Consider the following 72,089-nt stretch of genomic DNA (forward strand, 5'->3'; position numbering starts at 1 on the left):
TACAGTGTATTACAAGGAGAAACAGCATAGACCGGGAAACTGTGGCAATTTATAGCTATAAGCTTATAGCAATATTGACTTTGACTGTGTTAATCTCTTTTTTTCTATACCTTTGGACATTCTCCTTTGTTCTTGTATTTGGACACTTTATTTTATGGCCATTTTGATTTGCTCCCCCTAGAGGGTAAGTAAAGTTCGACACGGCCTAGGACAGTGGAATTTTCCAACAGGAAACAGCTCCCGTGGGAAGTGACCTTGACATGAGTGGCGCACAAGAAGAGATTGTCACAAGAGCCAAAATTAGGCAACAACAACAACAGCTGCAACAGCAACAGACAAAGAAAAGAGGCTCAATTTCAGCTGCAACTCCAGGACCAGCAGGAATAACAGAACAGGAAAAAGGAGCAGCTGCCTCTATGGAAGCTGTGACAGACGCTTTGCTTAAGATAAATCAAACTCTGGAGTCTTTGACAAAACAGACTTCAGAAAATACACAAAAATTAACAGAAATATCAGTAAGATTAAACCAGAACACAGAATCTATTAATAAATTGGTCGAGGAAAACGCTACTACACGCCAAATTGCCGAAGATGCCAAAGCTGTTGCTGGAGAGACGCAAGAGAAATTAGAGCCGATTGCCAAGAAGGTCTATGAGCATGATGCAACTCTGGCCTTGTGGGAGTTACAGAGAAAAGAGAGAAATTTGAAATTAAGATCGATCCCGGAGAACGAGAGAGACAACCTTGCGGAATACCTGACACGGGAGTTTGCGGACTGCTGGGATCTGGAGGAAGACGAATTTAAAATTACAACAGCTTTTAGACTGGGTAAAAAACTGGACAGAAAGACCCCGAGAGACTGCCTGATTACATTCAGAACCAAGGAGGAAAGAGACAAAATATTAGGACTACATTTTGAAAAGGCCCTGCAAATTGGCAACTCAACTGTACAGATTTTCAAAGATATCCCAAAATATATCTTGGACTTAAGAAACTTCTACAAGGACCTGGCTCTTCTGTTAAAGAAAAATTCCATCCGCTTCAGGTGGGAATTTCCACAAGGATTGTCATTTGATTACAAGGCAAAAAAGGTGAAAATAAAGACAATTCAAGATAAAGACAAATTTTTGGCAAGAAATCAGGAGGACTTACAGAAGGGGACTGTGGATGTACTGGCAGAACAGAGGAGAGCACTAGATATCCTGAATCTCTCGATTGGACAAAAACCACCACCATCAGAAGAAGAGCAACAACTTGGAGCTGTTGGAGGAGCCTTAAGAAAATAACAAGATGGCTTTGCAATTCCTTAGTTGGAATTGTAATGGACTGAACGGGCCATTGAAGAGAAGACAAGTATTTCATATTTTGAACAGAGAACAATTGGACTTGATATGCCTACAAGAAACGCACATAACTAGAGCCCACAGGAGACTACTTACAAATAAAAGGCTAGGACAAGAATTTGTTTCATCAGACAAAGTTAAGAAAAGAGGAGTTGTAATATATGTGAAAGAAAAATGGGCTCCAAAAATGATATTTAAAGATGAACAAGGGAGATACTTGGCAGTGGAGATACAAGTACAAGGAGAAAAACTTTTAGTTGTTGGAATTTATGCACCAAATGAAGGCAAATCTGACTTCTTTAAGAGACTTCATGAAACCCTGACGGACTACCTGGATTACAATATGATAATTATGGGAGACATGAATGGCGTGGTCTCCACTAATATGGATAAGGCACAAAGACTAACAATCAGTAAGGAAGGGAGACTTCCTAAGACTTTCTTTGAAATGACTGAAAACATGGACTTGATAGATATATGGAGAACAAGGAACCCTCTGGAGAGAGAGGGAACCTTTTTCTCCCAAGCAATGTTGACCTGGACCAGAATTGATCAAATTTGGATTACTAGTGGCATGGCTCCAAAGATTAAGAAGGTAGAAATCTGTCCAAAAACTTGCTCCGACCATAACGCCGTGAAGATGGAAATGAAACTAACAACAACTGGTCAATTTAGATGGAGAATGAATGACGCCCTCTTTCGAGACAAGGAAATCCTGATGAAGGCCCAAATCCTGATGTACCTTTCCTAAAAAACCAGAGGCCTTTCTCTTGGGCATTGTCGGCCAATTGGTGTCAAAGAAGGATAGAGCTTTTTTCATGTACGCTACAACAGCAGCAAGAATACTCATCGCAAAGCATTGGAAGACACAAGATCTACCCACTCTGGAAGAATGGCAGATGAAAGTGATGGACTATATGACATTAGCTGAGATGACAGGCAGAATCCGTGACCAAGGAAAAGAGACAGCGGAAGAAGAATGGAGAAAATTCAAAAGTTACCTTAAGGACTATTATAAACTCAATGAATGTTAGAGTGTTTTGGTTCTTAGGAACAAAGGGATACAGTGACATAAGGTTAGAATATAGAGATGACTAAGATGACTGAGGTTGGAAAGTAACAACTGGGAGTTGCTATAAAATTATAGACATTGGGATGCAGAAAGGGGGGGTATGGGGAAGTCCCAGAAAAGAGGTTTATGAAAATATGTTATGAATTTATACGTGTATGTTTGTTTTCTTAAGTGTTTGTCTGTTTTTTAAAATTTGTAAAACCAATAAAAATCTTTAAAAAAAACAAAACAAAAACAAAAACTGCAATGTTTGTCAACCGAGGTACCACTGTATATAAATATAATGAGATAAAAAATGTATCTGAAGAAGTGTGCATGCACACGAAAGCTCATACCAAGAACTAACTTAGTTGGTCTTTAAGGTGCTACTGGAAGGAATTTTTTTATTTTGAGATAAAAAATGATTGACATATCAAGTTTCTCATTTAATGGGTGGAGGAAGAATGTATAATTAATTCTACATTACTGATGTGGTACTGTGATGTACAATGATTTTGCATTTGATGACCTTTAGTGAAATTATCATTATAAACAAAACATAACTGACCAGTTTCTACATAGTAGATAAGCTTAATTCCATAAGAAATTATTCAAAGGGAAAAAATGTAGACCATGTATTTTATTGAAAATGCTGATATTACAGTACTTGACATGCAGTGAATGTTAACAGTATGCTTGGCAGCAGTACACGGAGCAGTGAAGTGACAAATTCTCTGCCCCGGGGAGTCTGCAAATCACAAAATAAGAAATGGCACACATTCAACAAGGGTGTTGTTGAAATTAGGCAACAAGACTTCAAGCTCCAAGCAGACAGATATAATATGAACTGTTTAATGGGCCACTTTGGCAAAATTTTCATCATCCATCTCAGCTGTTTCATATTGGGCTCTATTTTGCTAGCTGTCTAGTTCATTTCGAGGCCTGCTGTAGCCTAAAATCTGCTCACTCTTGGAGCATGGGACTTACGCCTAAATGCATCAGGGCAACTAAGCAAGATTGCAAGATAATGCAAAATAGATGAACGCACATCATGAGTACATGCTTGTGAAGGAATGGACCTGTACAATCAGTTAAACTGCACAATACTTATTCTGACCTTCCTTCAAGAAAGAAATTAAAGTTCTGTTAATGTACAACACGTATGAAATGTACTTAATCAGGCTTTTTGTCAGGTAGGGTCTCATTAAAATGTGAACCAAATAGAATTTCCCTCCGCATGCCTACAGGATATGTACGGTATGTGGAGGGGCTGTTAGTAAGGAAAAAATGGCGCCATCTTGTCAGTTCTTGGAACTTTCTTAGAGATCGTCCTCCTACTTTGAGAATCACACACCAATCCTGAACTCCAGAGTATATTTCTGCGCTATTTGATCAGCATGAAATAATGTCCACTTTGCCCACTAACCTGCAACTAAACGGGAAACTGTCTTTGAAAAAAGAGGGGAATTTGGAATTGACAGAATTATAGGCCCCTGTGTGATTCGTTAGTCAGTTGTTCTGTGTTAAACCTTTTATGATTCTTCTGAAAAACAAACTGCACACATTTATAGTGCCATGCACTGGTGAATACTTTTGTCAGAGTTTAAAGCACATAAAGTGATGTTTGGGATCAGGTTACCGTTGTGAGAGTACCCTGATCAAGTAACCCATGTGAGAGTGTTGTGAAGCGTATGTGAGTTTCTATGAGGTGAGACACATTGATAACAGCAAGGGACTTTATTGAACTAACAGAACTGAAGAACAGGGGTAAAGCAACTGCTTATGTGTTTTTTGAAAGCCTGGGCCACACTCTCTCTCTCAAGATGATTGGCTGTCTAAACTCCCAAGCTGCGAATCATAACTCAGGGCTTAAGAGCCAATGCCAGTAGCCCAGACCGTGAAATGTTCTGTGATTGGATATCATGAATCAAATCAGAACACAGGAGCTCAGAATCTTTAGTCCAGACTCAAGCTCAGGCAAACACAGACCACTGAATACATAACAAAGTGACTAATTATTGTCGACCCCCATGACATCCTCTCTGTATGAAGGGAGTGGGTGGCGCTGTGGTCTAAACCACTGAGCCTCTTGGACTTGCCAATTGGAAGGTTGGCAGCTCGAGTCCACGTGACAGGGTGAGCTCCCATTGCTCTGTCCCAGTGACCCTCTTTCCCATTTCTTTTTCCAGCTCCATATGCTTTTCAAGGCTCAGATTATTTCCACTGAATCCAGCTTTTACACAGAACCCTTGGAAAAGCAAATGAAGTATGTGTGTACAGTGGTATCTCAAGGTTAAGAACTTAATTCATTCTGGAGGTCCGTTCTTAAACTGAAACTGCACTTAACCTGAGGTACTACTTTAGCTAATAGGGCCTCCCGCTGCCGTGCCGCTGCCGCCACACGATTTCTGTTCTCATCCTGAGGTAAAGTTCTTAACCCAAGGTACTACTTCCGAAGTCTGTAACCTGAAGTGTCTGTAACCTGAGGTGTCTGTAACCTGAGGTACCACTGTTTTTTCTTTCTGTCACTCATGGAGGGAAGACTGATTGGAGTGGTGAGAAATGCACAGAATGGGTAGTGCTCACAGCACTTGCTAAACAATCCAAATGTGTCCATGGACTTAAAAAGGTTGGCAACCATAAATGAAAAAAGACAAGCCTATGTCCAAAGCAGATCACAATCTGAATTCCAAAAGGGATGAAGAATATGACAAGGGTTGCAGATGGATAGATGTCAGCTAGTTAGATGTACCAACCTTCCTTTTGTTTGATGTCAAGGAATATGTTATAGTCCAGCCTAAGCAATGTTTGTATAATGTGTTTGTAAGACGGCTCATGCTAAATACCGTTTTTTAAAGTCCCTAACATGCATATCAATTAAGTGTTTGGGAATTGTTCCTCCTGCAAAACAAATATATCTATAAAATTTGATATTTATTTAAGGTCTAATTTCTGAATTCAGCTTCTGGTAGGAAAGAAGCTTGATTTCCTTTGTTTCCCCCCAATTATTCCTAGACTGAAACTTCCCAAGTGTATAATTGCAACTGAGTCATTGATGCATTGCAAAGTGACAGCCATTGAGGCTTATTATGGGCTAGAATTGGCCATAGGTCTCATTGTTTGAGTTTAAAAGTAACATTTTAAATGGAAAGTCCCAACTATTCATTTAATGTAGATCTAATATGACAGGTATTTCTTCATTAATGAAAAATACCCACCATTACATACCAAAACATATTGTTATGAGTGTGTGGAGAGGTTAGGCTGAATGCCTGTAGCCACTTCTAATTCCTGGATCTGGCACAGATTAAATTGCTGGAATAAGTGGACCATCCTGCTAATGGCCTGCTAAACATGGGTCAATAAGGGAACAAAGGAAGTGGCTTAGTGGGAGAAAACAAATGGGTGGGCCTCCTTTCCTCCCTCAACTGTCTGCTAGTTAGAAAGACAAAAGGTCAGAGGGGGGAGTTGAGTGATGTGATCTAGAAGCTGGATGCAAAAGCCACAGACTGGAAAGGAAGGGCAGATTTCTCTTTGAATCCAAGGCTACGGCTATGGAAGAAGCAATACCCTTTTGGAGGGTTCATGCTGTGAACCCCTCCAACACAGGATCGGGTTGTATATATATGTAAATAAACCTTAAATCATAAAGACACCACAGTCCCCAATGTGCCTCATTTCCAAAACTAAACACGAATCCTGGGTAAGCACCTGGAACCCCTGGAATTTTGCACTGCTCGGAGATTCGGGTGGGGTGCAACAATATTAATGTTGTACTTCACAGAGATAGATCTACAGTCATACCTTGGTTGACGAATGCCTTGTGACTCAAACCTTTTGGCTCCTGAACGCCGAAAACCTGGAAGTGAGTGTTCCAGTTTGTGAACGTTCTTTGGAACCCGTACGTCCAACACGGCTTCCGCAGCTTCCGGTTGGCTGCAGGAGCTTCCTGCAGCCAATCGGAAGCCGTGCCTTGGTTTCCGAACACTTTGGGAGTCGAACGAACTTCTGGAACGGATTCCGTTCAACCGCTGAGGTACCAATGTAGTTGATTGACCAACTCTCCATTCACAATGGGCATTAGTAAAAACTGGTAATTGAAAACACACCCGGGGGAGGAATTCAGCATGGCAGTTGCTCCATCAGCGCAAGCATTTCTGCTTGCCAGATAAAATGATCCCCCTTCTCCGGGGGGGGGGGGATGATTAATGACATTCAGGACCATGGAACATAGTAAGGTATGTGCGTGTTAAGCCTTCCTCTCATCTGTGCCAAGGTCCCAATTAAAACTGCTCCTGAATTTGCTCTTTGCCCTGGGAGAGAAACCCTCATACCCCAAGGTCAGATTCCATCCCAGAACAAATAGTTTCAGGAGCAGGGGCAGCAATTTTCAAAAGGGCTGCGGCAGATAATAATTTTATTATTTATATCCCGTCCAACTCCCTTTTCTCCATGATGTGGTCCTGATCCTGACTGCCCCTCCCCTCTGTGTCTGCTATTGCCTCTTTTTAAAAGTGACATGTAAAATTGAATCATGCTCTTGTCATCCAGTTTGACTCTTGGTCTACTCTAAGAAAAGTAAAGGTAAAGGTAAAGGACCCCTGCCAGTTAAGTCCAGTCGCAGACAACTCTGGGGTTGCGGCGCTCATCTTGCTTTACAGGCCAAGGGAGCTAGCATTTGTCCACAGACAGTTTTTCCGGGTCATGTGGCCAGCATGACTAAGCTGCTTCTGGCATAATGGAACACTAAAACCAGAGCAGCGCACGGAAACGCCGTTTACCTTCCCGCCAGAGCGGTACCTACTTGCACTTTTTGGCATGCTTTCAAACTGCTAGGTTGGCAGGAGCAGGGACTGAGCAATGGGAGCTCACCCTGTCTTGGGGATTCAAACCACCAGCGCCACCCGCGTCCCTTTGGTCTACTCTAATGGAAGTTAAAGAGGAATTGGGGAGTGAAATTAGGGTACGTTTTTGAGCTTGCGTCCCGTTTAACTGGCACAGCCATTTTCTTAGACCATTATCTTTCCTTGCACCTGAGAAGGGCTTGATTAAGGGAAGCATTGTATGCTGTGATTAACAATGGCCTTGCATTTCATTCTACAGCTCCATTGTTCCTTTCTAACCCTCAAAACCTGTGAGGGGAATTGTGCAGTTTCATGCTTCCTGTCAAACATCCCCTGCTGGCCTCCTTTCCCAACTTATGCTGAGGCATCTGCTGCAAAGGGATGAGTGCCCTGCTCTGTCTCAGCAGATCAGTGAATGCCCCAGCAGTTTCCTGCCCTTGTATTCAACTTTCCATCCTGCCTACTTACTACCCAAGTTCTAAGTCAATGCTGGGGATGCACAATGAATCTGATTTGATGACATGACCATTCTCTTGTATTCTGTGAGCCGCCAGACAAGTGTTTCGCATGATCTTGCCTCAAGGGCTGCAATGCACTCTTGCTGTACCGTCTAGTAGGCCTGTATTATTATAGCTTTTTTTATCATGTTTATTTCACTTTTCATTCACATCTCCTCCAATCTTTTTGATTGTTAGCCTCTGGGCAGATTTCAGTTTTCTAGCCAAAGATGCAGCTTTACATTGAATTAATGGGTGTCTCTCTGCCAGTTAAGAAGTTAACAAAATAAAGGAGTAGGTGTCACTCTTTTGCTTATGGTGGGGAATTGACGACATGCTGAACCAAGCGCAACCACACTCCCCGAATCTTAACCAACCTGATTGCACTGTCGACACTGTTATTTCGACAGCCCTGCTCTCCCGGCATCTGGCATAATTGGAAGCAGCAGCCAGCAGGTATCAAATGTCAGTATGAATTGTCTCCTGCTGCGTGAGCACCGACTATGAAATTGATTTGCTGTCTCCACCCCCCCTCTCTTTTTTTGCACAGTTTCATAATGGCAGTAATGCAAAAAGTCCAGCCTGGGCAAATTTACTATGGGGTAGTTGTGGTTAAAAATACCTGCATGGTAATAAATTAGAGGCCAACCCCCTGCACTCAACGTGTTGTCATAATGAAATTGTCATAAACAAAAGTGGTGTTAGGATTTCTGAACATGACACATCCTTTTTGCTCACTAATAAATTGCACCAATGAACCTCCAAACAAGTCCAGATTAATCAGTACACTACATACACTGTGTATCACAGGTGTTCTGCAAAATCCATTGAGGAATTGAGAGCGGAATGGTGAAAGAGAGTCTCCTGCTCCTCTCATGAAAGAAAGAAAGAAAGAAAGAAAGAAAGAAAGAAAGAAAGAAAGAAAGAAAGAAGGCTGTATTGTGTTTCAGAGAACTGGGAAATGAAGGAAATAATGAGTCTAGAAACAGTCCCAAAGAGACATTATTATTATTATTATTATTATTATTATTATTATTATTATTATTATTATTATTATTATTAATTTATGTTGTATACCACCCTTCATCCAAAAATCTCAGGATAAAAACACAAAACAAGAGCAAGAACAAACCAACAACCCCCTCCTCCCACAAACACATTTCAAAGAATATAGGATCTCAATCAGCCCAAGGCCTGGTGAAAGAGAAATGGTTTCACCTTGCGCCGAAAGATATGTAATGAAGACACCAGACGAACCACCCTGGGGAGAGCATTCTACAAACAGCCAAGGTAGAAGGCACTCCTAGCCACTGAGTTAACTTGTGCATCTGGCAACACAGATGGAACAAGAATCAACTCATTTACATACCTGTTCCTTCAGAAGGAGCGCAACCCCATTCAGGATGGGCCAACCTCCAAGTTTGTGGATTTGAGAGCCACTGTACACAGCTGCACCTACTATGCAATTCTGGTGTTTACCGGAGTTTTTCCAGCTGTAGGCCTGGGGGAAAGGTTTACCTGACAGAATACCTCCCCACTGCACAGTCCATTCACCATAGGTGCCAACTCCCTGTGGCCCTGGGTGCCCGAACACCCACAAAGTACCCTATGAAGGAGCCGGACATCCACAAATTTCGGTGCCAGGGTCATGCACGCTGCATGGCACCCACGGTTGTGGGGCCTAGTTGGCACTCCTGCCATTCACTACGATCTTCAAAGGAGGCTCACAACGACTTAGATGAGGGCTTTATATGTGTTGGTGAACCAGGTCCACAGTATAAAACCATGTTGGCATCCAGGACATCGCTTTCCAAATCTCTCAGATTTCAGGAAAAAAGAAAAAAGAGAACAACAATCCAATATTTTCTTGCTACCTCTTAAGTGTTACAAATTATCAGACTCCCAGTGCAACCCAACACAGAAAGCCAGATACAGTCAAACCTCAGTTGTCCGTTCGGCTTCCGAAATGTTCGACAACCGAGGCGCTGCTTCCAATTGGCTGCAGGAGTTTCCTGTACGCAAGCGGAAGCCGTATCGGATGTTCGGCTTCTGAAAAACATTTGAAAGCTGGAACACTTACTTCTGGGTTTTTGACATTCAGGAACCAAAATGTTCCAAAATGGAGGAGTTTGGGAGCCGAGGTTTGACTAGTTCTTCAGCAAATGAGTACCATATTGAAACCTTATTGTCTGCAGCTGCAGCTGCTTCCATGGGTCTGAGGTTGCCATGAGTGGGGCAGGAGGAATCCGTATTGCAACCTTAGCTACTAACACAAGGGGAGCCTGTTTGGCCTATTATGTATATATAATGTATGATGGGATATCTAATGTATCCCATCATGCCCTCATGTATTGCTTTGCAACTGATTGTTGGAGCAGAAACACAATTAAACTCTGGCAGCAAGACCCCGCTGAACACACCAGATGTTCTCATCACTTTTCTCCACTGTTCTCATTTTCTAAACTGAGAGGAAATTCAATTATCAGTGCTCACTCTCACTTTTCTGAGGCATTTTATAGCTGTTCCTGTGGAATTTGATTTGTTTCTATTTGAAGGTGATTTTTTTATTTTTTAAAAAATTCACATCATTCAGAATATAACAACGCACATTTGTAAAGTTTCCACATGAACCAAATTAATGTGTTTTATACAAGAGAAGATATTGGTTTCTGTCTCTTGGAATATAAATTGGACTAATGTGTAAAAGAGTTTGCATAAACTATGACTCCGGGTTCATGTTATGTCACAAAAATCGGTGTTTTAGAAATAATGGGGATTCCCATAGTTCTCTGGGTATCCTACAGGTGTGTGCACTAGAATGTATCCCTCACTTCTTGCCCTTATTTAAGGTCTGTGTCCTGGCCATCACTGTCAGACAAAGAATTCAAACTCCCACCTGTGTTTCTGCAAAAGGCTTTAATGCGTAAATCAGAGCAGCACCTAGGGAAGGCACAGGTTACAAGGTGCAGCAGGTACATCATAGGTATAAACACATGGCTAAGCACAAGTCAAGACATTTATCCAATGTGCAGCATCTCCTCACCACCTTCCATTTGAACAGCAGGGTGGGCACAACTCTCGGCATGGCATGCAGCCAGAGTCCTGGGACTGGGCAAACAAATAGACACTCCTTGGTGTAGTTCTGTAAGGTTTGCCCATTCTAGCTGTGGAATCTCCATATCCTTGGAGACAGAGGTGGTGTCAGTGCCAGCCCAGCAGCTGTTTTACTCAGTCACATGCCCAGAAGAGCAAGGCTCCTCACTGACAGGAGAAGGCACTGGTGCCCTCTCCACAGCAGGAGTTAGGGGTGGGTCTTTTCTGCGGTAGCTCCCCCAAATTTAAGAAATAATAATTCCCCAGTTAAAACTGATTCTGGACCAGAGTTGGTTAGCCACGCAGACCCCTGTATGGCCAGTCCCAGGCCCGTATTATTGCAATGCACTGTATATGGAGCTGCCCTTAAGGTTGGTTCCAAAGCTACAGCTGGTGCAGAATAGAGTAAGCAGGTTGCTAAGTGGAACATCCTCTTGTACATATAGGACACCTGGGCTGAAAGAGCTGCACTGGCTGCCAAGTAGCCAAAACGTTTATGGGTTTTTTGCTGACATATAATGCCCCAAACATTTAGGCACAAGGTTATCTCCCCACCATACAGACCTGCCCATCCATTAAGATATTCAGAAGAGATTCTATTCATTGTATTTTAGCCTGTGGAAGTTCATCTCACAAAAACTTGGAGCAGGGTCTTTTGTGTGGTGGCACCTTGTCTGTGGAATGATCTCCCCTTTGAGAGATGACTTCTTGCTCTAGTGTCAGGGTTCCCAAACTGATCTGTGGACCACCAGTAATCCGCAAGCTTTGTTCAGGTGGCCCGCAGCATGCCCGTTGAAATACAAAAAATAAAATAAAAATCACACCACTTCTAGCACAGAACATTACAATTGCTATAGCAGGCAATTTTTAAGTGGTCCATAGGGGAGGGAAGTTAGGGAACCATTGCTCTAAGTGTCTTTTGGTTACACTGTTTGCTCTTCAAGTATCGGGACAATCAAAGAGGGGAAAGAGGGAGGTCCTCCAGCCCTTTTCCTCCTTGTCGTCCTCCTTTGTCATGGTTTAAGGTATCCAGATCTTTTCTAAAGGGATTTATTTTAGAAGTGTTTGTTATTACCAAATGATGAAAAAGTCCCACAGCAGAAGTACAATAAGCAGCTAGGGTGAAATTTATAAAGCAATGAAAGAAAAACAAATTTAAAAGCTCAAAATGTAATAATCCAGCAACAGCAAAAAGCAAGCAAGCAAACAAACAAACAAACAAACCCTGTACGATATTTTATAACCCATTTAACTTCAGTCACATCTTAATACACTTTTATTATTTGTTTCACTGGGTTCTGATTCCGGTCAGACTCGTTATGCTGCAGCTCTCTGTGAAGTAGGACTGTCAAATAAGCGACTGGTTTTATAGCCTGTCCCCACTGCTACACCAGATATTAATTCAGTAGGTGGTTACTTGCTGGTTCAGACCAACATCACAAAAGTGACTGTCAGTGCCGCTGCTCTGGGGACCTTACAGGGGAATTCACAAAAGCAAATGCTTTGATGAGAATGAGGGATGAGTGTGTCTGTGCTGGAATTAAATATGGAACAGAGCTGTTGTGTAGGAGTTTCATCACATCCCCAGCAAGCAACTCAGCCCATATTTATTGTGCCACTGAAGAACTCAAGCAGTATGATATGTGTAGGCCAAACTGTATTTATCAGTTCTGCTCTTATTCCACCCATCCTTCGGTAAATAAATGCTCATGCTATTCTCATACCAACCCTGCAAGCCAGATTAGGCTGAAAACGAATGAGTGGTCTAAGGTCCTCTCGACCCACAGTAAGCTTTATTGTGGCTGAGGGAGGATTTCAACACAGTCTGTGTCCAATTCTTTGTCCAGCATACTTGGATTCTGAGGTACAAGGAGACCAATTGCCCACATAGCCAGTACAGGCTACCCTGACAGGCAAAGGTTATATAAAGCAGAGGTGGGCAACCTGTGGCCCTCCATATTGTGTTAGACTTCAACTCCCATCATCCCTGACCTTTTGTCATGCTGGCTGGCTGGATCTGATGGGAGTTGGTCTTCAGTGATATATGGAGGCCCACAGATAGCCTGCCCTGTTCTAGAAGGTCAAACAGGCTCCAGAGGCAGGGTGGTTTGTACTAGGAAAGGGTCTGATTCTATATGAGAGAGTTGTTGACATCTTAACCTATGTTCTGCTCTGTTCCTGTGTGGAACAAATCTGCACATAAAAACGGTCAACTCCCCTGCCTCAACTGAGGAGTACTTATAAGGTATACTAAGGGCTGTTCTTAATTTTTTTAAATTCCTTTAAACAGTGTGAAGCGCTTGGAGCAGCTTCAGATCACAGCACCTCCACCATGCCAGGTAAAAAAAAAATGCTTTTAAAAACAATGCAGGAAGTGACCATACATTACTTCCTGTGTAATTCTATGAACAAAGGACCATTGCATGTGTAACAAAATGTTGCCCCATGTTGTACAGTTGGTGGCAGCCATTTTGTTGTAGGTTCAGTGGCCCTACACAGGAGTGGCATGTGGTCACTTCCTGCACCATTTAAAAAACATGTTTACTATTCTATGAAGCTGTTCCAAGCAGCTTCACATCTATAAATACAGGAGGGGGAATACAGAACAGCCCTCAGAACATCCTGTAACTCAACGAGCTCTCCAAAAGATCTGAGGACTAACGTCACTTCCATGCCATATATTTAACGTACCCTTATACCTCATACCATAGAAAAGAAGAATCCCAGGAACTGTAGTTTGTTAAGGGTGTTGAGACCTGTAGGTCTGTGGTGTTGTCAGAGCCCTTAATAAAGTAGAGTTTCCAGGATTTTTGATGGAAAGCCATGACTGTTAAAGTGACACAAGAGTGCATTAAATGTATGGTGTGGATGTAACCGAAATCTCAGATCTGCAGTCCATGCTGATGACTGGTTTGACAGAATGAATCGGGGGAGAGCGGGTGTCACCATAAAATCTGGCCTGGATTACAATTGTCTGCCATCCTTAGGTAGCTGTATTAGTACTTTTTGAGAGTCTCTCACTTGGGATGCCAAAGACTTTATTCATTTTCCCTGTCCCTGAGTGATATCCCCTCCCTTTCACTGGAACATTTTACTAGCAGAAACTAAGTAGGTCTCACTCTCTGGAGATTTCAGTTCTATTTTAGCATACAGTATGTGGTATTTTAATGGATAGTTTAATCAGCTGGTGTTATTGGATTGCTATTTAATGTTTCGTTGCTCGTTCTAAACCTTTTAATTCATTTATCAGATTTATATCCCACTTCCCGTCCTGAAGGCTCTGAGTGGCTTACTTAAATATTTAAAATTGTGTGTTTCTTTTTTAAAAAAAGGAAAAACAACAACCAAGAAATGGAATCTTCCTGAATATTTCTGGACACCCCCCTCCCTAAACAGCCAATGCCAGTTGAGGCAGTTGTGTCACATATTCTCAACTGAGAGGAATGTGGTGTAACCTTCCAGTAGCTCTTAGTCCTCTGACCAGTGACAGAAGCCAGCCTGTCTTTCCCCCTCATTTATAGAGCCACAGGGCAGGTGGAATTCTGACAGAATGCTATCTGAATTCTCCCTCAGTGGGAGGCTGAGAAAGCTCACAGCAGCTATTGCTCCTCTGACCAATACCCTGGGCCTGCCTGAATTTTCTCTGGCTCTAAGGGTGAAATGGAAAGCATGCTCTAAACAGCTGGAGACCAGGATAGCCTGCTGGTCTATTCCCCTATGAACCCTTACAATAATGCTCAGAGCAGCCTCCACCTTCTGAGGTGGCAGGCAACAAAGAATCAGTCTTGTGAAGCCTGGCCTCTTGACTATCTGTCCTCCATCCATTCCCCAGGCCCCCTGTCTGCCATTCTTCAGAACAATACAGGACCTGTGAGGACTTCTTCATTTCACAGAATGGACTTGGATCCCACAGAGGCTTCTCCTAACAGAACCGGATGACAGCTTTCACTGATTCCCCCATCTGACCTCTGTGTCACTTTCCACTTAAGGAAATAAGAAGAACTTGCGGGATCGGGCCAATGAGCCCTGTCACCCCCTGTGGTTTCCAACAACTCGTATTCAGAATCATGGCTGCCTCCAACTGTGAAGGCAGAACATAGTAACCATCATGTGTACTAGCTTTCGATCGCCCTCTCCTCCATGAACTTGTCTAATCCTCTTTTAAAGCTAGCCAGGTTGTTCCCACACTGTTCATGAGGGTCCCCCAACATTCCAGAGCAGATTCTTGTTAGGGGTGTGTGGGTGGCTGTAGGGGAAAGCGTGGATCAGCAAAAATTGCCTGCCCCCTTCCACAAATGGGAGCTTCTTTTGAACCCAACACCCTTTTGCAAATGGAGAGGCAATGTTGGATCAACCCACTGTCTCCCCCCGCAGCCTTCAATGACATTTGCTGCAGCAGCTGAATCCATATGATAACATGTCAGGTCTTTCTACTGCAGAAACGTCTGTGGCTTTATGCATTTTTATGATTCTTAGTCACCTTATGAGTCAGTATGATGATGAGACGGGGCATAAATATTTAACGCACAAAGCATTATTATAGGATGCCACCTCTCATTTCCCTCTAGCCTATCCTTGTCTCTGCTTCTGTAACCACAGATTTCTCTTCCGGGAGGGAGGTGGAAGATGCTCCCTGCAGCTGCCCCATCCTATGACCCTGGCAGGGTGTTCTTTCCTTCTCTTTATGGGGCAGCCAGTTAGAAATCTAAATAGAATAAAACGTGTTCTCTCAATGGACCTGTTCCCAGAGCGCAACTGGCATTACTTTCAGAATCTCTCGCTTCCACCATTCCGTATCCCTTCAAACCTGGCTGGGTAATAAGTCCACAAGCAACAAATTGGATCAAATTTAGTATTTAAATCTATCGTGGCAAGTAGAATAATTTCTAACAACAGCCCTGGAGAATCTTAATGCCTCTTGCCCTAATTCTCTCGGATGACCACTCAACTGTTGTTCCTCTCTCCCCATTGCAAGATTTGTGGAGAAGAATAGCCCTTCCTCACTTGCACTGCCTCGCCCTCTTAGATCCTTAAAGGCAGGCTGTCAAGGGGATTAGCCTTAATGGAAGTTGCACAGCTGAATACGCATCTGTGCTTCTTGCTGAAAGCTTACCCCTCAGCCATTGTTTCTCTAGCTGTGCCATTTCTCCCAGTGCAAGGGGAGATTTCACACACACACCTTCGCTCCTTCCAGATTCTTAGTTCTCTGGGGCACATTGGCAGCACATGTGCTTCATTTCAGATTCCCCTTGTAAGCATTTGATTCCTGGTGACATAAATATGACACATACAGATGCAGAAGCTCTTGACCTTTTTCTTTGTGTCTGTGACCAGAGCGTGCAGTACAAAGAGCTTCCTGCTGAACTCCATGCAGCTGCCTTACCCAAAAACCATGCAAAGGGAGCTTTATTTGCCCAGCTTCCCGTCTAAGATTGCCTTGGAACCGCCCCACAGCATTCCTCAGCAGGCTGTGGTCTATGATATCACCATTCAGGCTTCTGAAAGATCCCAGCCTGTTTGGACATGGCATCCACGGAACGGGACTATATTTCAACGTGATGTTTGTGGTGTTTGTTACTCCAAATAAATCGCTTTCATAACCGGCCATAATCTGAGCCAGTTTATTTGGGTTTAGTTCCAGGATTTATTTCTCAGCTCTGGATTTCTGAAGTGCTCAAAGCCATCCTTGAGCATGTGCAGAGCGCCTTTCGGTTAAGTGCAACAAGGTGCAGCAACATCTGAATTATAGCATCTTCCAGAATAGAAATTAACTGCTGCTTCATAATAATCTGGCTTCTGGTGTATTAGAGCAGCTTCTGTGATTTAGAGCCCCTATGGATCCTGCTGCCTGAGGCGGTCACTTCACCTTGCCTCTTGGGTGGGCTGGCCCTGCCTCAGTGCTCCAAGTGGGATGGAGGAGGGCTGTGGGGTGGTTTTTCTTTAGATTACACCAGATTTGAAAACAAGGGAGATGGTTTGGGGTATTTTTTAAAACAAAGCGAGGCAACATTGGACTCCGTTCTGTCCCACTTTCAGCACTAAGTGTACCGTGCAGATGGGTTGACAGGAACACCGACCAGTTTTGTAGCACCTTACAGACTAATTTATTATGGCATTATGTTTCATAAGCTGCATTTCCTAGCATTTTAATACAATTTTAGGAATGCAGCCTCAAAGACTTGACAGTGCACTAGACTGGATTTTTCAAAGATCCACAGTAGGCCTACTTCTCCTTAGCACCTGTCTTCTAATTCCCTATTTAGAGATGCTAATGAATTAGCCTGCAGAAGAGAAGACTGAGTGGCAATATGATGGCTAGGTTCAAATATCTTAAGGGCTGTCACATGGAAGATGGAGTAAGCTTGTTTTCTGCTGCTCCAGAGTGTAAGGCTCCAACCAATGGATTCAAACTGCAAGAAAGGAGATTCTAACTTAATGTTGGGACTAACTTTCTGATGGCGAGAACTGTTCAACAGTGGAACAGACTACTTCATTCATTTGAGGTTTTTTAATGGAGGTTGGCTGGTAATATGTCTGGGATTCTTTAGTTTTGATTTCGGCATTGCAAGGAGTTGGACTAGATGTCCCTTGGGGTCCCTTCCAACACTACAGTTCTATGGTTCTATGCATTTCTTCCAGGCTATGCTCAAAGAAGAAACTTGGTGCCTAGTAAAAAACCAGCCATGAACGAGGTGAGACCATCTTGGCTGTGAGTCTGGAAGTCCTGCTCCATGCCTTGCAGGCCTTTTCCCCATGTGGCCTGCAAAAGTGAGGATCTGGACTGACTCCATCTACAAAACCTGAGGCTGGTGGACAGACTCTTGCGCTGGAATGTTGTTTGCTGTTGTTGCTGTACGTTTTTTGCCTCTTTATTTTAGATCTTCTTGTGATTTATGTGGAAATGTTTCAGTTTGGCTGTGTATTGTTTCAATTTTTAATTTATTGTTTATGACTACCTTTTGTTAAAAGGGACGTGGGTGGTGCTGTGGGATAAACCACAGAGCCTAGGACTTGCCGAACAAAAGGTCGGCAGTTTGAATCCCCACGACGGGGTAAGCTCCCGTTGCTCAGTCCCTGCTCCTGCCAACCTAGCATTTCGAAAGCATGTCAAAGTGCAAGTAGATAAATAGGTACCGCTCTAGCGGGAAGGTCAACGGTGTTTCTGTGCACTGCTCTGGTTCGCCAGAAGCGGCTTAGTCATGCTGGCCACATGACCCGGAAGCTATACCCCAGCTCTCTTGGCCAATAAAGCAAGATGAACGCCGCAACCCCAGAGTCGGCCATGACTGCACCTAATGGTCAGGGATCCCTTTACCTTAACCTTTTACCTTTTGTTATGCTGTAGTTACACATTATTTCATGCTGAAAGCCACCTTGAGCATGGTTTGAACTGTGGAAAGGCGGCATTCAAATAAAATGATGTATGCATGTATGTACAAGTACTGGAATTCTTCTGTCTTAGAATAAAAACTGATCTGGCAAAGGATTCTTGGTTTCTCTTTCCCTTCTCTCTCATTTGGCCTCCACCAAATCCCACACACCCTTTCCTTTGCTGATCTTTTCTTGAGTCTCAGGTTGCATAGGGAAATTATCTGTTTTGGGAAAGAACCCTGATCCATTTCTGAGGTGTTACAAGGTTAGCAGGGGAAAGCGATCTCATATCTGTTCACTGTATTGAGAAACATGATGCCTACCTGGACATTTTCATAATCGCACTCCCACTGCTGTTGTGGCAGTGGCTAGCTGGTTATATGCAAAAAAGGTATTCAAAAATTGTTTAGTGTAATTTTAGATGATATGATGTCCCAGTTTAAAATGCAGAAGGGAGCCAGCATCATGTGACAAAGCAGCTGCCTTCAGACCACAATTTGGGAACCTCTGTTTCAGGGGATTGGCAAGTAGTGCTGGAAACTTTGAGGTCAGTAGCTGAAATGTACACAGTGGTGTCATCAGATGTTGGTTTGCAAATTTTGCTAATCATTAGATGTCTCTGCCCCCTTACGCCTGAAGAGTTTGTTGTCTGGGACTGTATTCTTTTTTAAAAAAGTTTTTATTTGATTTTACAAATTCATTCACATTCATAATCACAAATAATAAAAATTACACAAGATTCTTCTGAATCTTGAGACTTCCCTCCTCCCCTCCATGGGTTCTTTAGGTAGCTTTTGAAACTGTATATTATAAGTCCATCTAATTTACAATCCTCCATTGTATCCAATGTCAATATATCATTGCAAGAGTTGTTTAAAACCTGTCAGAGAGTTCAAGTGTTTATTGTGATCTTTCAGATATGATATAAATTTATCCCATTCTTTACTGAAGTTTTGATCCTCCTGATTTCTGATTTTCCCGGTGAATCTTGCCATCTCTGCGTAGTCCAATAATATCATCTGCCAATCCACCCTGGTAGGTATCTTGTCATCTTTCCAGTTCTGGGCAAGGAGCATCCTTGCAGCTGTTGTAGCATACATAAACAGTCTTTTCAGTTCCTTCCAGACGGAAAAGTCTGGGACTGTATTCAGATGAACAAATGCAAACTGCATTAGATGCTTTTGCATGGGGGGTGGGGGGGGGTGTTCAGGAGCCATGCAACTTACCTTCTGTTCTTTTCACATGTACATTCCATATCCTACTTTTTTATCACAAATAGTAAAAGACATGGGAGTCCTGCTCCAGATGGAGCATTTCTGTGTCTTAGATATCAGAAAGGGGCCTTCTTTTTAATCTACATTTTGTGGCCTCTATCCTTTATTCTACCCGTAAAAGGCATTTTGTACAGTGTTCCTTTCTGTTATATAATCAAACCCACTTTGAATTTGCTGTTTCCGCATTTCACCCCCTGTGGCTAGGGAATCTGAACACATTTCTCCATCCTACCCATACTTTTGGTTCCAAGCTAATCTACAGCATATTCCAGTTTTTTGAATGCTTATATATACTTTATATATACAGTGGAACCTTGGTTTTTGAGCGTCTCGGAAGTCAAACGATTCGGAACCTGAAAGCTGAAAACCTGAAAGTGAATGCTTCTGCTTTCGAACGCGCCTCTGAAGTCAAACAGCTTCCGAGCTGCATTTCTCCATTTTCTCAATGGAATTTGCCAACCGCCCATTGCATCTTGGTTGTCAAATGTTCCGGTCTTCCGGAACCGATTACTTTCGACAACCGATGTTCCACTGTATATACAAATGAGAGAGAGAGAGAGAGAGAGAGAGAGAGAGAGAGAGAGAGAGAGAGAGCAGTACATGTACACTTTTGAGAAATGAAAACTTATTTCGGGCAATTTGACTACAAAAATCACTAAGTTAATTTTGTGTAGCTGTGTTAGATATGTCAATGGCAATTGCTTAGTAAACTGACTATGGAAAATTAAACTATTGACTATGGAGGGATGACCCCACGTATTCCTGCTTTGCCTCATTTTCTAAAGTTCTCACATTGGCTTTGCAAAGATCTACCTGCTCACAGATCCTTGTCACCTTCTGTCTTTCCCAGGACTTGTAGAGCAGGCAGGCAGGCATTGCCTACCATGTATGTTCTACTTATCTTCAGCATGCAGCAGTCATGCTTCTGCCTGATGAAGATGGCCAAAAATACTTCAGCTAGTGGGTTCCTTTTCTGTTCCCTGCTTAAGTATCTATCTTGTCAAATGGGACACCATCAGAAGAAATAAACCAGACAAAAACCAAACAGGTGAATTTTCACTTTAATTCAGAAAAAATACCGAACTCTTCCTTTTTTAAATTCATCAGGACTGAAATATTTTAGCTTTGAACTTTTCTTCCTTCCAAACCAAACTTTAGTAGTTCTGATTTAGGGATCTCTATTCAGTTTCCAAGAGCAGATTTAGGTAAGGGCAAGAATTTTTTTTGCACCCCTTTAAAAAAGAATACATATTGGAATACCTATTGAACTATTCCACTTTGGAAGGGGTTTTTTTTTTTAATGCTTTCATCTCATCAGATCTTTGGTTTCTGCTTCTTCCCAGGACCTTTTGAATTCCTGCTGTCTGGAAGCACAACCCATTATGAAATCACACAGCCTTCATTCTGGTAGCCTTTCCCAAAAAGTATTGGCTCCAAGACACTTTCCTCTTTGAAGCATGAAAATATTTAAAGAATGACTTCAGCGGGATATTTTAAAATGAAAGAGCTTGCTGAGAATCCATGCAACCATGGAAGACCATAATTACAACAGCAGATTTCAGACCAGTCAATTTTTACAATCAAGGGTCCACAAATGCAATTATTGGCAGGAGCCAGGTGTTTCTAAGAACATCCTCAAACTGTGCTCAATGCATATTCATATATATATATATATATATATATATATATATATATATATATGCATGTTTCTGGGTTTTTTCTAGTATTTGTTTGCTTGGATCAAGAATGTCTCCATCTGGTTATTTTTGATAGCCTGATTATATTTATAGCTCAAAGGAACTTCACTTTTGAAAGTCGGATGACTTCACAATTTGCATTAATTAGAACTTGAAAAACCATCCCTTAATGATGACAATATGAAGTGATGATTTCCAGCATGTGAAACAGCTATTGCTGTTAGTGATGAACAAATCTGTTTCATCCCTTTTCTGAATCATTCTGCACGAAAATTCAAAAAATGCACTGTCTCACAAAATATGCATTCAGATATGCATTATCTTAATATATATGCATTCTTATCTTAATATATACATTCATAATCTATTTCATTCTAAAATATACATTTTAAATAACATTTTGGTACATTTTTTGAGTTGAGATCTGTTCACCACAAAAGTCAAAGAATGAAATCCAAAGAGTAATTATGTTCTGATCCACACATTAGTTCAGGAGCTATAGATCAAGTCAGTTTGCATCAGAGTTGACTTTTATTGAATTCTTCAAGCTTCCCTATTTGCTAGTCAACAGATAAAATGTCATGGCTGATGGTCACCATTTATCATCACTTCTCATTGCATAGTGATTCTCCCATGATAGACACATTTAATAAATCAGTATCATTGGCTGGGGTTATATACAATCACCACAGCATTGTCCTCTCAGAAGAATATTCAGGAGAACCTGAATAGGCCCCAAGAGGTGAACACCACCTCTCTTGTCCTGAAAACCCACCTGTGTTTTGCAAGCTGTCTTGGTTCTCACTCATGCAGAAGGCTTTATTCTACAATCTGCTAGTGTCCAAATTTAAGTCTGGTCACAGGTTACTAAGTCAAAAAGTATGGCAGAGCTCTAGAGTATATGGCTATGCAGAGGCTAAGATGTTGACTCAACATTTCTCTCTCTCTCTCTCTCTCTCTCTCTCTCTCTCTCTCTCTCTCTCTGCCATACCTGCTGGGCAGTGGCGTAACCGGGGGGGGGTGCAGGGGGGCCGGCCGCACCGGGCGCAACACCTGGGGGTTAGGGTTAGGGGGCACAAATCCATGGGTTAGGGGGCGCAAATCCACGGGTTAGGGGGTGCAAATTAATTGCCTTGCCCCGGGTGCTGACAACCCATGCTACGCCACTGCTGCTGGGACCAGACATCAGCAATGACTGTTTGCCCCACACACCCACACACCCCTTTTGAAGAGCAGAGTGGGCACCTTCATACATGTGGCTGATGTCCTGAGGCTCAGATCTTGGCAAGCAAGCAGCCTGCCAAGTAGGGTGAGTGTGTGGAGGAGGCAGTCTGTGCTGGTGCACTCGTCTCCTTGTCCTTGATGATGGAGGTAGGTACGATGAGACCAGCTCACTGTAAGATTTATCTTTTAGTCTCTCCACTGAAAGGAGTGATTCTTTACTGGCAGAGGGGTGGTGCTGAAGGCAGTGTTTGATAAGCTGGGATGCTGCACTTGGAGTATCCAATGACAATGCAACCTATTTACCCCTTGCCCTGGGTCAGAGATCGCCAATGAGTTCTGCTCACTGCCCCCCCACTCTGCTGGTCCCCTCCCCTGGGTTGAGTCCCTACAGTTCTCCAATCTTGTCCCACTCCTCCCTGTCTGACCACTCTCACCAAGGCACCTCCACGTGGCCCATGACACAAGCACTCCTTGTCACAAACACTCATAAAATCCCTACCAATCTGCTTCACAGTATTCAGCAATCAGTTCCGTATCTATCTCTGTCTTTCTCCCTTTCCCCCATAGCTAGTGCAATCTACACTGCGTAGAAGTTGCTCTCTGGCCTTCCCAAACCTTGCAGTCCTTTTAATGGAAGTTATCAGAGAATGAACTGGGATTTCCTGCAGTCCAGGAATGCATTCTACCGCTAAGCTAATCACCATCCCCGATGAGCTAACGGTATAGGATAGTTTACTTGCTTTAAAATGCTCTAATAATTTGTTAATATTAAGTAGCATTAGTCAAATGCTGCAGTAATGCACAAGCCATTCTTCCTCTGCTACACCAGAAGTGCTGCTGATGGACAGAAGAGCATGTTACTGATTAGATCTGGACCAGCGACTCACAGCCTGGGATTATAGTTTCGGCAATTTGCTTGAGTTTGTACAACCCAAATATCAGATAACATTAAGGTTTACATTTTCCATGGAACGCTGTCTCGAGAATATATTGATTCCTAGAGTATCAGATTACTCCAGAGCCAGAGTAGGCCAAAAGGAGAGTTTTGCTTTCCCCCCCGCTGACCTTTGAAAAACAGAATTGTATGACTACATACAGAGACCCGAGTGACCTTCAAGAATCCAAGCAGGGCCTCATGAATTACAGTGCACTTTAAGTGAGATTGTAAACAATAAGGTGAGGAGGGAAGAATAAAAACCCAAACAGAAGCAGAATTTTAAAGGAATTCCACAAATAAGAAGAAACTGCAAATTAGCAGTGTGATGCTATATACTCCCACTTAAAATGAAGTCCCATTGAGTCCAATGGTGCTTACCCCCAAGAAACCAGGTGCAGAATTAAAGCCTAACAGCAAAATCCTAGACATGGTTAGTTAGAAATAAGCCCCCCTGAATTCAAGGGGGCTTACTCCCAGGTTAGTGTGCAGAGGATTGCACAGGCAGATTTTCCAACTCAGATGCTTTTTATATGCAGCCCTAGGAACAATTCCAGGACACGGGTGGTGCTATGGGTTAAACCACAGAGTTTAGGACTTGCCGATCAGAAGGTTGGCGGTTCGAATCCCCGTGACGGGGTGAGCTCCCATTGCTCGGTCCCTGCTCCTGCCAACCTAGCAGTTTGAAAGCATGTCAAAGTACAAGTAGATCAATAGGTACCGCTCTGGTGGGAAGGTAAATGGCGTTTCCATGCGCTGCTCTGGTTTGCCAATAAAGCGAGATGAGCACTGCAACCCCAGAGTCGGTCACAACTGGACCTAATGGTCAGGGGTCCCTTTACCTTTACCTAGGAACAATTCAGTGGGGTTTACTTTTCACATTGTTTGGCATTTTGTTAGTGCTAAGATTCTTCTTTCATCTCATGCAAGGAACCTCTGTTTTGCATGTTACCTCACATCATGATATCTTATTCTTACCTCATCAGGAGACCTTTATAAATAAATCTCACAATTCATGGCGTCCACTTTAAATTCACTTTGGTAACTTCTCATCATGAGCCATATGTACGAATTAAATGCTTATGTGCCAAACCAGACTGATGCACACTGTTCTGAAGCTTCAGGTAAGTTGACAGTGTCAGGGAAGACAGCTGGATTTTTAGATGTAGTATACACCTCATAGAAATGCCTTTAAAGGCCTACACATCTTGGGATGTAGGCAGCATATACACCATACATTTAAAGCACATGGCTTCTCCCAAAGAATCCTAGAAACTGTAGTTTAAGGGTGCTGGGAACTGTAGCTCTCTGAGAGGGTGGACTATAGTTCCCTGGATTCTTTGGGAGGGGAAATGTGCTTTCAATCTAATTTCAATGTGTGGTTTCTACTCAACCTTAGGTACTGAAGTTCCTACATCAGTCTGCCCCTGTGTTAAGATGATTGGCAAAGGCTGTTCTTCAGATACCTCCACCGTCTGAGATGAGGCAGCTGGTGACCACAGGCATAGACTTCCAGTAGTAACAAGGAACATTGTAAAATACCCAAAGGGCTCGGGGGATGAGTCCATGATGCAAATTTCCATAAAATCTGCAAATCTGAATGAATATGTAAAGAAGCAAAAGAAACAAATGCATAGTCCTAAATGCTTTTGAAATCACAGTCTTGCGCTGACTTAAACAGAAGCTCTCCCATAAGTGCTGCAGACCTATATTTCCTATGGAAATTCAGCTTAGAAGAGGTGCAATGCAGAGCTTCCCAAAACAGAACCATCTTCATTAACGTGGCTTCCCTTTGGTCTGCATATGGAGAGTGTTGGCTTCTTATATTGTACACCAGGATGTCTAGCAGCAAGTACTTTGTTTAGAAGTCAGAGAGGGCTCCTTGTCAGTGTGCAGCTGTGACTAGATCATGATGCAGTTTCATACCCTCCAAGTGTCCCAAATATGCTGGAATGGTCATGAAAACCCTTATGTCATCAAAGCTTCTTATTGGTCACAGATAGCTTTCTGGTTTCATTCCCGAATAACAACTGAGGTAGTCATTGCCTGAAGCAATGACTGGGGCTGGCTGGGGCTGATGGAAGGCATCAGGTGGAGGAAGGGTGGCCTGGAGGAATGCTCAAGCATCCAACATGTTTGGAGATGTTTGAAGGCACATCATGGACACAGCTCCATTAGGCATTAGCAAAACAGCTTGAGCAGTAGATACAACACCTTCCATAATATTGAAATGAATTTCATGAATTTCAATTCATGAAATTTCAAAGCATTTTCCAAATGGAAGTTTGACTTGAGTGGTTAGATCTCTAGTTCTTGCTCTTGGTGGACTGCAGATCCACCATCTGGCAGAAATACTCTGTGGGTGAGGGATGGAATTGGGTGTCACCAAATCACATGGGTCCATTGTCAAGAGCTAGGCATTTCCTACCACCATGAAACTCTCAAGATATCTAAAAACATCTCATTCCGCTTTTGAAAGTTCTGCTATGTATCATATAATCAACTGCATTGTGCAACTTGTTAAAACTAATGTGAACTCTTAAAGCTGGGGGGGGGCTGTGTTTTGTTTTTTTATTAAGGCATCTCAGGGTGGGTTTTTTGTCATTTCAATTTATAATATTGACTTTCTACCCGTTGTCTAAATATTTTTATTTTTTCTTCAGAGGGCTGACACTAACTATCTCTGCAGTTATCTTTTTTTATATTATCGAGTAACTGCTTTTCCCCATAATGATGTGCTGTGTATGCCACGGCTGGGCCTGAAAATACAACAATGCCATAAATTAGAGAAAGCCAATGATTGATTTAGGAGTCCTTTTATTTTTACCATAACTCTGCTAGTGGAAATCCAGGACTGCAGTCTTCCACTAGACCTTCCACTGCTATCAATGTCTTTGAGATAAGCTTTAAATAACCACGGGATAAAAGCACACACATGCACCCTGGACAGCTTTATGGAGATAATAACAGCAATTAAACCATGATTCTTTGGGGAATCTCAACCTTCTGCAAATCACTGATGCAAATTTTTAAGTGAGATATCCTTGGAAAGATGTACATTGCACAAAAAATAAAAACCAAGCTGATGAGCTTCCAGAGGACAAAGCCTTGTGTGTGTGTGGGGGGGGGGGCAGTCATTGCTGACGTCTGGTCCCAGCAGGTGTGGCAGACTTGCTAATCAACCTGATCACAATTACAACTCAGTCATGTCCCTAGAATTCTTCCCTCTGTTTTCCTGTTGCTTTCCGACAGCTGCTATGCTTAGCTGCCCTGCTGCTTCCCAAGCTACCGTGAAGCCCTTCTGGCAACTGAAGGTAAGCTCAGGGGCTGTAGGTCGGTGCATGAAATTGGAGCAGCTGAAGACAGCAACTGTTGTGAGGAAGCAGGGCTTTGATAGCCATGGTTTCTCAAAACTCACCACTCCCTGTGCTTGCACACAGAAAACTGTCCAGTTGATGATGGCTGGTGGGAAAAGGTCCCATATTTTTATGTTGTGAACTGCCCTGAGATCTGCAGGCTGAAGGCTGGTGTACAAATTTAATAAATAAAATAATAAATAAAGGCAGAGGGGATGGAGAGATCTTTGTTGTTGGCATCTATCTGTCTTGAAAGACAATGGCATGCATCTCCAGGGATGAAGTCAAACTGCTGTGTTAGCAGCACTGAAGTGACGTCCCTGTGGCACAAGCCCTGGCAGAGTGTATGAAGGTCCTGGGCTTCCCCCTTTGGCCTTGCTGATGTAGTTCAAAGGAAAGCAGAGCCATATGTTTGGTACCAGCTTGGCTGCAGCAGCTGTTGGGAGGTGGCATCCAAGATGCCATCCAACCATCTTAAGACTCCATTCCGGATTTGTGTAGGGTCTACTGCTTAGATCTTTCTTCTCCCGGAGATATCCCATGAGGCAGCAGAGGTTTAGGATTATAGTTTTCCTTCTCCTAGATTAGCCACCTTCCCGGGTTGATGACCACATCTGCCTCTCACTTCCCTCTGCAGTATGTGTAGAAACCACTTTCTTGACCATTGGAGCCACTGTTTGTCCTGTCTGCTTAATCCTCCAGAGCTTGGGGAGTCCCTAACTCACTGAGTGTTTGAGACCCATTGGCTACCTTCACCTGGTTTAGCCAGCCAGTCGAATCCATTCCCAGGGTGTGGCCTCTGTCACATGCTGACAGCTTCTAAGAGCCACAGGTGAGAGCTGAGTGTTGGATGCGGACTAAAGGTGGGCAGACTACCCCAGAAGGATCACAACATGTCCCCTAACACCCCATACACCCCAATGGAGAGACCATTTTATATTTAAAATTTTCTGCCTTTTCCTCTAACAGGGACTCAAAGCAGCTTACAGAGAAAAACAAGAATAGCTAAAAACATAGGAAAAGCATGAGCCCTTTCATTAAAACCAATTAGTTCCCCAAAACCTGTTAGAACAAGAAAGCCTGCACCTGCTGGCGGAAGGGCAACAAGGAAGGAGTCTTGATGGAAGAGTATTGAGTACTGGTTATTTCTCCACACTTGCCCATCAATGTCTTGAAGTTATGTACAGTGATGATGATGCCAAACCAGTTAATTATAACTGTTTGTAATGCGAATCTAGCCTGTTCTAATTCCCATATGTATAACGACCCCTGACTCTGAAGTTCCAGAATTGAAACAGGCTCATAATTAAAAATGAGGTTTCATGTTCTGCTTTCCTGTTTTATTGTGGCTGTATGATGGCTCTCCCTCTTTGTCTTGACTGCTGGAAGAGAAACAGATCACTCTTGCCGGAGATCTGAACCAATCACTTTCAAAATTACATCAAGGTTGCCCACCCCTCTGCTAAACACCCATCTAACCAAGGTACACTTTAATAACGTACATGTGTATAAAAACCAACCACCACCATGATTTGAAAGCTAAAAAGAAAAAGAAGCACTTTTACTTTTTCATTCCACTGGGCTTGTAAATATGTCTAATTCTGAATCCCAACATGGTTAGTTATTTAAACAGACTTTAGAGATCGTGGTTGTTTGGGAAACAGTGGTCTTTGTTCCTTGTGTTATTTGTTTTGACCGTTAACTCATTAGCAGGAATATACATATATCAAATAAAAAGAATTATAGCAGGCAACAGGTAGGAGATAGGATAAAGGTACAGATAATTTCAGACGATAGTTTGGTAATATCCTTGACAGAACTAGTAGAGTCTTCAAAAGAAGTATTGAATGAAATCCTCCGCCAGTGTAGCAAAGCATCATGCTATTTATTAAATGAAACCAAATTTGAAAAGCTAGGATTGCGATACAAAAAGCTCCAGGAGACAGTTCTGTTCTATTCCATGGAAAGAAGTCTCAAATAAACATTTGGGCATTAACTTATCTGTGGATTTAAAGACTCTGAGAATAATTATGATCCATAGTAAAGAAATCAAGAAGGATATCAGGCGATGGAATGAGATGAATTTATCATGGATGGCTCAGATAGATGTAGTAAAATCTAATGGCCCTTTGAAATTGCCTTTTCTGTTTCCCACATTACCTATTAGTGTATCAGATAAAATATGTTTTTAAAAATGGAATAAGATGTATTAAATTTATAAATAATGGGAGGGGTAGAATTGAAAATTCTTGCAAAAGAGAGATCAATATAGGAGTTTGAATATTCCTGACACCTGGAATTGGTGGCAATCATATATTGGGTTATGATGCTGGATTAGATATCGTTGATCTGTGGAACAGAAAGGTAATGGGATACCCTTGGAATTCACATTCATGGTCAGAGCAAAAGAAAAGACTAATGAATATTGATAATAATCTAATACTATACTTCTTATTTTGGAACTTGGATGAGATTAAGCAGAAAATTGCTTTTGATTTATCTCTAAAAATGATAATATCTTCAATGAGCACTCTAAGATAAGAGGTAGTTCTATATATATATGATGAGTTATGTGTTAAATTTATGGAATTCCCTCCCAAAGGTTGTTCATCCAGCTTCTTTTATGGTTGTTTTAGATACCTGGGAAAGGCAGCACTATTTCAGAGAATTTTGGCAGTTCTTTGGACGGGGAGCAGGGGTTGTTCCATTTGGTTTGATTATTTCCTGGATGTAATGCTATGTATTATTTAAAGTTATATTGTGTACTTCTCTGTTCTCAAGGCAGCTTGAGAATGATTCCAAAGGTGAGGTATAAGTATTTTAATTTGTAAATAATGCTCATTGGTTTTATTTCATTTCTTCCCACAGGTCAGGGAGTGGTGGTGTTTGGAGACCCAGAAAGCACTGGATCCTTTGCATCCTTGCCTACTTTTGTTCTGCCTCCCACCAACATGCCCTCTATCTGCCCATGACATGCACCTTTTCTGCCTTACTGATGTTAATGCTCCAACAGAAGATCAAGGGCCCCTGAAAGTACCAAGGTGGTAGGGAAGAGGACACATCCAACACTGGCTGTCCTTCTCTAGAGTTTAACAACTTTTTGTGACCTTAGAGAAGGAGATCTAATGTTTCTAGTACCCTCTGGGATGGCTGGGCCCATTGAAAGTATTTTAGGATCGAAGGCTAAATCTTTAGCTGAACATAAATTTACACCTGAATGGGGAAGGAACTGAACTATAATATCATGTTGGATATATGTATATATTTACTCAAGAGGGTAAAAAGTATATATCTATTGCTTTAAGAGAAAAATAATTTAAATGATGAAAAATGAAAAATAAATGAAACAATGACCAAACAGATCTTAGCTCGAGAAAGATATGTATATATCATCAGCCCTTTGGGGCTCTCTGCATTCGTTGAAAAGCAGTAAATAAAGAAACATTAATTATTATAATCTTATACAAAATAATCCTTGTTGAAGATTTGGACAACCTCAGGCAGACAATGGTTATATTTGGTGGGCCTGCCCTAAAAATGTCTGGTTTCAGCAAGCTATAACTGTGATAATAAAAGACAGACCAAAAGTTCTCATTAAATCCAATAGTTCTTCTATGTTATATGAAGGAATCTTTTGAGACAGTAAAATGAAAAATAAATTATTAATTTGTTCCTAAAATCCAGGACTGAAACAGAATCTAAATAGAATACAGTGGTACCTCGGTTTACAAACTTAATCTGTTCCGGAAGTCCACTCTTAAACCGAAACCGTTCTTAAACCGAGGGGCGCTTTGCCTAATGAGGCCTCCCACCGCCAGTCCCCTTCCACAATTCGAATTCCATTCTTAGACCGAGGTAAAGTTCTCAAACCAAGACACTATTTCTGGTTTTGCGGAGTTTGTAAACCAAATAGTTCTTAAACTGGACTGTTCTTAAACTGAGGTACCACCGTACTGGGGAAAGGCCATAGCTCATTAGTAGAACATCTGCTTTGCACACAGAAGGTCCTGGGTTCAATCTCCACCATCTGCAGGTAGGCTTAGAATAGATCCCGGTCTACTGGAAAGCTACTGCCAATCAACACCAACAAAACTGAGCTAGATGATCCAACTCAACAGAAGTCAGCTCCCCGTGTTCTTATGTTTTATCTAGTGAAGCTTGGCTAGGAAGATGATGAACTACATTGCTGGTGGCAAAATTTACCCATTTATGTACTCAGATATAATCCCCATGGAATTCAATGGGCTTACCTTAATGTATATAGGATTGTAGCCTTCCAGAGGGAAGGGAAATAAACTCATACATGGAGAACTGGATTTAGTTTTTAGCCCACTGGAGATTCAGAAGAATTGTTAACTAGGGTGAAATTATTCTGTTGATTTTCATCAAGGGATGTGCTTGTTTATGCACTATATGTACACATATGGAAATATTTGAATAATTTTCAAAAGCATGTGAACAATGTGGATGGGAGAAGGGAGTTAAAATCAAGTGGGCGATACCTTGTGAATGGCATTGAAACATGTCTACTTCTGAACAGCCTGCACTGAGTTCTGTGAGGTTGTCCCCCACCCACCCAGAATTAAGATGAGTAAATAAGAAACGCTTCATTGCATGAAAAGGTATTTATGTGTCCCAATCACCTCTGACAGCTACAGCCCAATAAGCTAGGTGCTAGCATCTGAAACTAACTTGCATTAGTGATGCTCAGTGGGTGGCAAGTCTTACAGCTGGTGCTCTGCTTGAGGAAGGAAACTAGCAGTAAAAACACTTTAAGCATCGCAGGAACGTAGCCCGCAGGAGGGCTGCATGTCCCAGGTCCAACTGTCTGGTCCCATCTAGGACTTTATTAGTGGCCACCCACTGAGTATTGCTAAGGCAATTTTGCTTTTAGCATTTTGAAACTCTTTGGCTCTTCGTTCACCAGTGTGTTGATTCAGCAAGTCATCTGAAAGAATAGGGCAATAGTGGTGAGGAAATTAAGAGTTCAGTGTTTGGGTTGAATAATTAGCACAGTTTCCTTTGTGATCTTTTGGCAATCAATTATTTCCTGCTCTCCATCCCTCTTGGGGACCCAAACTGTAGAGTGAAATGAAGGGTATGGAGGCAGCTTTGTAGCACTGCTAATGGTGTGAACCAGGGCTTATCTACATTTCATTCCACTTCTGCCCCCTTGATAAAGCAGCTATGTACTGCCCCATAGATAAACATAACAAATTAGCCCCTAATAAGCTTGAAGCAAATATTTTATGTTTGTATTTACACAATTTATAACCCTCATAATCAACAGCTATTTAGTGTCACTATTTAGCATCTACTGATAAATACAAATATACATAAAAAGATACATATATCCTCTGCAGTGGTCCCACTCTGGGTTGAGTTCCCCATGTCTGCAATTTGCATTGGGAGAGGAAACTCCCAGTGGAGTGAATAAGCAAATAAGTTGGCTGTACAAAGCTGCAGGCGCCACTCTGTTGTGTTCCTCATTAAATCTGACAGGATTCTTGGTCTATCCTGTAAATCTGTTCCTACATATTGCTACTGGTGTGGAAAGCCCCAATACATTGTGTCCAACACACACACCCCTTGCATCAGCGCTGCATGACTTCCATTTATGACTCACGTTCTTTAATAGGCCTGTCATGTTTCCACTCGCAAACTCTTTCGACAGCCTCTTCCTTGGATTCTGCTTCATGCTTCTATGGACTCACTATGATCTCACCTCATCAGGATAAATGTAATATATACATATATATTTATTTTAAAATTGTGCTAGTAGTAATAAATACAGGCAATACGGTTGACATAATGATGGTTAACAGATGAGAAAGAAAATGCAATTAGATGCAGCGAACCTCATGAAAGGATAAATTGTCAAGAGCATTTAGAAGAAATTAGCTGTTCACATGCCTCAGAGTGCAATCCTATGGTTCCTCAGAAGGCATCTCAGGAACCCAAGAGATTTTGTTGATCTCTCTCCCTTTGGGTGGTGGTCTGCCCTAGGAAGCCCCCTCCTAGCTGTTGAGGAAAGTATCTCTGCTGCTAGTGTCCTACCATTAGAAAAGATGAAAAGAGGGTAGAAAGGTGGCATTCCAGGGGCATGTCAAGGACTGAGAGTTGTTAAGAGCCACCTGTTCCCCTCACAAAGCTACAATTCCCAGAGTTCCCTGGGAAAAGGGGTTGATTGTTAAACCACCCTGAGAACTGTCATGCAGGGATCTCCTAGCAATTTGCAGAACCCTTAGCAAACTCCATTTCCTAGTACAGTGGTACCTCTGGTTAAGTACTTAATTTGTTCCGGAGGTCCATTCTTAACCTGAAACTGTTCTTAACCTGAAGACCACTTTAGCTAATAGGGCCTCCTGCTGCTGCCATGCCACCGGATCACAATTTCTGTTCTCATCCTGAAGCAAAGTTCTTAACCCGAGGTACTATTTCTGGGTTAGCGGAGTCTGTAACCTGAAGCGTATGTAACCTGAAGCGTATGTAACCGAGGTACCACTGTATTATTTGGGGGAAGCCATGGCTGTCTAAAGTAGGATCATAGAATTGTAGAGTTGGAAGGGACCCTGAGGGAATATCAATTTTACATGGATAATGCAGATATGACCTGAATGTGAGGTTCATCACTTGCAACGTTGCACTGGACTTTGAGGCCTATTTTTTTTATTTCACTTTTAATTTGTATACCGTCTTTCTATTTTACAATACTCAAGGCAGTTTCCAAGCTGAAGAAACAAAGAATGTACACCTTACAACAAAAATGTGATAATAAAACAATTGTTCATGGAGTTTAATTCCTGCCCCTACAGGCTATGAATATTGTAGACCTTAGGATACCTGGGTGATCTCTCTGTTTCCTGATCTCTCTGACGCAACATAAACATGGCTAAAAGACCTATATGGTCTGGAGGGATCAGAGAATTTAAGTGAATCCTGGCAAAATGAACCGAGTTCAACACAGGATAATGTGGAACTTCTGCAAAAAAGGGTTTTTTTCTGAATTGAGTATTTCCACCACATTTTTCACTTTTATAATATTCAAACCGGGCTGGGCTGAAAGATCCATGCCCCTTGGTATTATAAGGTCACTTGAGAAGACATTTAGAAGTTTTAAAAAGAGACTTCCAATATGACTAAATAAGCAGGAGAAACTTCAAATGGGTCTTTCAGGGTGGTGATGAATTACTGTTATGCGTTTGTAGGGATGAGATGCTGTCTGTTGATTAATGACCAAGTGTGGTGCATCAGATTTAGTTATTGGAAGGACTGCTTCATAACCACACTCCACTCTTGTAGAAACGGGCCTTGTTTTGCCCACTTATGAGATGAATTCATCCATCAAGAGGTTCTTTTTGTCAAAAACTTAAAAGGAACATATGCCAAATGGCTGTGGGAAAGTGGTAAGTGCACTCTTTAAACTGATTTATTCAGTCCCGTGCATAATCAATGCAGTGGACATTTTGTTCTAAGTGTGCCTAGATGGGTGACTATGGATTGCCAGGGTATTGAACTCTGGTATAATAAGAATTTCCCCAAAAATAAATTTTAAAAATAGCCTCTTAAATCTTCCCGTTTTCCAGGCTACCACTGAGACGCGAGATCAGGAGCATTCAATTTGTGTCAGAATCAATTCCAATCAGCATTTAGATGGCTTCTGCTGTAGGACAGTGAGTGGAGTATGGAAAGGATCCCCCCCCCTTTTATTGATGACTTGGTTATGAAACATGGGCTGAGATCCTAAGTACACTTGCATCAGGAAAAGCATTCTCCTGAAATCAATGGTGTTGACTTCCAAGCACTGGCAGGAGTGCCAGAATATTTAAAGCTAGGGTAATAGTACCAGTGCCTCTTATTACATCCAGTAAAGTCAACAGTGCCTCTGGATAATCCATTTGGACAGTAAATTATCGTGCATGTCAAAAGTACAAATCTAATACAATTTCAAACCTGTTTAAATGTTGCGTTACAAGTTGCTGGCATGCAGCTCTGTGCTGGGGTTAGAAACCTCTCAAATAAATGCCTTAAAATTCAACAGAACTACAGCAGGTAAAGGTAAAGTTAAAGGACCCCTGGATGGTTAAGTCCGATCAAAGGAGACTGTGGCATTGCGGCACTTATCTCGCTTTCAGGCCGGGGGAGCTGGCGTTTGTCCACAGACAGCTTTCTGGGTCATGTAGCCAGCATGACTAAACTGCTTCTGGCGCAACAGAACACCGTGACTGAAGCCAGAGCACACGGAAACACTGTTTACCTTCCCGCCACAGGGGTATCTATTTATCTACTTGCACTAGTGTGCTTTCAAACTGCTAGGTAGGCAGGAGCTGGGACAGAGCAACAGGAGCTCACCTCATTGTAAGGATTTGAACCGCCAACCTTCTGGTCAGCAGGCCCAAGAGGCTCAGTGGTTTGGACCACAGCGCCACCCGCATCCCTAGAACTATAGAACACACACACATACACACTCAGAGGGAGGGAGATTTGGGGGCGGGGAAGAGAACTTTTATTTGAGAAGGGTGCCAACTTCTACAGTACATCTCATGAACAGGAGTCTTACTAGCTCCGAGGACAAATTTAGGAGAGATGGTCAGACAAAAGATGTGTTGGGTTTGGTAGTGCAGAACATTGTCTTGAATTTTTCTAAAGAGCTTTTTAAACTAAACCAAATGGTCCCACTTAAACACAAAATGAAGAATCTCAGAGCATTTGTGCCTTTGACAATACAACATAAATGATCTTAAACAGATTATTTCCAGCTTCATTTTAAACTTTCTTGCATTAAGAATTGTGCCAAAAAAACCTCATATCAAAACAAGGTTCTCCTTGTCCTTTGATTTACTGTTGGCAAAAGTGTTTGTCAGAATCCAAAGATGTGGAGAGGGTACATTTTCCCAAGGCCTAGAGATCTTGAAAAACCAAGCTGCCACTTCACTACAATGGAAGGAGAACTGAGGGTGAATGGTAGATTAAAGCAACCATATAATTTGTCTTACATTCAGTTCCGTCCTAAAATGTGTGACACTAGAGGCTGGGGAAATGGAAGAACCTTCAAGATATCTACTTCGCAAATATCGTACAGCTCTTTTAGAGAGGTATCCTTGTGAAATATTGAATTTTAAAACAAAATGAAGTCTACTTTGGAATAAGAAAAGAAAGGATTACAACTATTTTTTTGTGTGACGTGTGCATAACCTACAGATCTTTTGCACACTGCCAGTGTTTCTGGCAGAAGCTAAAAGGAGTTTTAGCAAACTAGAATTCATCAAATACTACAGGAGATCTACTATGGGCAAGAGCAGTTAAGCTGTCTAGGTATTTGTCTATCAAATCTGACCTTGTAAGGAAAACTGACTTGGGGGGGAATAATCCATGATTTTGCAGTGAAGGTCAGAAAGCCCAAGCCTTACAGTGCATTCATTTATTTATAAAAGGTTTGCAGCTGCAATAGTATAATATATTTTTTTAAAAAAATCAAAACTTTAACAGGATAATCATACCTTTATTAGGAGCAAACAAATTACAAGGTAGTCTGTAAACTCATATTCAGGCTAGATGTTATGTTAAACAAAAATAGCATGAGAGAAAAAAAGTGTATGAGAGACAGCGGGGATGTGTTGGGACGTAATAGAGAAGCCCCAGTAGCTTCAGAATTAAAATAGAAAATTTTCTATCAGGACTTTCGAGATTGAATGTGTACAGAATGGCATTGTGGCAGGCAGCACTGTCTTTAGGATATGTGGCACCAGGGTGCAAAGATCCGCCCAGCACCCCCAAATTTAGTTTAGCCCCCAAATTAGCTTTTATTATGCTTATATCAGACACCACGCTTACACCTTATCTCTTGTTTGCAAAAATACAATAGACTTATATTTAAGTATACAACACCACCACACTTAAACTTATAAGCATTGTTTAGGCACTTAGGAGAAACATCAGTCATGTCAAAGTTGCTGCTGACCCCACTGCCACATAGCAGCTCAAAACAATTCGTAACATAATAGTTTGATGTAAGAGTTAATTTTGTGTGCATGGTGCTGTTGTGAATGACAAGTGTCGCCGTTGTGAATGACAAGCGCCATCGCTGGTGCGGCGAGTCTTTGGTAAATGAGTGCACAAAGTCAAAAAGTCCTTTAGTGAAACAGTAAGTATACATTTCGGTAATACTTAGGTATATATGTATTTTGTTTTTCTAGCTTGATCAAAATTATTTATTATTTCATAACAGGTAGATAGCTAAGAGCTTAGGTGGCTTCAGCGGCAGGCGCCCGGCGCCCGGCGCCCCCCAGGATTCAGCACCTGGGTGCCCCACACCTCTTGCACCCCCGGGTAAAGCCGGCCCTGGTGGCAGGTCCAGCCCACTGATGAGGCAGGGTGAGGCACCTGCCTCAAGTGGTAGAAACCTAAGGGGTGGCACCTTCCTTGCCTCCACCACCTGCCCTGCAGCCTCCGCTGCCAGTGGTGAAGCAGCGGCAGCAGTGGCACCGGTTTATTGTGAGACGTCGTGAGACTTTGGCAAAATCTGACGAGATCTTGCCAGAAGCTGCTGTCGCTGCTAGCACTTCACAGACAGGCGCTACCTCCACTTCACAGGTGCCACCACACAATGCAGTCGAGAGAGCTGCATTGCCAGCAGTGGGGTGGCAGCAAGGGGGCAGGGAAGCAGCAGGGGGCACATTCCCATTTTGTCTCAAGTGACAAATTGGGACGCATCCCCCTGTGGTATGTGTGTAGGTTGGAGCTCATGATACAAGTTTGTAAGGCCCCTGAAAACAATCCCTTAAAAACTGATGTGTCAGTGATGATGAGTCAATTTCCTGATTATCATTTTTAACTTGAATTGAAAGAGGTATTCATCAGAAGTAAAACACAATCTAATTGTTATTCAAGATTTATAACTGACTGAAGTATCCTTCATGAACCTTGTTCTTTAAAATGATTCTAAGTTTCATGAAAAATAAGATGGAAAATTCCATGCTGAATTCCACCCCTGGAGAAATCAGAGCGAATAACAATGATAAAGAAGGTAGCTGAGACAATTTGGATTACATAATCTTTCTTCTTTTTGCTACACTTTCCTTTGGCTCAGGCAAGCCACAAATACACTTTCTCCTTGCATTCGTTTAGCAGAGCAATCTCTGTGCCGCATTGATTTTCAGCATATAAGTAAAAGCTTGGTAAAATATCACCGTCTCTATTAGATCCAACATTTTGGCTTCCAGTCTTGATTAGAATGAATTTGTGGGTAAAAGAGGCATCGTTGCTGAAGAGATGGAAGAGATACTGTATTGGGGTCTGATAATAATGGCGTGGCGATAGAGATCATTACTGCAGAGGTGATGAAAAAATACCAAAATTGGTATGAAATTAGAGGAAATGAAGCAGAAATTCTAATTTATGTAGGAGCGATCTCAGATGGATAGGAGAAGAATGAGTTGTTGCTGCAAGTTCGAACATGAGTTACAGATTTTCAAAGCACAGTCAAAAGACCCACAATAAGTGTGTGTGTGAGAGAACGAGAGAGAGATACAGTTCAGATGGAACAATGTTGGTATGATAAATCAGGTATCAACATGCTAACCCTTTGGCTCTCTGTATCCCTCCTCTACTTATGCGCCAACATGGGAGTCTCCTAACAACTCTCAGCATCCTTAGCAAACTACAGCTCCCAGAATCCTTGGAGGGCTGTTTAAAGCAGTATCATAGTGCTTTAAGTGTATGGTGTGTGAATGTGGCCAATGTAAACTCAAAACACAATGGATGGAAGTTAAAGGTGGTCTTCTGTTCTCCAGAGGCGCCCATCCATTCATAGAAGGTTCAGTTCCATCCAGGCTTTGATGCTTTATTTTTTTTTTTAAAAAAAGATTTTTTATTGCGTTTCTTTTCCTAGGTTAACAAATTTGTTTACATGGCAACATACAAGAAACATTTTTTTATATATGTATATGAAGAAAAATAAACAAAGAAAAAATATTAAGAAACTTTCCTTAACGTCCTTCAACAGTTCACTTTTGGACCTCCTCACATCCTCTCAGCATTGCATTCATTGTTCTAGCCAGTTCAGCAATTTGTTATCTTGTTTCCCATCTTATTATACCTTTAAATATATTATGTTACCAATTTCAAAAGTTTGTAATTTAATTTTAAAACTCTTAATAAACATAATATTTTGTTTCAAATATGTCTCGTTTTTTTCCATCAATGCTTACTTTATCATTTGCTTAAAATAAATTGCAGAAGCATAATGTTTCTTAATCGTGCGCTATCTTAACATTCAAACAACTTATAATGTTTTTGCAAGTAGTCCTTAAATTTTTTCCAGTCCTCCTCCATTGTTTCTTCGCTCAGATCTCGGATTCTGCCAGTCATTTCTGCCAACTCCATGTAGTCCATCAACTGCGTCTGCCAGTCCTCCAGTGTGGGTAAATCTGGTGTTTTCCAGAACTTAGCGATGAGAATCCTAGCTGCTGTGGTTGCATACATAAACAAGGTTCTGCAGGCTTTGATGCTTTAAAGGTTTTTGCAAATGAGAGGGTATGAGTGAATGTGCATAAATCCCCCCCTCTCTCTGTGTGTGTATTTTCATAATTCCCCCCTTCTTCCTGAAGCTTCCCCACCTTGGAGGAAGTGTTCAAGGGCTGCAGGGGCTGCAGAGAGAAGGAGGAGCTGAAAAAGGAGAGAACCTTGTTCCATGAGTTGAATTCCCCTCACCAAATGGATTGATAGCCGTCTATATCACTTCATTTCTTATCTACTTCTGATTACTCTACCCATGAGCCCCTTTCAGGTGTTCATTTATGTAGAATGAACATGCTGATTGGATTTATTTATACGGCCATAGACCCATTGTAAAATACAACTGGACTAATAGACCCCAAATAATATGGAGTGTTTGCTTTTGGTGTGAAGCATAATGCAAGCAAGACATACAAAACTTTACATCTGTTCACTCAGACTCTCCCTTTGTACAGAATGCTAACATAACATCCAACAGTCTACCAGTGAAATGCATTAAAAGTGGGAGGATCAAATCCTTCTTAACTCCACTATAATATCTATTATGTATCTTGGGAAATGGTTTGTCTGTTTGTTCTCTGTAGGTTCAGCCACCACACTTGGCATGAACTTTCCTGAGGTAGTTACAGCTCGTGGTTTGGGAGAGCTAAACCACAAGCTTGGGTTTAGATGACACACTAAACCAAGCTGTGACTTAGCTCAGGGCATCCCAGCAGCAAAACGACCGCAGAGGAACAAAGTGACCACGATCTCCTCCCTGAGAGCTAGCATGCTTGTGCGTTAATGCCAAGCGTGCCAACTCTAGGGGGTTGAGGTGTCTTCGGCCCTCTCAGTATCTGTTGGAAGGGGGCAGACCCCCTCAATTTTGAGGGGTCAGTGGAGGGCAAGCATGGAGCTGAGCGCAGTGCAGCTTCAGTGGCTGGCTCCTCCAGGGCGCTCGGCCAGTGGCGTAGCGTGGGTTGTCGGCACCCGGGGCAAGGCAAGTAATTTGCGCCCCCTAACCCGTGGATTTGCGCCCCCTAACCCTAACCCCCAGATGTTGCACCCGGTGCGGCCGGCCCCCCCCTGCACCCCCACGCTACGCCACTGCGCTCAGCCTTCTCCAAACAACGAGACAACACGTGTGTATTGCACGTGTGATGTCACACATATGTGCCACATGTCACACCCCTCAATCTAGGGGGAAACTTGGCGCCTCTGGTTCACACTAAGCCAATGTTTGGCTTAGAGTAGGCCCCTGCGTTTCTTTAACTTTGCCTTCATTTCTGTACAGCTGGAGGAAAAGAATGAGCACAGAGCTGACTGTTTAGCATTCGTTTGAATTAAGCTTTGGCAAATGCCAGATGTCGACCTCCTGCTTTACCTTTGTTTGGGGAAATGAAAAGGTGTTTCCCTTATGCTCTTCTTTTGATTTTCCTAAGATAATAGGTTTTATTTTTGTTCTGTGCATTGCACCCAAGAACTGTGGTTCATTTGCAAGAAGGCTGCCAGGCATCTCTCTCGCTCTCTCGCCTGACTGCAGGAAGGGGTTGTTATTCTCTCCCTCCATGGAAAGCCCAAAGGCTACATTTGTCATGCAGTCACTTTGTTGTGAGTGCGTAATTAAATGTACAGCACTTTGGGATGTTCGGAACTATAAAAAATTACCATAGAAATTCAAGTTGTTGAACTTCCTCCCCACTTCCAATAGAGAAACACAAATGCAAACAAAGCAGACCTAAAAAGGTTCCTAGGGATAAAAATGTGAACATTGGTATATAAATAAAACATTAGAAGGAAAACAAAATACTTCCGGAAAACAAATCAATAAAGAAAAGAAGTCATTTGGGGAAGCTGATCAGAAGAGAGAGGATTTTTCCTGCTCCAATAAAATAAGAAAAATATGCCCATTAAAGACAAACTCCCCCATGGAACCAAATTTCGGTGCCTCAACTGGGTTGTTAAAATCAGGTGTGTGGCATGTTCACCCTGGGGGTGGCCACAAAATGCTCCATCTATAGACGCCAGTGCTAAAGCTCTAATTGAAATTGTTGGCACAGAGTTTCCTGTGAATGACTATATTGGAGAGACTGGGCAGAATCCAAAAGAAATTTCTCTGAAAAGGCCTTGTATGGGACTTGCAGAAGTCACTCCCCAACCAGCTGCCCAGGGCACATATGCCCCCTTGCAGAAAGTAGTGGATGTGCTGGTGTGTAGCTGCTGATCATTTCATGGCTGCTATAGCTCAGCGACAGAGCATAAGATTTGCAGGCAGTGGCATCTATTGGAAACATGAGAATAACCTCTGTCAGAGTTTAGGTCCTGTTTAGGCACAGGGTTTAGGTCAGGTTTGGACCCTGGCATCTCCAGGCAGGATAGGGAAAGTCTATTATTTGAAATCACCGAGAGATGCATTAAGAACATAAGAAGAGGCTGCTGGTTCAGGCCAGTGGCCCATCTAGTCTAGCATTCTGTTCTCGCAGTGACTAACCAGATGCCTGTGGCAAATTCACAAGCAAGATTTGAACACAAGAGCACTCTCCCGTCTTTTGCTTTCCAGCAACTGGTATCCAGAACCATTGCTGCCTCCAACTGTGGAAACAGAGCATAGCCAACATTCCTCCACCAATTTGTCTAATCCTCTTTTAGAAGCATCTAGGTTGGTGACCTCACTGCCTCCTGCGGGAGCAAGTTCCATACTTTAACTATACACTATATGAAGAAGTGCTTTCTTGTTATCTGTCCTAAATTTTCCCATGTGCATCTTCATTGGCTGAGTTGTACTGTAATGAGGGGGGGGGGGAGAGACTTTTCTGTATCCACTTTCTCCAGGCTATGTATAATTTTATAAAATTCTGTCAAGCCACCTCTTATTCATCTTTTATCAAAGCTAAAAAGTCCCAGACACTGCAACCTTTCTTCACAGGATCATTGCTCCATCCCCTTGATAATTTTGGTTGTCGTTTTCTGAACCCTTTTTCAACTCTATAATATCCTATTTCAGCTGAGGTGGCCAGAACTCTACATACGTAGTACAGCCATACCTCGGGTTACAGACGCTTCAGGTTGCGGTTTTTCGGGTTACGGACCCGCTGAAACCCGGAAGTACCGGAACAGGTTACTTCTGGGTTTGGGGGGTTGCGCATGCGCAGAAGCGCCAAATCGCAACTTGTGCGTGTGCAGATGCTGCAGGTTGCAAACATTGCGGGTTTGCTAACGTGCATCCCACACGGATCAGGTTCGCAACCCAAGCGTCCACTGTATTCTAAAGGTGGTCGCACCACAGATTTGTAGAATGGCATTGTGATATCAGTAGTTTTGTTATCGATTCCTTTCCAAATGATCCCTTGTCTTTTTCACAGCTGCCACACGCTGGGCTGACATCTTCATCCAGCTATCTATAACCACCCCAAGGTCGCATTCCTGGTCCATCACCTTCAGTTCAGACCCCATGAACGTATATGTGAAATTAAGATTTTTTTGTCCCAGCATACATCACTTTACACTTTATATTTTGAAGCATTCCCACCCCCACCCCCCATTTTCTGACATAGTTTGTTTTAAGCTGGTAATGTGTACACATCCTTGGTTTAAGGCAGCTTTCCATGCTCCTATGAGTTCACTGGTACTTACTCCAAAATCAGTGCACATGATGGCAGCCTTTAAGGAGAATACTGATTTAAATCCTTCCCTCGGCTAAGCTAAAGTACTTGAATTTAAGTGGAATTAGTCCCATTAAACTGATCAATGTGATTGATTGGCTTCAGTAGAAACATGCTGGCATAATCGGTTTGTGGATTGCAGGCATCAACATCATCTCTTATTGGGGGCGGGGGTGGAAATGCCCCTAAAATTACCAGGCATTGCACACCAGGAATTGAAAATCACATGGCCCTTCCCACAGGTTTAAAATCTAAAAATGACCTACACATACCGGGAATGAGGTACAGTAGAGATTTAGTAAAATGTTTCCATTTAACGATAATCATCCTTTGGACTGGCAGTTTTGTTCATTGTGCATTGTCACCTGACTGTTGTCATGACTTTGTTGTCATGACTACCATCACTCTGCCCCACCGTCTTTAAACAATGGACCTTACGAACTTAAGGCCTTGGAAAATGCAACAGAATAAATTAAGCATTTCATTTGTGATATCTGGGAAGATGTCCTACACAATTACCTTACTGGAAGGCAAGGCAAGGACATTACGGTGACTGCTACCCCAAAACGGTGTGTGTGGAAGCATCTGAGTAATGGATTCCTAAACAGTTTCTCCCCTGACACCCACACCCACACTGCTTTCCTTAAAAGTCTTAGAGTGTCAAATTACAGCCCTTTGATCCAATGGAGTAGACAGACCATGAGTTCTCATGTGACCCGACTGATCTTAGGTCATCAGATTTCTCATCCTGTCATGTGCCAGCTTTAATAGGCATATCACTGCTGTTGCCCTAAAGGCTCGATATGTGCTGTCATTTAAAGCACAGAACAAGTCAGGTAAACATCTACATAGTTTGACCATTAGCTAATGCTGCTTGTCAGAAGAGGTGGTTCAAGCAATAATAGGTGTTTGTTTCTCTGCATCCAGTATGTTTATGAGATTTTAGTCACATCATTTACTGACTTGTTTCATACAAAGGGTCCCACAGCTAGTGTTACAGGCCCATGAAATCCCACAGGTGCTGTTGTGTGTAAGTCTGGATTTGCATTTTTTAAAACTTGTTTTATACAAGGGGTCGGATGAAATCCCACAAGTAGTGAATGTGGGGATGTGGAGGAGAGCACTGGCCCAATACATTTTTCCTGCCTGAGGCAGAGCAGCAAATGATGTCCCTCCCAGTACAGTGGTACCTCGGGTTAAGTACTTAATTAGTTCTGGAGGTCCGTACTTAACCTGAAACTGTTCTTAACCTGAGGTACCACTTTAGCTAATGGGGCCTCCCGCTGCTGCTGCTGCTGCGCCGCTGCACAATTTCTGTTCTCATCCTGAAGCAAAGTTCTTAACCTGAAGCACTATTTCTGGGTTAGCAGAGTCTGTAACCTGAAGCGTATGTAACCTGAGGTACCACTGTACTGGATTTAGGGTGGTACAGGAAGTTCCCCTGCACACAGTGCCAAGCCGAGGGGGCACATAATAATACTAATACTACTAATAGTAACAATAATCATAACAAGAATAATAAAGCAATTTATATTTATATTTATATTTATATTTATACAGGTGCCTACTGAGAAGATGCAGGAAAAAGCAGCTGTACCAAAAGGAATTATTGTGAAAAAAAATGGGGGGGGGAATGCACCAAATTTTGCCCTTGCTCAGGGTGCCATTTTGATGTCAGGGACTGGGCAGATGAGGGGGACTGGTGGAGACGGCCACCTCAAGAGCCTTCTAGAGAGGAGGTAGTGGGAGAGAGTATGGAGTGGTGGTTTGAGACAGGTCACACCCCAGAGAAAAAGGAGGAGCTGGGAAATAATGGGTGACGACAAACAGGAGCAAGGTAGTGGTGAACAGAGACAGGAGTTAGATGTGTTAGAAACAGTGCATCAGCCAAGTGACACGCTGTCTCTGGAGAATTTGCCAGAGCCACCTCTTTTCCCCAGGACAAGACGTGTACTGTGTGTCTCAAAGCAGAAAGCCCCAAAGAGAATTGTCCTTAGCAGGCAGCAGGAGGGATCTGATTGCTAGTAAGTATTTGCTGGGGATTGGAGCGGCACTCTGAGCAATGTCGGCTCAAGTGAGAGGGTGTATTTTCCATGTCTTCCTGTGTACCTGTGGATTAAAATTAAAGAACCGAAAAGCTCTCTCTGCTTCTCTGATTTCACTAGGCAGATAGCCAGTGAACTGTTGACAGCACGCCTGACAATTACCGTCTCTGCCCCTACCAAGTCATGGCACATAATACCCAAGGTCATGTTGGCACTTGAGGCAGAAAACCCCACAAGCACCTCTCCTCCTTCCAGGCAGTTATCTAACAAGAAATCAAGTACCGTAAGTAAAAATTTGCTGCCCTATCATGACACCCAAAATTTGTCACCTGAGGCATATGTCTCACTCTGCCTGCTGGTCTCTAGTCATGCCTATATGGGTCTCCAGGCAATAGTGGATAATTGTGCTTATAATGATGATGTAAATATGAAAGCTTATACCCAGAACAAACTTAGTTGGTCTCTAGGGTGCTACTGGACAATTTTGTATTTTTTTCCATTTATTTCGACTGCATCAGACCAACATGGGTACCTACCTGAATCTTTATCTGCTTTTTGCTACATATCAATAGGATGCCAAAAGTATACAAGCAGGCTTTGATAATTCCCCTCCATCAGTTGGCAACCCCAATGTTTCAGTGGAAAGTTCCTTTGTGGGACTGGGAAGGAAGCAGAGGAAATATTTGTGGCATAATATTTGCTGTGATGGACAATTTAGTAGTAGTATACTGTATATTATAATCAGGATCATTCAGTCTCCACACAAAGTACTAAATTTATTCCCATGGAAACTGATGTTTGGGTATGAATAAATAGACTGCCTCTTGACAGTTTCCTTTTCTTTCTTTTTTTGTTAGGACGTTTTGTGGCTGCCATTGAGGAAACCAAACACACACGCACACACAGAGAGGGAGGGAGCTCTTTACCTCAAAGCAGCTGCTAACACTTTTCCTAGTCATAAGTTTGCAATTAATAGAACATCGAGTATTTGCCATTTTGCCAAGTTAAATCTGTTTAAATAAGAGAGTGATCAAAACATTAGATGGAATTATGTAGTGTGTGTATGTGTGTTAAGCATAAGATGTTTTCTCTTACCAGCATAATATATTTATTTTTAAATGATTCTTATCCTAGGATTATGAGTGTCTTTTTGCAAGGGGGAAAATATGTTTGGCATGTGAGGAAGGGAGAAGGGCAAGGAAACAGATTTAGACTACAATCCTAGGCATGACAACTGAGAAGCAAGTCTCATTTTGTTCTTTCCTCTGCAAAATACACGGATGGGGAATCTGTGGCCTTCCAGAAGTTGCTTGACTGCAAATCCAGTCATCCCAGACTACTGACCATATTGCCTGGGGCAGATGGGTAATGAAGTCCAGCCAGACCTGGAGGGCTACTGATTCCTTCCCATTGCCCTAAGGAGCCCTTCTGGTTTTAAAATCTGGCTGAACCCATGAAGCATGTATTGTTTTCCTTTTATTTTATTTTAAAAGCAAACATACTGAGAGAGAAAAAACTGATTTGGGAGGGGGATATTATTAGTTTATTGTTCTTATTTTTACTATGAATTTTGTGGTTATTATATTGCCATTTTATGTTGTGAACTGCCCTGAGATCTGAAGATGAAGTGTGGCTAACTACTACTACTGAAAATGTAACATGCCATGTAAAATTTACAAACTGGCAAACTTTATGGTATTGCTTGCACAACTCTTCGAAGTCTCCTATTCCCATTTGGATTGAGGGCCTGATCCTGAAGGGTACAGAGCAATAGCTGCACCTGCTGTATTAGTTAGATATGGCAAGCATCCAGCATCTTTCAGCTTCTGTTCCTTTATCGGCTACTAGCAGGTCACAGAAGGGTTTTTCTTCCTTCCTTTTTTGAACTGCAGTTAGTGGAATGGTTTCTCCTGAAGAAAAGTGAAAAACTGCAGTTCTCTTTCTGAAGAAAAGGAAGAGAGGAGCATTCATCTCACCAGACTCTCCCTAATCAGCTATCCTCAACATATGCAATGAAGTGTGGTGTAGTCATCTATTAATAAATAAAATAAAAATAATGTTTTCTCGGTGGCCTACCTGTCATTCAAGTCTGTTCAGTCGCAGAGCCGTATCCTTTAGATCCTAACTTGCTTCATGTTCTGAAGGACAGACAGCTGGTTTTGCATTTGGAATATTAGACGACACTGCAATGCATCCATTTTGCTCTGGGCTGACTCACCAAACTTTCATCTTTCTCTGTGAGGAAAGAATACATTCCCTGTTTTTTTACTGCTCCGTCATGAACTTGTATGTTGCTGGATTCTCTGAAAGAAAGTTGGTGCCATTTGGCAGTCTCAGTTGACATTCATTACTTACTAATTTGAGGTGGGGTGAACATTTCTCATCATCAAGCCATAAAAGGAATTAAATACTGATTACTATTTAATCTTTTCTCAAGGGCTGTTTGTTGGCTTTAGATCAAACCAAAACACAATAGGAGCCATGCTTGTGACCTGTGTACAAAAATGTGTTGTTGTTTTTGAAAGGTCAGTAAAATGAAAAGAGAGTAACTCATTGAAGCAGCTTTCCTTTAGCAACAAATCACACTGCACTCAAAATATTGAGTGTGTGACAAATGTATTTATTTATTGTATCATTTTGTGAGGTGCTGATATGACCTTAAACTTGAGAGACCCTTTTCTTACAGTGGGAAATGTATTCATTCTAACAGTTTTCCTTCATGTGGTGTTGGGGAGGGGCACTGAAATGTCACCTTAAATTAAGCTTGCTATCTTTTTTCTTCTTCTGTCAGGACTACTGTGCTTTTCAGAGCTGTGTGACTTGCTGAAATTTCTACCCCATTACTGCATCTGCATGCCAGGATAAGATTCAGCTGTTGAATTTCCACTTGCCATGTAGCTATTAAAATCACACAAACCTTATTCTCCCTACCCCTTGCATTTAAAAGCTGACAAACCCTTAATTTAATGATCTTTAGTATACATTAACTTTTGAATTTTCCAGCTTTCCTGCTCTGGTTATTTTGGCTTCAATCCTGCACTCAATTATCTGCATTCATTTACCTGAACAAGACTAATAAATGTTCAGATATGCTGTATGATATATACAAAGTTGGAAGGGCTGCAAGCATATGGACTAGACTTCTGGACTGGCTAGAGATGCACCTGTCCTGAAAGTGGCATATTCAACATGGGAAGTAAACTTTGCCCTTCAAATCATAAACACATTTCAAAAAGAAGCATTAGTTCAATAGTTCAATACTCCTCTCTCAGGCAGATGTACACAGAAATACCGTCCTAGCAAATTCATTTTATTTCCAACAGTCAGGCTGAGTGTCACTGCCTACCTAGCCAAAAGGTACCACCCACACAGAATGTTAAAGGCATTAGCAGATTTGGAGGAATGCCAAATTAGCAGAAGTGTGAAAAACTTTAGGGGGAAAACAGACCAATGAGGACTGAGCATGCTTGGAGGGCACGAAATGCTGACTGACAGGGCCGAGGTGAGAAAACTAAGTGGGAAGAGAAACTACTGCACTCCACGCCGCAATGTTTTGTTGCTGGCCCTGCTTGTCGCAGAATTAACTTTGAAGGAATGGATGTGGAAATGATGGTTGCTAAATGTTGCTGCTGGATGCTCCGCTACAAAGTTGGTGCCATAGTCGCTGCTGAAGCTGCTTGTTCTTATTCACAGATGAGAAAGATAAATAAAATGCAAAAGGTGTGACTGTGACAGGTCAAAGTCTTTTAAGTATCCTTGAGCCACATGCTGAGGTTTGTCCCTGTGAAATGAATTATGACTGCAAGCAGTGGGACATTGAAACTATAAATAAGTGAAATTGATATGCATTTTTAGTTCCCAAATAGGAGCTCTCGGGTGGGTAGGAGGTAGACCATACAAGAATGAAGTCAGTCCATCTCTCCATGGACACACGTCTGCTCCCAAGGGAAAGGTCTGGCATATTCTGGGGTGTCAAAGATGAGAGAGATGCCAAAACACTATCAATGATCAGAAGGGGAAAGTGTACTCCTGTCAATTGGCTGAAGATGAAAACATGGTGTTGATTTGCACTAACAACTCTTATTGCAGGTTACTGAAGCCGTGGGCTAGTGCCCTTCACACATTCAGAATAACCACTTTAAGAATGTAGTGCCAAGTGGTGACTTATGTGAATGAACCAGGACAAATAAAGGGCCACAAACAGAAATTTCATACCCACTCCCCTTCCATCAAACACAACAATGTTCTACAGATTCAGTTCACAAAGGCATCTGAGGGTCCTCAGGCATGGGCATGATCAAATGATAAGAAATTGTGGGCCTTGTGCACCAGCTCTGTATGTTCACACAGACCAAGGACTCGGTGTATAGCTGCAAATAAAACGTTTTAAGTGTGTTTTAAGTCCAATATACAATGTGACACTAGATGGCGAGCCTTATGGAAAATTCAATGTATTTTTTTTAAAAAAAACACACTAAAAAAAAGCATTTTCAGAACGGTTTTTTATATGTGTGTAGATTCCATCCAAGTCATTGCATGGATGTAGTACTGTGCTGAAAACCTCTCCCTGCTCTACACTGATTGGAAGTGCCTAAGTAAAATTTTATTGGCAGAAAAGCCTTGCAGAATTCGCAATACATGAAATGCAATTCAGATGTCCTGGGTGTGTGACAAAAACAGTAGCAAGAATAGCACAACATAGTCCACTCATATTGTGTCTTCACCACCGATTCTGAAACTGCAGTCACCATGCATAAAAGCCATGTGGGAGGAGGAAGCAAAGGAACTTCTATTTTCTGTCCTAAAGCTTAATGTTTTACAATTTCCTGTTTTCCTTGCTCGAGAACTAAACAAAACTGCTTGCTGTTTTGCCCTGAAATAAAAGGGATCTGCTTGGCTAGAAATACCATGATTCATAAGCCTCTTGCACCTGTCACACTCCCTGTTTTGCACCCAGTGGGAATACATTCTTTTCCTAAGCTGGCTTCTTCCTCTATAACCAGAGCAGAAGATAAAGTTACATGTGTCAATTAAGTCTTCAGTACTGCTTTGATCTTTGCTGGTTATTTTTATTACAATGATCTTTTCAAAATGTTTTAGCTGTGTGATGTAGCCTTAAATCGAAGCAACTTAGTGGGTGGGTGGGTGGGTGAATGAAGAGTTTTTCTTTTCTTAAATCCATAAGGAATTGAGAAACAAAACACCATTAAAATGAAAGATGGACTAAAATCTATGCATAATGTGGAAGTCAGGTGTGTTTTGTGCCAAACCAGGCAACTTAAATTACCTTAAAATAAAAATATAGGATTGATTTGTTTGATTTATTTACATATGAATAATTTATTCAGTTGAAAATTAATGTGCTAAAATACTTTTTTTCCATTTTTATGGAGCACAATTCCAAATGCTAAGGCAATCTAAGTCCCCTTGATTCCAATAGAAGAGATTTATGCATGTGCGCTTAACTCTGCCATAGAAATCAATGGGGGATAAAAGTAATTAACTTTTGTTGGATTGTGGCCATTGAAATATTTTTTTTGAAAATTTAGTTGGTATATTTGCTCCGAGTTCTGGTATTTGTGTAAAAAGATAGCCATGCTTGAAAATCGCTAGTGTTGATTTCTGTAAGAATCTATGGTCCTTTCAGCTACTGATTATGCCATCTGTCAAAAAGGCTGTTGTGTTCTGAATTTCCACATAGCAAGGAAATATTTTAAAAATTAACAATACTTTTTGGAAAAAAATGAGTAGCTGTTTAATACACGTATATTTTATTCTAAAGTTATATCACATTAAATCTGCAATCCTATATCTAGCACAAAATCCAATTGAATAATGGGACCTACATCTGCCTAGATTGGTCTGCTAATCTATCAACCTCTAGCCAATATTTTGGGATTTGTGTGCAATACATTAAAATAAACAGATTTTGTTAATGAACTTCTTTCATTATGTGAACGTTTAATGTTGTAGTTTTGAGATTTCAGTGTATGGATAGCAATCTCAAAGCAGTGGGAGGTGTTCATTAGTTTCACTATCATGCAGAACATGTATGGAAGTACAACCCCCATCACTCCTGACCATCAGCCAGGCTGGCTGGGGCAATGAAAGTTGGGGTCCCATAATATCTGGAGAGTTCCCCACTCCTGCTGTAAAGCCCTATGCACAAATTTGGTTGTGTACGTAGAGTCGAAACTCTTCATTTTGGAGGTCTACAGCCCTTTGGATTAAGACATCTCTGTCTCTTTCTTGAGTATGTAATGTGATGTAGTTCTCACTGGTAATGAAGTTACAAAATATTGATGCTAAAACCTCAGTTGATTAGAGCACTAAACCCATTAATCATGGGCTTCCCTTTGCAAGCTTATTTGGAACATATCACTTCATGGTGACTGATCTATGCCCCATATCTTCATTGAGGCAATCACTCCAATGCGATATTTTCTTACTGTTATAACAAGCAGTGATATCTGCTGGTGCAGCTAACAATAGTTGCTCCATTTTGGATTTGTTAGTGAACACCCCCACCCCCATGCTAATTAATGACTATTCTATCATCTATCTATCTATCTATCTATCTATCTATCTATCTATCATCTATCTATCTATCTATTGTGGCTGGGGCAACCCAGCCAGATGGGTGGGGTAGAAATAATAAAACAACAACAACAATCGTCGTCATCATCTCCATAGCATTGACAGAAGTTGGCAACTGCCAAACAGCTCCCTGCATATCAGGGCTTCTTTGGCCTCACCTGATGAAATGTATGGATAATTTCACACTCCTTTTTTCCCCTGCCACGGTTCCTGTTATGTCAGCACTAGGATGACACCATAGTTTTTACAGTGTATAATGGAGGGGAAGAGAAAAGACGGACATTTCTGATGGCATGACTATTCCCTCACTCTTCCCTTCTTTCTCACACTAGCAGCAATTACAAATGTGAGCTCTTTCGGCCTAGAGACGGCCATCTGCTAAGTCTAGTTTGGAGGCAATCCGTTGTGAGTCAGAGCCACCCATATGATGGCAGTCAGGAGGAATCCTGACAATTAAAAATACTGAGAAGCACAAAGTAGGTGGGATGAGAGTTACAGAAAAAGGCATAAAAACCAGGGGATCTGTGTCTTTATCCTGTGGTACATTTCGGAACATGTCCCATGTAAGAGAATTTCTGCTTCGCATCAGGAGACACCTTCCCTTCCATGTACTTTGAGGATGCTATTTAAAATTAGCACGAGATAAGATTGGTGGGGCTATGTTAAACCTGTCATATTTATAAAGGCTGGTCAAATACTGTGGTGTGTTCTCTTTCTGATAAATGCCTAGATCAGCCTTCAACAACCTGGTGCCCTTCTGATGTTTTAGGACCTCAACTCCCATCAGCATCAGCCAACAAGACTTGTCAAGGCTTTGCTAGATAGATACAGGTCTAGGGATACACAATCGGGGTTTGTGAAGAAGCTTTGAAGAATGTTTAATTGTTGTTTGGATAACATTGTCAAGTGACATTGTTGGATTGCATTAGCATTCTCCACCACGCAGCCGAAGAGGGAAGAAGTGATGTAACGCGATACGCCTGCCAAAAATCTAACACGCTTCTTTAAAAGTCAGAAGGCATTAATGCACTTACTGAATAATTGACCCACGGAATTTATGTCAAACAGCACTAAATTATTCACTGGCCCCAAACGTGCAGGCAGTGCCCTTAAAATGTACGGGGAAATGTCAAAGAAGCACTTGCAATTATGTACAAATGACTTTATTTATTCAGCCTGCCTGGAATTTGTCTGCTGGGGAACAAAAGTGGGCTTGGGATAGTTAAATAAAAGTCCTAGCTGTATTCCAATCTCCTGTCCCAAACATACATAGGAAGTGAGAAAGCCAGAGGTAATTTCAGTTTGGATGTCATGAAACCTAATTTTACATGTTTACTTTGTCCAGGTTCTCCTCCCCCACTGTTTAATGAACTCGTGCTTAGATATTTGGTTTTCTTTTTCATGTTAATTCCATATCAGCATCAAGTGGCTCAAGATTGGGGTATGGCATCCCATAATGCACTGCCAAAGTTGTTAAGGGCCCTGATATTCTATACCCCGAGGCCTCCAAGCATCTCTCTCTACGTGTGCATTATAAGATAACAACCTTGCAGGATCAATTTTGGTGTGGAAAATAGGTTTCCTGAAGAGCGGGGCACCCCAGTAGCAGGAGTCCAGACCTCCCAATTACTGCGTCTGGCTCCTTTCTCCTTGAAGGGCAGCACGCTGAACAGCCACACCATGTGCGTATTTTTAGATGGTTTAAAAAGGATGAGGACAGGTTTGAGATAGCTTACCTTAATTAGTCCCATTCCTTCCCCCCCTTCATGTATTTCTATCCCCTAATTATACTGCATGCAACCCCAGGAGAATAAGCCAGAGCCCAGAGATTAATACAAAGCCACAGGAGGAAGGCAAAGACCCTTTGCGAGCTTAGACACATTGGCAAACCTACTCCGATAGGCTTTGGATGCTAATATTTTGATACATTCATCAACTCCTCAGCATCTGTGGCAAGCAATATTTACACTTTTCAGGCTCTACCAGGAGCAAGTGCTCCTATTACTCCTATTAGTCCACTCAATTTTCCACCTGAAGTACCACATTAGTTTAGCTGTGGGTTTGACATCTATTTTTCAGGGGGTTCTGCCTTTTAATCACGAGTTTTATTTAATTGTATGTTCTCCTTCTCTCAAAGAATATGCTAGGCAATCTGTTATGCATTGTCAATCAGGTCCGATTCACTTGGCTGCCCTCCTCGTGTTTATTATCTCGGGCCTGATAAGAAAGCATTTCTGAGTGTGCATCTGGGTGTGTTGAAGTGTAATTGTTTATCTGTTCCACGGCAACTTTATTTAGACTGGAACACACTGTGATGCCCTCACAAGTACAGGAATGTTGTACAGATTGTATGCAAGCACATGCTTTCAGGGAAATGATTAGCATTTTTCACAAGGGTGTGCTATTCAGAGCTCTCCGTCTTGCCACTGTTGCAATAGACAGAGACAGTGGGGTTTTTTTACACACAGCAGCTGAAAACATCTTTAAATCTCTTCCGCACACTTCGTATGCCTGAATGTGATCAGTTTGGGATAGAAAGTTTCATTTTATTTTTTGTAGAAATGCTTTATTGAAATTTTTATATTACATATATAACATATACTGTACATCATCTTACATATACAAAAATCTCAACCATATAAACAAAAACCTTATACCATTAAGATATTTACAGAAATTAAATTAAAGTTGTATTTTGATATCTCTTATATTCTTGTCTATTTGTTAACATAAATTAAACAGAAAGAATAAAGTTATACTTCCTGTCATTTCCCGATGCTTCTTCTCTTTCTAATAGTGAATGTACATATCGTTATTAGCTTGCTCTTTGTATTTTTATTAATACATTCTTACAACAATTTGTCCCTTTTCTCGTTTTTCTCATATATATCTTTAAACAAGGGTCCACCGAATGCTGCCATAGACATTATACTGCTGTTGTGGTTTTGTAGATATCTCCTATACTTATCCCACTTCTGAACAAATATTTGCCTTGAATTGCCCCTCAGGCTGTTAGTCAATTGTGCCATTTCTATATATTCCTGAAGCTTGCTTTGCCAGTCCAATATAGTTGGAACATTTCCCCCTTTCCAATTCATTGCCACCAATGTTTGGGCTGCAGTCGTGGCATATATAAAAAAAATTCTCTACAGTTTTTGGGTATGTCATTGCCTAAAATGCTTAACAGAACTGAATGTGATCAGTCTGGGATAGAAAGTTTCCTATGTGGTATAGCTGCCATAAGGACAGCCTTCCAGATTTTGTCGGACAGCAACCTGCCCGGACACATGGCATAAGTTTTTGAATCTGTGTATTGTATACACCTACATAGCCATTGCCAACATCAAAACGAACACTCAAAAACCTCTAAAATGTGAGGAAAACCTGCTTCCAGATCCATGCGGTTTTCTTCCACTCCCTCAAAGAAAATCAAGTTCACTTTTCGTTATCAAAATCACCTTTCCCCCTCTAAATTAAAAGAATAAAGTATTCCTACCAACAGACAAAAAAATAAAAATAAAAAAGATTGTTTCATTTGAGTCAGGGCACATCAGAGCACAGCAGAACATATTTGTAGTGCATACCTTTGTCCTAAAAATGTGAAGTAATAATCTCTGTATCGCACCAGTCTAATCATAACCAGTCTCTGTTATGTTGCCTGAGATTAGAGCGAGTATCTTTCCAGGTTTGGGGAAGGATCAGAAGTCATAACTAGACAGGCACAGAGCCCAAACTTTTCATTTTAGAAATTCACTGACAAACTCACAGGAAAGCTTGAGCTGAGATTCCTGCCTTGCAGGGCGCTGGACTAGAGGATGCTTGGGGTGCCTTCTAAGTCTAAGATTTTATGATTGTAAGTAAGCTAGAAATAATAGTGACAGCATTTTTCTCTGTATTTGAGGTATTCTCTGAGTTTAAGCTCGGGAACAGCTTGTTGGAAGCAAATCCACACACCTTTCCTGTAAATACTCTGGAAAATAGTCTGGAATTGCATGTGGCTCAGATCCACCTGCTCTGCCCCCACCCAGTAGCTGCTGCAGCTTTTAATGAGTGAATGTCGGGAAATGGTTAATACAGGTTGTTGCAACACACACACAAGCCACCCACTATTTCTCCTCCAAATAAATGAATGAATGAATGAATGAATGCAAAGCATAACAAAACAAGCTCCTCAAAGTAGGAAACGCTCCCTTTTGCTACCTATGGGGAATCCCAGACTTCAAGGAAACGCCTCTGAGCATGCTATAGTTTAAATCAACATGGGTCTATTCTTGAAGCAGTCCTAATTTCTCCCATATCTGCTCTAGTGGCTGTGCTGGATAGGCCTCATAACATCAGATGGAGTAGGAGCCTTCCTAACAGGGCTACAATTCAGGTAGCCCATTTAATCCCATGCCTTTTTCTGCTTTGAGGCGCATAGGAGAGACCTCTTTCACATACCTCTGCTTCAAGACTGGGATTGGCTGAGTGGTGCAGAGAGCTGATTGGCAAGAGAAGAGGATATTAACAGAAATACCTCTGTAACTTTGAGTAAATATAAAATGTATGTGGGACAGGAAAGAGTATGTCACTTTGAGAGTTTAGGGAGAATTTGACATTTTCTGTGGGACGGTTGTGCCCCATTAGCCCCAGTGAACCAGTCTCCACTATCTGATGGGCCACAGGTTAACTACCCCTTGTCTAACTGAAAGGCTGTCTGGCCAAGTCTGGTTTAAAGAGCCATAAGGAAGACCAGAAGTATCAGGTTACCTGGTTACATTCTTTCCTACTATGATGAGATATAATGTGTTTCTATTTAAATTATAGTAATTATTTCTAAATGTGCATCAATGCGTATCATGTGATATGGAAATTACATGGAATTTGATATGAAATTATATGCATTATCATAAGGAAGTTTTATGGAAATTTGTGCCCTCTTTTTAAAGATGAATTTCCTCTTTTTGATGTTGGATAATTGGCCATCTTTTCCACTGGTCTCTGGAACCTTTAGAATCCTTTTGGGGCTATGGGTTCTTTGCTATGGGCCCAAACAATGACTTGGACTAAAAATAAGCATGACTGAGAACTAGATCTGTGCACTGGATCTGGCTGCATTCCAGATCCTGAACCAAATCAAGGCTGATTTGGCTGGATCAGGTTGAGACAGCTGCGAATAGTCCTGGGTCACCCAGAACTATCCAGTCTGTCAAAAGAGTGAGGCAGTGTGGCAGCAAGGAAGTGGGAGGGTGAGATGTGCAGGCTGCATGCATTCCTTTATTCTGTTAACACAGGGGGTGATGGACATGTTCATTTGGGGACCCTGTGTGAAGCTGTCACAAAATGGTCACCCCCAAAAGGATCTTTAGCTGGAATTAAAACAAGCACTGTTCTGTGTGCTTGTTCCATATGTGAACCCATGCAAAGATAGAAGTGATGGGCCCATGAGTACTCACCTGGTGCTTCTCTCTGAATATGGCCCTGAAGGTAAGACTGGAAACACCATAATATGGTGACTTGATACCCATTCCACTGAATCAGTCCTGAAAGATAGTCTATGGTATCAAAAGTAGCTGAGAAATTAAGCAGAAGTGACAGGGTCACACTTCCCCTGTCTCTCTCTCATGATAAAAACCACCCATCATGGCAACCAAGGCCGATTCAGTTCTGAAACCAGATCTGAACTTGTTAAGCAAGAGATGCCTGCTTAGGGTCAGTCAGACATTAGGAGATATAATATTTGGGCCAACCCGAGACACACTGGCACCCGAGATGAACCACAAAATGGTCGCCCTCCCCACTGGGGAAGAAGGGGAGGAGTGAAGATTAACATCAGGAACTAAGGGAGAATAAAGATCTACATCAGGATCTGCTGCCTGAGGTGGTCACTACATCTTGCCTCCTGAATGGACCAGCCTGTCTTATATTACTATTCTTCTCCATGTGCCCTTCTGTTTACTGAAGAAAGTTTATACCTGGCCTTTCAATATGAATTTAGAGATGTGTTCATGAAGCCTCTTACCACCCTAAGAGCAAAAATTACGAGGGGTTGATTAATGATCTGAGCTCCTGAAAAACTGTAGTATTTTTCCTTTGCTCTTTCTTATGTTTGCCAAACAGTCAGTAGTAGCCTGTGGCCAGAATTGTGTAATACCTGCTCAGGTTTTTTTATTTAACAGAAAGGGCTACAAAGCAAACTGGAATCTAGTGGGAAAGCTCTGGAAACAGAGCAGTTAATATAGAAACAAGCCAATAAATCATGCAACATGCATGGAGTTAAACAGAGAAAGCCAAGTAGCTTTTAAAAAAATAAACAAATCGTAGCAATATAATATGTGAGCATGCAGCTAATTCCTCCTTGGCGTCTTACTGACACCTCATAAAATGTTCAAAAAGTACCAGCTTCACCTTCAAAAGCCACGGCCCCAATTGTGTCTTGGTCATGACCAACACAACCCAAAGAACCTACATAAGAGCTGGCTGGCTCATCTAGTCCTGCTTCCTGTTCTCACAGCAACCAGCCAGGTGCCTATGGGAAACCTACAAGCAGGAGCTGACTTCAGCACCACTCCCCCCAAATGTGATTCCCAGGAATCCAGATGCATATCAGCTCCCATACTGGAGGTAGAACATAGCCATTATGGGTAGCCACTGATAGCTTTTCCCTCCCTTGACTCCCTTAACTTTACCTTGACTTGGGACTGTCTGAGTTCTTTGCTGCATTCTCATTATGATATTTATATGTTGGTCCACAAGTTCTATTTGATATAATGGAAGATATTTGACACGGTTTACCCAAACACAAGGCAAAAATCAAGGAAGGAGCACTAGAAGATTCACACCACAAGTAGATGAATGCATTGTTGTGTCCATTTTTTTTTACAATAATATTGATGGAAGATACAATGCAGTGGACTGGCTGGCAGTTGGATTGGAAGGAGGTGTACCTTCACCAATCCCTGCCAACTTCTGCCTGCAGACGGATGGAGCATCACTCTTCCAGCATGGCGCTCCCTCTTCTGTTTGCCAAACATACAGGCATTTGGCAGTGATACCTGCAGGTTGTCCATTAGAAAGCCCCAAAATAGATCATTCTGGGGGTAGCAGTGGCCTGAAGTGGCCTAAGATCCATTGGGCCCTGAGCCAGTTCCACTACCATCATGCGATTCCATCAGGCCCAATCTGGGTCCAATTGCTGTACCAGCTCCAGGCTTACAGAACAATTTGCATCTTCCTCCCCACATCTTTGACCCTGGCCAGTGGGTGCAGCAGGTCTGCAGATGCAGTGGTAGTCTCATTGCCCTATTAAGCCCTACTAGGCAGCAACCAGGGTTAGGATTGCACCATTAAAGCAGGAGTTTCTTACTATCTCTTGATAGATTCTTTGTATTCCGTGATCACATTCTTCCTTGCAGATCAGAAAAACAGTAACAAAAATACATTAACTTTATTGGGGGGGTTCTTTAAAAAGCTAATATTTAAATGGATATTGCATTGGTTTTGAAGAATTATAGAGGATATTGTATTTTTAATGGCGGGTCATTCAGAACACTAGTCATTGGTTCTTGTGCAATAATTTATTTATTTTATTACTCCTTCAAGATATTGTAATGCCAGGTATTAGCAAATCTTTTCCACCCAAAAATGAGTTGCAGGTGTGGAATTTACTAAGATGTAATACCAAACATCAAGTATGGCGACTTTTAAAAATGAATTTGTTGCATTCTATCACATCTTGCTTTGTTAAAGGCCAAAACCGGTTGTTCGAGTTCAAGCTGATCTTCTGCATGAAAGCATTCTTACAGAACACTAAGTACTGTAGACCTTTTCATTGGTGATGGCAGTTCCTGGAAGGTAAGAGTCATCGAAGATTTTGAAATAGCAGTTACTTTGAATACCTGCAGGACAGAGTTCAGGGAGCACACCCATCTTTCTAAAGCCCCCAGATGCAGGACCAGAGACCATGAAAGGTAGGAGAAGGAGGTGGAGGAGGATTGAGCAAAGGGGGGAGTCACTGGGCAATTGGCAGTTTTGGCAGGTCAGTGGCCTGCTCCATAGGTTGGTTTCTGTTGATTCTGAGCGAGAACTCCTCACAAGTCATATGCTACTCAAAACTAAAGTCCTACTGTTGAGCAAGGCAAAAGAAGTAGGAAATGAGTGTGCCTGATCCACCACCGAGCAGAGGGTTGGACTAGATCCCTCACAGCTCTAAAATTCAATGAAAGCAATACTTACACATTCAGAACGAGAAAAGGGCTGAGTTGTGGACAGATCCATGCAAGTCTCCTTTCCAGTCTCTGGGCATTTTCGATTTGCCAGTTGGATTTGCTATATTTTTCTGTCAGACTCGAGGATGGCAGCATGTCAAAAAAAGGCAGTTTGGTGTCCATCACCACATATAAAATGAAGCCTGAACTTCAGATTTCAGATGCCACTTTGCATGAGCATTACTAGGGAGGGAATGAAAGGCGGCAAAATGGAGGCTGTAACAAAATGTTACTGACAGATGTCATCACTGCAGTAAGAGCACGTGATCAGCTCTCCTCAAGTAGACGAATGGTCCATCTAGTTCATTATCTTGTCTGTGACAATGATCAATGTCAGTTGTTTCAGGGGGTGGAAAGCATAAATACCAAAAGGCCTTAGCTATACAGAAGGGCCATCAGAGAGATGGATTCCTGACCCTAGGCTAATGATCAGCAAATGCCAAGCAACAGAAGGGGAAGAACAGCACAATTGTATGTCTGATGCTGAAAATAAGAGAACAAAGGTGTACAATCAATCTCTGTTGTTATCTTGCCTTCTTCCCATCCAGCCCCAGTATTGTTTCAAAGTACTGGGGTATAGTATGAGTTCACAAGATGGAACCTGAAGGTTTAGACACAGATCCCTTACTGCTCAATTTATAAACCACTTATCCAAGCATTTTGACTTATTGACCTTAATAATTGGACATCTTAATAAGAGGACATCTGGGTGAGCAAAGGGCTGCTTTTCTTTTCTTTTGGGGAAAAGTTGTCCCCTTTGCATCACTTTGATGTTCTGTTTGAACTCCGATGAGTTTGAAGACAAAGCTGGAGGAATTGCAAAAGTAAACCAAAACCTGCTGCATGAATGCAATTCTTTCTGGTGATATTAATAGGGCTGACTCATTGAGTGGGAGAGCACTGTTGACCTGCTGGCCAGTGTCTGCACAGCTCCTATGAGATAGCTGTTCTAGGTATTGTGATTTATCGAGCCAAATGCTACTAGGCTACTAGGGAGGGTGGAGAAATTTGGTTCAGTTTTGATTTTAATGTGAACTGGCCTAGTTCATACCTTCTGAAAGAATATGGGAACTGAAAAACAGTTATCCTTTAAAATTTACACTTCTTGGAATTTTGTGATGCAGTTTCCCAACCAAATAAGGTGTACAATAATGTGTATGCGAGGGGAAAGTGTGCATAAAAGTCTTACATTAGTGAAAATATCATACAAAATGCATTATATTAGGGGGAAACACCAAGATGCGCATACAAATAAAATGAAATTTGCATTAAAGGCTGACAAATTTTCATGAGGACTTAAAAAAAAAGTAAAATGATGCAGACATGTGGAGAACTGCATTTTAAGACTGGGAAAAAATGAGAAACTGAAACTGACAGATCCATCCATCCTTAGTGGTTAGCCTACAAACAGTGTTGTGATGCTTCCTGGTTTTGCCACTTGTCTGGGACAAGCATTGTGTTTCCCAGTACATAACTCATGAACTGTGTTTGGAACAGTGTGCTGTGCAGGCCTAAATTAGATTATACTCTACCTTTACACTGGTATAAACAGATAATTCACAGTGTAACTTCACCTTTAGTGAGTGTGAATGCATAAAATTTGAAAACAAACAGAAAGGGGAATGCTTGTTATATGCTAATGGTGGAAGTTTATTTCTTCATTTGTGTTTACAAGCTTGTCTTCAGCTTGTGGTATGGGGCACTCTGGTGAGTTGTGGCCTGATCAGAGGTAGGTCACAACAGGAGCATTACTACCATGCAAATAAAGGAGTAAGAAATGGATTCCCAAATGCCTGTTTGGATTAAAAGTAGATCCTGGGTCTGACTTATGATAGTTTTGGCTTTTGGTCTTCATTCCACATCCATTGTGGAATCCAGACCTTCTAGATAAAGAATGGAAAGTGTTGTTATCTGTACTACCAATCTGTACTACAGTGTTGTTATCTGTACTACCAATACAGAGAAATTATTAGAAATGAATAAAGTCCAGTTTTCCTATCAACTCTCACCTGACTAGAGGCTTCTTTTAAGCAAAGCTCCTAAAGGAGTATACCATAAAAATCCACTAAAGAAATAATGTAATAAGAATTAGAACAACAACAACAATAAGAAGAATGACATCAAATGTTAGCTGTGCATATAGGTTTTTCAGTGATTTGTTCTTACGTCTTCATTTTTAATTGTACTGGAAGCATTTGGCCCAAGTGAAATTATAACTGTGAGGTGTCTCTCACATGGCTTCCAAATAGCTCAGGGTCACACATGGGAGTGATGCCTATCTTTAAAGATCTAATGTTGTTTGCCATTTCTAAAGCACTTTTTGGCTTCGTAGCTGAGCAACAGCTTGAATGTGAGCTTCCTGCACCAATGGAATTATTTTAAAAACGTGACCCCTAGCTGAACTCTGAAGTGGTGCAGTCCATTCTTTAACCACGGTTAGAGGGCTACTATCTTATTCTACTGCAGGAGCAGTCTGAACCAAAACCTTTCTCCCAGTATAATCAGAATGTGGGCTGCTTCACATTTCCTTTCCATATAAACAAAATGTTGAATCCTTTCAAGGAATGGTAATATACTTTAACCAATTTGGGGGGAAAAACCCTGAATTTTCCGCATTTAAAATCAGTGGATAGACTCCAATTGCTCAAGCAAAGGTGCAGGCTTAACAAGAAGTTGGGTGATTTTTGCTAACCTGCCACCCTGTTGAAGACCCCAGTGACCCCAGAAAATCTATTATGGTGGGTCCCACAACCCTCAATCATAGATTTTAAGAGGGGTGGGGTCACTGAGGTGGGAAGGGGAATGAGCAAAAAATTATCTCCACTATTCTTCCATTAGTGGTCTACTGGATCAAATGTTATTGTACTAAGACAAGGACACCAACTGGATACAGCCCAGCATAATATGCAACAAATACACTTGTTAAAGTCACTTTGTATGGTTATTATGCATTTGTTTTGGCTATAAGTTCTTCTTGAAAAGCATCAGGGACATGGAATTATCAGACTTCAACAGAAATACATTGTGTGGCCTTAATTATTCAGCGACTGCTGCCATTTTTCATAATCTGTTAGTCTTTATGGTGTTATTAAATGTGTATTATTGATGAAATGTTTAATTGAAACAGTGGAACTATGCAAGTTGTTCCCTCAGCAATTACTCTTAAGTAAATTCTCCCTATGTTGGCTAAAATCTTAGGGGAACAAATTGTGCCATCCAATTATCAAGAGAAGAAATACTTGCAATTTTAAAACTTGTTTTTGGTTTTACTTTGGTGCACCCTCTATAGTTTTAATAAGAAGACTCTTTTTTATTTTGATTTTAAATGTCTTGTTAACAGTGTGGGAGTTATAAACACTATAATAATTTCCCCACTTTCATATTTAAAAATAATATGCCCTCTAAACATTTACATTCAAGATTTGTTTTTCTTCAGATGTGTAAATAACACATAGTAATTTGCATCTCATGCATAAATCTCACTCCTGTTGAATGCAGATTCCCCACCCTCCCACCACCCCATATTTATGGCAATTTAGCGGGCTAATTTTTCCAAGGAGAATTTGAGGGAGGGGGCTGTTATTTGTGGCTGAAAACATAATCTCTTCCTGCAGTTTTCTTCCACTGAGTATTAAGCAGCTCAGAGCTGATTACCAGATCTTTCATTTGCAGTTTCACTGCAAGTGTTTTACACTTTAATTTTTCCCAGATAAAGCCACCCAAAATATTTCTTGTTTATACACATGTGTAGTTCAGTTCAGGCAAATTTTTCCCATTCATAGGGACTACTCATATTCACAGAACGTCTGCCTCGCTGTTCGTATCCCACTACAAATCGCTTGCGGTCACTATCCTTAAAAAGGGTGGTGCTGACATCAACAATTGGCTGTCAGTTCATTTCTGGGCACAATTCTAATTGCTCCTGTTAGTGCCCCTAACAGACCAAGACTCTAAATATCTGAAAGACCACCTCCTTCCCTACAGAACCTCCTGGGTTTTAAGACAATCAGAGGGTGCCCTTTTGGTAGTCCCATCTCTCTTAGAAGTTCTGGGTGGTAGTGGCCTGGGAGATCACATCCTCTGTATCCGCCACTAAATTGTGGAATTCCTTCCTGATCTGTTTTCTTCACTACACAACTTTCAATGAATGCTTTAGATGCACCTCGTCACCCTGACCTCAGGACCCACCCTATTCCTGCAACTGTGATTTAACTGGTTTTTTGATCCTGGATTTAAAATTATTGTAACTCTGCCTGGGACTTGCAGATGAAGGGAAGGTAATAAATTTACTACTGCTGCTGCTGCTGCTACTAAGTCATGCAATATCCACATGGCTGTCTCAACATCCAGGCAGTGACATTTTCTTTTTCACTGAATATAACATTGCCTTTAAGCTAGCATAGTCTATGTGACTGATACAATCCTATGCATGTTTACTTGGGAGTAAACTTGTAAAACACACACAATTAAAAAGGTGTCCAACTAACTAGGGTATTTTTTCCTTGAATTTAAAAACAAACAAAAAGAAGTCGTTAAAAAACCCCTACAGGTGACATGCCACATCTCAGAAGAGACATTTCCATTTTCACACAGTTGGCGATGCATCTTTTAAGCAAGTGTGTTCATCATCTAGAAGTAAAGAAAATACACTTTTTTGCTTCAGCAATATTGTTCTTACATGCATCCAAATTTAATCAATTAACAGTGCAAACATTTACACGTCCCCTCAGAAGTAAATCCCAGTTTAAACAGGGCTTGCTCACAAGCAAGTAGAATCTTGCAGTCCAAGATTCAATCCTATACATATTTAACTGGGAGCAAGTCCCACTCAACTCAATGAGACTAATTTCTGAGCAGTTGTGCAGAAGATTACACTGCATGATTTCTTTAATGTGGTATCGACTCTGCTACTTGGAAATTAGTACTACCGCTGTATTCAATGGCACATACTCTTTGGTAAGCACAGGACTGCAGGACAAATGTCTTAAAAAGCAATTGTGAAAGTGGGAACAAGACCAGCATTGATATGAGTGGTTAACTGCAATGCATATCTGCTTCAAATTGTGACGATAGTTGTGTTTTATCTATAAGGTTATTGTCTATGATGATTATTATGCTCAAATAATTCTTTTCTTTTGCAAACAGTTGACTTTAAAATAGGGCAAGATTTTGTATAGGTGGCATTGATTGTAAGACTTTTCTTTTCTGCTGTTAGAAATCTCCAAGACAAAGAACTGAAATAGGCATAGACAATTGCTATAATTTTCTATAGACTGATTCTCACTGAAGTCATTCTGAAAATCACCGTTTCTGAATACGGTAATTTCTAAACAGTATTCCACCCTTGATCCCTCTGCCATAATGATTCATTTGCCTCTGACTATATGCATGATTGAAATTCCCAAAGGTCTTAAAACTTTCTGTTCAGTCACTGGTGTTTTGTGACAGTTGCCTGGTTAAACTAGAGGCATGATTCCAGGAGATTGAATTTCACTTCTAAGAATGTTCTAGAGTGGAAAGAGAACTTTGCACACATTTTAAAAATTGAAACATGTTCAGAATGTTTAAATTCTGAACCTTTTGATTTTGCTTTTAAAAGGATGGACAGGTTCTTTGAAGGGGAAACAAGTCATAAAGATTCTTTATTTTAAAGTTTGATAAAATATTTTTTTCGTTTTTTTGTAAATTACAAAAATATCATTGTGTACTGAAAATAAAAGAATAACCACTTGAACAATACCATCCTTCAGAATATATTTTTAATACATTTTTGAAGTAAGAGTATTTAGAATCAACAATATTTTTCCATCTTACAACTTACATTACCATCAACTTCTCTAATTGGGAAAGCTGATTTTAAAAAAGAAAAAGCAAAATATATACTTAATTTTGGGTAGCACAATTAAGTTTGGTTCACTGATAAATTCACTAGATGCTAATTGCAAGGTAAGAACAAACGGGAAGAATAAAATTCCCCCTTCCATCTGCAACACCCCCTTCAGCCATCATAAAGAATTACAGGTCCACTTCTACCTCAGTTTATCAGACTATGGGGACAAAGGACAGGAGATGCCCTTCTCTACCATGGGACCATGTGTGAAGTCTTGGGCATTTGGGTGACCATCATTTGAGACATAATACTGAATTAAATGGATCTCTCTGATCTGATCCAGCATGACAATACCTGTTTTCTTCTTTAACGCTTGCCATTAGGAACAGTTTTGAATGATCTTCATTTCTGGTGCAGCATCCTTTGATTTCAAAGGGTCACTTCTACCTTTGATTTACAGACCTTCTCAAAGCAAAATGGATTAATGTTGAACCAAATCTGGACAAAACATTTCCTCAAGCGTATTCTCAGAACTCTTTTTTTTTTTTAAAGACCTTGGAAAGCTTCCTCCCATCACATTTTGATATTGCATAATATTCACCATTGTGGATGCTGTTGGAACTGAGGATGTTTAGGCGAGAAGGTACAAAGTTCGAAACCACACATTAACACTTGCTGCTGAAGCCTTGGAAATGATCTGGACTTTAAAATAAGCGTATGTGAAGATGCTGACATTGCAGATGAAGTTTTTTGTTTTTTGAAAAAAACTCCATTGCATTTCAGATTTGCATACTACAGTGGTACCTTGGGTTACATACGCTTCAGGTTACATACACTTCAGGTTACAGACTCTGCTAACCCAGAAATAGTGCTTCAGGTTAAGTACTTTGCTGCAGGATGAGAACAGAAATCGGGCTCCGGCGGCACGGCAGCAGCAGGAAGCCCCATTAGCTAAAGTGGTGCTTCAGGTTAAGAACAGTTTCAGGTTAAGTACGGACCTCCGGAACGAATTAAGTACTTAACCTGAGGTACCACTGTATTTTGTTCTGGAACTAGCACTAGAATTGCATGGAATGACATTAATTTGCTCCTAGCCTGACTATCCATGGGGTGAGATGGATTGGATTGGATTGGGAGCTGGTGCCCAGCAGGAGGGAATCACGGCATCACATTCAGGTTCTAAAATCAATGTTAGAATGAACAGAATGGATGCAGGATTGTCACAAGCCTGATATTGTGGGCCACACTGACTCACCTCTGCTGGCCTGGCTCAGGCTGTTAATCATTAATGCCACTGCTGTTTGTCAGCTGACCTTAACCACCCTTTGTATATCGCAGCTCATTATTCTGGGTATCCCCTGTTTGAATCCTTCTGGGCGTCCTTTGCAAATATGCTGCTACAAAGAATTGCCTTTCTCTCTATTCAAGGTGGTCTTTTATTGTACAGATATTTTATGTCATGCTACCAGGTGTCCGGGCAGCATTGGCTTGAAATATATATCTTCCAGTTAAAAGTCTATTAAAAATGTGTGTGTGCTTTTTCAAAAGCTATACTGAGCATCTTCGCCGCATTCCCCTGTTGACTGTTTTACTTTCTGCAGATAAAAATGCAGGCGGCTTTTCTTTTCAATCCAATTTCATCCGAAGAAGCAAAGAACCTCACATATGGCCACAGAGGTTTTCATTCCCCCCTCTGTTTGCTGCAGTTTCTGCTAGTAGATCACGTCCCCATTATACATGTGCTTGTCAGCCACCAACTCTGCAGGCAGAGGTGAAACTGGGCACGGAGTAGAACACAATTTTCTTTTGCTCAGACAGGAGGAGATGACGGATAACATGATCCTGACCTCTGAAAGTCATGGACAGCTTGCAGGGATGGTAACATGAGCTGGGGCTTCTGGCGATCATATCATAATAACACATGCTGGTTTTGTAGCAAAGGCATAGTTTAAGTGGTGGTGGCAAGGGAGGGGAGGGGGAATTGATGCTAAATTAAACTGGCTTTGAACTTTTTCAGACCTAGAAATGTATTATTCAGCAGGAATGTGTGTGATGCATTGAGAGCGTGGGAGGGTCATATTCTCATTAATCATCCAGAGGACCAAAAAAAAAGGTGGGGGTGGAAATTATTTTGAGACAGGATTTGAGAGCTAAGGACTTGTGGGAGGAAAGGAAGAACTCAGAATAGATTGGTGGGGTGTTGTTGTTTTTTTGGTGAATTATGCTATGCCACAAAATCTGAGATGGCCTCCAGGTTGTTTGGTCACACTGACGTGGTACTGGCATGAGTATGATTCCTGGTATCAGCTCTTAATTAGAAACTAAGTAAGTTAGCATGGGGCCCAAATAATAGGTTGCTGATCAATCCTTCAAAGGTAAGGGACACTCTGGACCGATGATGGGAAATGAAATTAGAGAGGGGACAGGGGCTGGAAAAATATGCAGGGCAGAAGCAGAGCTCATTGCTCTGTAGAACTGAAAGTATTGGAATAAGCAACATATTTTCCAAACAGGTGATGACTCTTACAATAAAAATAAAAATATGGGGATAAGGTGCCTGAAGTAGATATATCCCTGCCCTCCCCCCCAGAAAAAATCACTGTGTATATCCATCTCTGAAGCTCAGCAGATTTGGACATAGGAGATGACTTGGAAACTACGTATGGAAGGGTGGAATGCAAGGCTAAATAATTTTGTTATTTACAAAGTAGTACTGTATGTGTCTACTGAATTTACAAATCTTTACTGTTTTTCATCAGTTTTTATAGCTGCATTATCTCAGTGCTTCTAAAATATCTGTTATCAGCAAACCACTGTATAACTTTGCATGATGTCTAGAGAACTTGTTTTATGAGGTGCCTAAAAATATAACAAAGCTTCTTTCATATTCAAAACCATTATGTGTGTGTGTGTGTGTGTGTGTGTTTGAGAGAGAGAGAGAGAGAGAGAGAGAGAGAGAGAGAGAGAGCGCATTTTTACAGACAGAGAACTACCGTATTTTTCGCCCCATAAGACGCACCGGCCCATAAGACGCACCTAGATTTTAGGGGGGGAAATAAAGGGGAAAAAAATTATTTCCCCCCCAGGTGCGCTGCGCTAATCCAGAAGCTTGGGGCAAGCTGAGGTCAGCGCGCCCCAAGCTTCTGCGTGCCGGCAAGCAGTCCGCTGCCGCCCCAAGCCTCCCGCACCCGGCAGGAGGTCCCGCCGGGTGCGCAAGGCTTGGGGCGGCAGCGGACTGCTTGCGCGCACCTAGAAGCTTGGGGCGGGCTGAGCTCAGCTGGCCCCAAGCTTCTAGGTGCGCGCAAGCAGTCCGCTGCCGCCCCAAGCCTCGCGCACCCAGCGGGACCTCCTGCCGGGTGCGGGAGGCTTGGGGCGGCAGCGGACTGCTTGCGCGCACCGAGAAGCTTGGGGCCAGCTGAGCTCAGCCCGCCCCAAGCTTCTAGGTGCGCGCAAGCAGTCCGCTGCCGCCCCAAGCCTTGCGCACCCGGCGGGACCTCCTGCCGGGTGCGCGAGGCTTGCAGACACTTGCCCGAAGCAGGGGGAGCCCTCCAGAGGGCTCCCCGTGCTTCGGGCGACAGGCTGCCGCCCCAAGCCTCGCGCGCCCGGTCGGACCTCCTGCCGGGCGCGCGAGGCTTGCAGGCATTCGCCCCATAAGACGCACCCCGATTTCCCCTTCATTTTTGGAGGGGGAAAAGTGCGTCTTATGGGGCGAAAAATACGGTAATTTTAACACAAGAGTTCTTACATATATACATCATTGTGCCCCCAACAAGAACCATGATCTGGTTCTGTAATCACAGTCTTTTTTTCTGGACTGAGTGGCTGCTGTCAACCTAAAAACACATTGCAAGAATTTTACTACTGGCAAACTAAGACCAGTACTTCACTACCTCATTTCATATCCTCCATAAGCCATCCATGTTGGTGGTCATTGCTACTTTTTGAGGGAGCAAATTCAAGTAAGTATAAATATCTGTCAACTAAATCAATAAATCACTGTGTTTCATATATAGATTGCTATCTCTGTTGAATTCTGAAAAGGCGAAGGATGGCTAATGTACCAATCTGCCTTTTGAGGGGATCCTTCAGGAAACACCCTCATTCCTCACTCCCCCTCCTTTTGCCATTGTTCACTTTATCCTCTCTCGGTCCATATATCTCAAAGTTGTAAGGGAAATCTGTAATAATTCTAATTCATCTTCAAGCCTTCTTTTAAAAGTATTGCTATAGATGTCCGAAATGGGCACAGAGTATGGTAAATGGAAGAAATTAATTAGCAACTCTAGAAATAGGGGAAAGAGAATAGACTCTGTGCACGCTGTATACTTTAAAATTGTTCCACCCTAAGAGTGCCTTCAGAAAACGCTGCCCACATTTATGCATTCAGAATCCTATGGTGATCCAGGATTTATTGACATAGCAAATCTTCCCTGTGAATTTATACGTGCTCATTTTGAAGGAAGGCTTATATGCTTCTATTTACTTAAGGGCCTTTCCCCTACAAAGATGTAGTACATTCTGTCTGAAACCTTTCCATGACACCATCTCTAGAGGCACGTGCTGTACTTATAATATATTGCACTTTATCAATGGATTCTTGCAATGCATGCGACAGATGCTATATATAACTCTAGGTTATGCTTACAAGTTGACCTATCTGCTAATAGATAGGAAGAAAGGGCTGGATTGGTATGGAAGAATGGAACGCTTGGGGATTCATTTAGACCCACTTTGTATTTTGATCCCATTTTTTTATAATAGTAGACAGGCATTTCCATTTTCTCCAACATGCAGTATAATATTTCCCATGCATATAATGCTAGGAAAGCTGTACCTGTTGAAATCCTCAGTGACTTGTAGCTATTAAAGGAGTAGAGCCTCAGCCAGTGGTGGCGGGGAGGAGGTAACTGGCGTGTTATGCTCTGCTGAAAATATTGATTGATCAGAGGCTTCAAGAAAGCGTGTTCTCCCTAGCAGAGAGCACGTGTTGCGGTTGGGAACAGGCCACCCTCCAGTGACTAGGCAAATTTAGTTGAATCCCGGCCATTTAAATGGTTAAACTGGGTTGCTGGGGTGTTTTGATTGTTGCCAATTCGGAGGAGGGGTCAGAGTCTATATATACAGGGGCCAGACGTTGGCACGGCCTCTTGGCCGTTTTGCATCGGATCACATGGAGCACTGGGACAATCTTCTCATTGTCTGGTTACATTTCTTTATTTCTTTATTTCCCCTTTCTTTTAATCCTCTCTAGTCCCTTAAATAATTTAATTCCCCCCTTTTCCTGTTCAATTTCCCACCCCACCCCTTACCCTGCCCTGTAGGAAGATTCTCCCTGTATCTGTGGCTTGCCTTTCCCAATAGTGAGAGAGCCCCCGTTAGGGGCTTTCTTTCGCAAAAAGGTTTCCCCCATTTCTCTTGTTGAAATTGTGGGGCTAGTCAGGGCTGTTCCCAGCTTAGCTGGTATCACTTTCGTTTATAGTATCCCCGAAGGTTGGCTTTATGGCTCCCTGTGCCTCCAAGGACTATGAGCACTCTGTATATGCTCTTGAACTATGCTGTTTCTGAACAAGTTTATTTTCTTTAAGTTTGTTTTGCCCTGATAGAGGCGACTGCCATTTTGAGATGAGCCATTGTGGCTTAGTGGCTAAAGTGCAGGACTAGGACCTGGGAGTTCATATCCCCCTCTTAGCCATTGTTATAACAAAACAAAACAAACTGCTCCTTATGGGCTATTCTGTTGCTGGGCAGTTCGGCCCATTTGTGATAAAAGAACTTTGGGTTTCTTGAAGGGGTGCTTCCCTCTAAAAGGGCAAGCAGGGGTACCTGGACAAGCTGTGGGCTACCTCAACTCTGCTATTTCACTGGAAACATTTATGCCTGGCCTAGCAGGTGATCCTAGGGCTTTGCCCTAGAATTCGATGGCCTGGAAGCGTTTCCGGCCTGAATAGTGTCCCCATGTGGTCCATGAAGCATTGGTTTCACTGGGTCAGCGCATAGTGCCGGTAATGCCTAGGTTGCAGGATTGGTCCCTGTATGGGACAGCTGCATGCTCCCCCATGCTCTACCTGGACACTTAAGTCCTTTTGGTGGTTACCTCACTGCGAGGGATGTAATGGGCGCCATGTTTGCAATATGCAACTGGGAGAAAGCACCTTTGCGTGCCCGCATTGCAGTTTGCTCTGTGCGTTGCAGAGCACGGCGCTGCACGGGCTGCAATTGCATTGCATTGCTAGGAGATTTGCAGTTGCATTGCACGGAGGGTGTGTAGTTGCATTGCACGGAGGGTGTTGTTGCATTGCACGGAGTGTGTAGTTGCATTGCACGGAGGGTGTAGTTGCATTGCACGGAGTTTGTTGTTGCATTGAACAGAGGGTGTGCAGTGCACGGAGTGTGTAGTTGCATTGCATGGAGTGTAGTTGCATTGCATGAAGGGCGTGTGCATTGCAGGGAGTGTGTAGTTGCATTGCATGGAGTGCGTGTGCATTGCATGGAGGGTGTAGTTGTATTGCACAGAGTGTTTTTTGTTTTGC

General features: G+C 41.9%; 1 long non-coding RNA gene across 1 annotated transcript; it reads left to right on the forward strand.

Annotated features, from left to right (window-relative positions):
• Window positions 1-22,381: 22,381 nt before the first annotated feature.
• On the forward strand, window positions 22,382-45,971 carry LOC308583736. Its single transcript, XR_014006395.1, has 3 exons — window positions 22,382-22,479; window positions 45,007-45,164; window positions 45,744-45,971. It is a non-coding gene; the product is annotated as an uncharacterized lncRNA (long non-coding RNA).
• The last annotated feature ends 26,118 nt before the right edge of the window (window positions 45,972-72,089 follow it).

Source organism: Podarcis bocagei (genome assembly GCF_964188305.1).
Source record: "Podarcis bocagei genome assembly, chromosome: 3".
Classification (NCBI taxonomy): Eukaryota; Metazoa; Chordata; class Lepidosauria; order Squamata; family Lacertidae; genus Podarcis; species Podarcis bocagei.